The 69,510-nt window shown below is 48.3% G+C and overlaps 1 protein-coding gene across 1 annotated transcript; it reads right to left on the reverse strand.

Moving 5' to 3' along the window:
• Nucleotides 1–16,527: 16,527 nt before the first annotated feature.
• LOC138724722 (uncharacterized) lies at nucleotides 16,528–45,797 on the reverse strand. The gene is made up of 6 exons (XM_069864940.1): nucleotides 45,346–45,797; nucleotides 43,416–43,531; nucleotides 42,121–42,211; nucleotides 18,623–18,744; nucleotides 17,434–17,749; nucleotides 16,528–16,995 (listed from the first exon to the last, which is right to left on the reverse strand). Exons 1-5 carry the CDS (start codon nucleotides 45,795–45,797, stop codon nucleotides 17,655–17,657), a joined length of 876 nt encoding a protein of 291 aa, XP_069721041.1. The 3' UTR covers nucleotides 16,528–16,995; nucleotides 17,434–17,654.
• Nucleotides 45,798–69,510: the final 23,713 nt, after the last annotated feature.

Raw genomic sequence — 69,510 nt, forward strand, 5'->3', positions numbered from 1 at the left:
TCAAGGACGGCTGTACCTTCACCGACTCGAGGACACATGAACAACAACTGCTGCTTCATGCAACTCACCGTTGCTCTCTTCATCCAAGCCAGCTCCTCTGCCACTCTACTGCTTTGACCACGGCCCCGTACCTTCAAAGCAAAACCAAACCCCATTATCTAGACGCAGAGACCCCGGCCACATCTTCCCACCGACACCGCAGCAGACCCACCTCGCTATGGCACTCGACCCGCACGCATCTCCATCCGTGCCTCTCGGCGCACAGGTCCGGCCTCTACATCTGAAAAACACAACAGCAAAGACATCACCCTGACGCTCAGCAACGCCCTAAGAAATCCAAGCCTCTCGCTTGCTTTTACTGAGGCCGCCTCTACTGGGCCTTACAGCCAAGCAAAGCTAGTCCACAACCAAACCCAAACAGGAATTGCCGCTCCCTTCACGTACAAACCCCTTTGACACCCCTCCCACTGCCTTCTCCCACGCAGTCTTGGTCGTCCCCTCCGTGGCTCCGGAGAGTAGCAGAAACTACCCTCCTCACCCGCCACACCAAGGGCTCCTACTTCTGCAAAGTCATGGACGCCCCTAGACTGCAACGTCTAGTCTCGTCAAAACCTTAAGCATGCAATCAGGCCACTCTACCTCGGCTGACTCTTATCAATTCCTCTACGCACCAGGCAGAGCAGCTCCAACCAGACACAAATACACACAGAACACCAACACACAAGACCAACGTCGGGAACCGGGGACAAAAGAAGACTCACAGTGACAAGGAGGACTCCAGCACCACGCATGCCAATGGGCAAGCCAATGGACAGGGCTCCGAGGGAGAACCTACAGCAGCCCTGGAAAAGCCATGAACCGTGCAGGGTTCCAAAGAGACATGGCCACAACTGGCTAGATGAACGGGCAAGAAGCCCCTTTTAAAGGCCTAAAGATGCAGAGGATGCGCGGAACGAGTCCCACAACAGGGATCCAAGAAAATGGAAGAGTAGCTCTTTCGGACGGCGAGGCGGGCTGCAAGGCCGCAGCAAAAGCCCGGCGTGCCTTGACCACAAAAGAGGACATCAAAACCTGCAGAAAATTTCAGACGCAGCACGGTGACAAGACACACTAGACCCCAACAGATACAGGCTGGAACTGCCCTGCCCATGTAGGGTTTGGGCTCAGAAGTACGCCCCTCTGCCTTCACCGGCCTTAAGACCACTCTCCCTGCACAGCCTAGGCTACCTTCAAAACCCCTCCCTGCTAGCCCCAACCCGCCTCCCGCTTCCCAGCTCTGCTCCCTCAACTTAGCTTTCAGAGGGCCACGACTCAAGCTGAAGCTGTCCTGGGCCAAAGCAGCTCAAATCACAGCGGCTAACGGAAACAATCCTGCAGTCACGGGTTTCCTCTTCAGCATCTGCAAGAAAAAAACAAAGAGGAAAACACAGAGCCAGCCCTCGGCACCACACCGCTCGCCGCCAACATCTTGTACTACGCCCCGTCACCCATCGCAAAACCACACGGGCATTCTGCTCACCTGCCCCTTGCTCGCTCAAACGTCAAAACCGGCAGCTGACATGGACTGGGGCACCTGCAGTTCCAAGACCAAAATCTGCTTTTGTGAACATGAGAAATCTACACTCCCACGCTCCTCCACACGACGACCCAGTCTCCCCTCAGGCGCTCACCCTCTTCCAGAGGCTCCCCAAACAGCACCTGCCAAAACCAAAAATGCTCAGCTGAGTTCCTACATAGCACTTGGCTCTTAGACACCACCTCAGACAACCACCTCACCTTCTCACGCCGTTTGCTGACACGAAGCTGGACCCCTCTCAAGCCGCATGCTGAACCTGCAAGAACAGACCTGCTTAGACACAACCCAAATAGACAGGCAGCTCCCAGTGAATCCCATCTCCCGCTACGTTACCTTCACCGCTCGCCCACCGAACCTCCATCACCTTGGGCTGCCACGGCGAGGACGCACTCCACCTGGAATCCACAAGCAGTCAAGGACGGCTGTACCTTCACCGACTCGAGGACACATGAACAACAACTGCTGCTTCATGCAACTCACCGTTGCTCTCTTCATCCAAGCCAGCTCCTCTGCCACTCTACTGCTTTGTCCACGGCCCCGTACCTTCAAAGCAAAACCAAAACCCATTATCTAGACGCAGAGTCCCCGGCCACATCTTCCCACCGACACCGCAGCAGACCCACCTCGCTATGGCACTCGACCCGCACGCATCTCCATCCGTGCCTCTCGGCGCACAGGTCCGGCCTCTACATCTGAAAAACATAACAGCAAAGACATCACCCTGACGCTCAGCAACGCCCTAAGAAATCCAAGCCTCTCGCTTGCTTTTACTGAGGCTGCCTCTACTGGGCCTTACAGCCAAGCAAAGCTAGTCCACAACCAAACCCAAACAGGAATTGCCGCTCCCTTCACGTACAAACCCCTTCGACACCCCTCCCACTGCCTTCTCCCACGCAGTCTTGGTTGTCCCCTCTGTGGCTCCGGAGAGTAGCAGAAACTACCCTCCTCACCCGCCACACCAAGGGCTGCTACTTCTGCAAAGAAATGGACGCCCCTAGACTGCAACGTCTAGTCTTGTCAAAACCTTAAGCATGCAATCAGGCCACTCTACCTCGGCTGACTCTTATCAATTCCTCTACGCACCAGGCAGAGCAGCTCCAACCAGACACAAATACACACAGAACACCAACACACAAGAACAACGTCGGGAACCAGGGACAAAAGAAGACTCACAGCAACAAAGAGGACTCCAGGACCACCCCTGCCAATGGGCAAGCCAATGGACAGGGCTCCGAGGGAGAACCTACGGCAGCCCTGGAAAAGCCATGAACCGTGCAGGGTTCCAAAGAGATGTGGCCGCAACTGGCTAGATGAACGGGCAAGAAGCCCCTTTTAAAGGCCTAAAGATGCAGAGGATGCGCGGAACGAGTCCCACAACAGGGTTCCAAGAAAATGGAAGAGTAGCTCTTTCGGACGGCGAGGCGGGCTGCAAGGCTGCAGCAAAAGTCGACTGACCGGATGCTTCCAAATCTCGAGAGCCCTCAAGGCTTTAGAAACATGAAGCAAGAAAAGCATTGCCCGGTGACTAGACACACTAGACCCCAACAGATACAGGCTGGAACTGCCCTGCCCATGCAGGGTTTGGGCTCAGAAATACGCCCCTCTGCCTTCACCGGCCCTAAGACCACTCTCCCTGCACAGCCTAGGCTACCTTCAAAACCCCTCCCTGCTAGCCACAACCCGCCTCCCGCTTCCCAGCTCTGCTCCCTCAACTTAGCTTTCAGAGGGCCACGACTCAAGCTGTCCTAGGCCAAAGCAGCTCAAATCACAGCGGTTAACAGAAATAATCCTGCAGTCACGGGGTTCCTCTTCAGCATCTGCAAGATAAAAACAAAGAGGAAAACACAGTGCCAGCCATCGGCACCACACCGCTCGCCGCCAACATCTTGTACTACGCCCCGTCACCCACCACAACAACTGCCAGGGTATTCTGCTCACCTGCCCCTTGCTCACTCAAACAGCAGGACCAGCAGCTTTCCCAGCCTGGGGCACCTGCAGTTCCAAGACCAAAATTTGCTTTTGTGACCATGAGAAATCTACACTCCCATGCTCCTCCTCACGATTACCCAGTCTCCCCTCAGGCATAACCAAACCCAAACATGAATTGCTGCTCCCTTAACATTCTAACTCCTGCGCTACCGCTCCACTGGCTTCTCCCATGCAATTTTGGTTGGCCCCTCCATTGTTCAGGAGAGCCTGATCCTCCCTGGTAGATCTTGAGGTCATTCTCTCAGTTTCTCTCCCCTGTCACTTAGAGGATGTGGTCAGCTCCCTCGTCTCCACCATCTGCTTTCTGGTAGCTGTAGAGAGCAATAAAGCCTCCCCTCATCTTCCTGTTCTCCAGGTTAAACATCTCCAGCTCTCTCAGCCACTCCTCATAAGGCTCGTTCACCAGCCACCATACCAGATTCATTGCTTTTCTCTGGACATTCAGATGGATGGAGACAGAATGGATGCGAAGAAGTTAGTTGAAGAACACAATAAGTGTAAGGTATAAGGTAGTAGAGATCTCTGAGTCCTAGAGTTTATATTTTTTAGGGTAACTAATACTTTTCCACTTGTGTCTCAACCTCATCATTACCTCATCAGCTACAGATAGACTAGAACCACAGACACCTGAATAGCACTTGCATCTGATCACCAAACTGACTTAAGAAAGAATGAAGAATCCATCTCCCTTTCCCCAAACCATTAAAGCCCTTTTCTACTCCTGAAGGGTCAGAGAAAGAACCCTGCTTCTTCCTAACAGAACCTTCACTATATTTTAACTTCTTCTTCCGTGTTGCTGTTCCTTAGGAGTCATGCTTCTGAGCCCTTTCCAAGGTTCCTCTGGTTCCTTCTGTCTTCTACCAACCCACAGACTCAACTTCCTACCCTAGGCTGATAAGCTTAATTCCAGATTATTATCACCCACGAGGTGCCTATTACAAACCACAGAGCCCCTAGGAACAATGCATCATCCCACACAGAATGAGAAACAACAACAAATTATCCCATAACCAGAAACTCTAGGCAAAGCACCCAGAAAAAAAATAAAGAAGGAAATCAAACTGTTAAAATATTTTGCTCCCTCCAACACCCAATCAAAAATTACTGACAAAAAAACCCCAAAGTTACAGCTAGATGTGCTGTTTAGCCTGGACTCTTCCAAAAGTCATACTCGTAACAGTTTCCTCTGCTTCTTTAGAAGACAAAAAAAAAAAAAAAAAAAAAAACAACAACATACCAAACCAGCTTAATCTGCCCAAAAGCTATAATGAATTGAAACAGCAGCAAAGCTCTTATCTTAAGGAAAACCAGAAACTAAATGACCTCCTCAGGCAATGCCTGTGGCTTATATAACCCCTGGGACTTCCCACCCACCACCTGTGAATCGGGTGTGGTGATCCCCCTCACAGGTATAAATAGATGCTGGGGAGCAGCTGTGTCTTGTTAACTCTGCCTTACATTCTCAGCTAGAACAACACTACTATGTGTTTGAAAGCATCCTTACAAGAAATAATAGTAAGTGCTCTTTCTTTGCAACATTCCTTGTTGTGACAGTGATGCGACTAGGTAGCGAATATTTTAGAGTTAGACTTTTTGGTTTTTTTCATTTATCGTGCTGCTACAATTTTTGTTTCCTGGTATCTTTATATCCCTACACTTTTATTTTTCTGTGCTCTTTTCTTTTTTTTTTTCCCAGTCTTCAGCATCTGTTCTTTGCCCATATTTTTTTTCTTTTTCCATTTTTGTTTCCATTTGCATTCCTCATTCATTTCTCCCACAATTTCACTGGCTTGATTCTTGTAGTTTGTTCTTTCTCTGCACTTACAAGTGCTTTGCTTTTTTCTTTCTCTTTTTTCTTTTCATTTTTCCCTTTTTTTTCTCTATTCCTTTGTATTGTTTACTGTTCCTGTTTCAGTTTTTAAATTCACTCTGTATCTTGACCCTCCCCTTAGCTTCTCTTGCTGTTTCTGAATCTTTGTGCTCGTGTCTGCTCTTTTTTATAATTTTCTGTCTGCCTGTAGGGCTCCTAGTTCCTCTCAAACAAGTCAGCTCTTTTTTATGTACACACATGGCTTTATAAGACCCCTTGGCTGAAATGTTCTTCTAAGCTTCTGCTCAGAGAAGTGCTGCTGAAAAGATCCATATGTTGATATCTTCAAGATGTCTGAAGTAGTAGAGCTTTAGGGCATTTTCTTTCCCTCACCCCCGCAGTGCTCTGTAACTTAGAGGCACGGGACCCTAGCTGACTTGCTTTTTGTACGTGCCTGGGATTCACGGACCCCTGCAACTGGAGCCTGACTAATGATGTTGCAGCAGTGATCGTATTGAGTTAGTTCTGTGAGAGGAAGGGCCACAACTCTGTTGATAAAAGTACCGGCTGTCTCTGTCCTTGATATAAATATAAGAGTTTCACAGGCTTTCCTCTTATGTCTGGGGTCTGCTATTATGGTTAGCTTCTCTGTGACAGCTTTATTGTTCTTCTCAGCCTGGACATTTTAGCCTGATGACTACACAAAAGATGTGGCTGTATGCAATGATAAGGCTGTTGGGAGAAGGACAAGAAGAGGATCAACAACAAAGAGTTTAAAATGCCCTTTAGAGTTTGCTGCTTCTTCAGTTGCTGAGAAATAGCACAGTCTCTGTGATTTTGCTGCTGTATGAGACAGATCAAAGGTGTTTATGCAATGCTCAATTCTATCTAAATGGTGCACGAGAATATGATTATGTAATGCATAGAATCATAGAATCACCAGGTTGGAAAAGACCCATTGGATCATCGAGTTCAACTATTCCTATCAAATACTAAACCATACTTCTCAGCATCTCATCCACCTGTGCCTTAAACCCCTCCAGGGAAGGTCAATCAACCACCACCCTGGGCAGTGCCAAGTACAGAGGGAGAATAACCTCCCTGGACCTGCTGGTCACGCCGTTTCTGATACAAGCCAAGATGCCATTGGCCTTCTTGGCCACCTGGGCCACTGCTGGCTCATGTTCAGTCGCTGTCAACCAACACCCCCAGGTCCCTCTCCTCCAGGCAGCTTTCTAGACAGACTTCTCCTAGTCTATAGCACTGCATAGAGTTGTTGTGCCCCAAGTGCAGGGTCTGGCACTTGGCTTTGTTAAACCTCATGCCATTGGTCTCAGCCCAGTGGTCCAGCCTCTTCAGATCCCTTTGAAGCCTTCCGACCCTCCAAGATGCCAACACTTCCACCCAGCTTAGTGTCATCTGCAAACTTGCTAAGGGTGCACTCAACCCCTTCATCCAGGTCATTGATAAAGACATGGAACAGGGCTGGACCCAGCACTGAGCCCTAGGGAACCCCACTTGTCACTGGCCTCCAGCTGGAGTTAACTCCATTTACCAGCACTCTCTGAGCCCAGCCATCCAACCAGTTTTCCACCCAGGAGAGTGTGCCCCTGTGCAATCCAGAGGCTGACAGTTTTTGAAGCAGAATGCTGTGAGAAACTGTGTCAAAGGCTGTACTGAAGTCCAGGAAGATCCGTCCAGCCTTTCCCTCATCCAGTAGTCGAGTCATTTTATCACAGAAGGCGATCAGGTTTGTTTGGCAAGACGTGCTTTTCATAAACCTGTGTTGTATGGAACTTATTGATATGCTTCTTAAAATCATATCTTGGAGAGTAAAATATTCGCTGTACTCTGGACAAGTTTTTAACAAGGAGTATTGATACTTAATGGATAAATAATGTATATGCAGTTAACTTATATAATTTAAATCAAGCCTAGCCGTGCTACTTACATAAAAAACTTTCATTAAACCACCAACACATCACACTTAAGTCTCCCAGGGACAGCAGAGAGCTTGGCTCTCGCTCCACTGCGCGTGCGGGGCACCCGGGATGCAGTACCGCATTTCGGTCACTTGGTGGCAGCAGAGAGACGGGTTAATCAATTCAGGCTGCTCTTCCCTCCGCTTATTTTCCCTTCTCTGTCCTTCAAATTCCCGCATCCAAACAAAGGTAAGAGAATCTCCTTCACATTAGGGGCAAACGTTTTTACTTGTGCACCTGAACGGAAATCACAAGGAAAAAGTTAGGACTTGGAAGACTGTAAACAGCATCACTGGACTAAGATTTATAAATAACAAGGGAGAATCCAATTTATTTTATTATTCTGTTAATTTGTACATGATTAACAGTCATTACATTACAAAATAATTAATCATGTTATTAGTACATGATTAACAGTTGTTTAAACCAATTTCTTGTCTCACCAACTATAAATGCTATATGCTAAGCTGTTCTCAATCATGTTCCTGTGAAAGTTTGGCATAGAAAAGAAGCCTAGGCACCCTCTTAGTATTAAAATACACTATTTCTAGTGATGTTTACAGAAAGGTGCATCAAGAGGAACAATTCTTTCAGCATTTATCACTCAAAGTGCTTCTACAGACAGACTGTTCTGAAGTGAACACACGTGCTCTGAGCCAATTTTAGGGGTCTCTGTACTTGCTTTTTTGTGTCTCTGTTCCCATTTTGGGGACCACTGTACTTATTTTAGGGTGTCTTTGTTCATTTGGAGGGGCTGTGGTCCCATTTTTGGGATCCTGAGCCTTCTTTTGGAGTCTCTGTGCCCATTGTTTGAGTCTGTGCCTATTTGGGGGACTTGGTTTTTTTGAATCTCTGAGCCCATTTTGGGGGGGCCTTAGGTTTGGGTTGCCAGACTTGTTTTTGGCATTTCTGTGCCCATTTTTGTTGTCTCTGGTCTTGTTTTGTGGGTGTCTGTGCTCTTTCTTTGTGTCTCTACTCCTATTTTTGTGCTCTCTGTGCAGGTGTCCCCCCACATGCTGTATTAATCGTAAGCCTGGCTGAGTAAAGAGCTCTGGCTGGAAATCAGGAAAAAAAAAGAGAAAAATATACAAACTCTGGCAGAAGGGGCAGGTAACTCCTGAGGACTACAAAGATGAAGTGGGATCATGTAGAGAAAAGAATCTCAAGGATTAAAGACTAATTAGAACTCAGACTGGCCCGTTCTCTGAAAGATAATAAAAAATCCTTCTTAAAATATATTGATAATGAAGGAAGGAACCAAGGAGAATCTCCATCCTTCACTGGATGCAAGGGGAACAATAGTGACCAAGGATGAGGATGGATAAGGTGCTTAAGGCCACCTTTGCCTCAGCCTTTAGTAGTAAGGCAAGATGTACCCTGAATACTCATGAGGCTGCAGGTAGGGAGGAAGAACAGAATAAGGTTCCCTTGGTCCAAGAAGAAAGGGTTAAAGACCTGCTAGGTAAATTCAATATTCATAAGTCTGTGGGGCCAGAGGGGATTCACCCAAGGGTATTGAGAGCTGGCAGAGGTGCTTGCCAAACCTCTTTGCATCATCTACCAGCAATCTGGATGAATTCTTAACCCGATATTACTAATATGTTGCCTGAACTTCCCCCTGCATGCAACTGCTTGGCTGTGAATCTAATGATTAGGAGATTTCTTAAGTCTAGCAACGGAGACAGAGCTGAAGCTGTCTCTGCAGAAAGTGAGAAAGAAATGGGCTTTAGCCCAAACTTGGAGTAAACCTTCCCTAGTTGACATCTGTAGCAGTAAACAAAATTGTTCCAGTAGTCGACTGGTACAGTCACACGTACCACTGCTGAATCCACGTGGCTTCACAGACTGGGTCCTTGCATCCAAGTTACTAGGACTTGTTCCAGAATCAGCTGAGCTCCAGAATTGCAACTAATAGGTCCTTGGGCTAAGAACCAAAGTACCAGTACCAAGGACTGGTCTAACGCTACAGCTATTTGCAATTTGCCAAGTGGAAAAGTACGGATCCCTCAGTATGTGGACTTAATACCATACTAACAAAATAGATTATTTATTTCAGAGTGCAGACTGAATCTTGATGTCACATACAAATAATTCAATAATACATTCACATTTTAGGGCTACGAGCAGCAAAAGATTGTTCAAGTAGTGCATCAGTTAACAGCTAAAGGGAAAAAAAGAGAGAAGAAAAAGAGCAGCCAATGAGATCTTTCCTGCTGGGAAAACAGACTGAGAAGGAATTGAAAACTGCAAGCTGTGACTTGGTATGATTGCCTTCACTGCTCCAGGTCTACAGCTGCTGACTAAAATGTTCTAGAGATTTCCGAAAGCTTTGAGACTGATGGGAAACCAAGTGTCATATACTGCAAGGCTTGAGAGTGGATTTCTAGGCAGGATATCTAACATTACAAGAGAATTCAGAGCAGCTGGAGGGGGTTTTGTTAATCTTTTTGTTTAGATCCAAGTCATAAGCTACAAAAGAAAAACCTTTTGGCACAAATTGACTGAAGAAAACATTTCTGTGTGTATTAGAGAGACTATGTTATTGCCCAATTAGTTACTTGGCTATTGCAGAAAAAGTTTTCCTCTGCTGTCAGAGGATGCTTTGCTTACAGCAAGATAAGGCTTTCTATTTTCTCTTCTGCTAAGCTACCGAGTCGCTTCTTTCAGTTAACTCTGCTATATTCCCAAGGGATAAAAATCACATTACCTGAAAAGCATACAGAAGTTAGTCTAAGTCTGAACAGTTGCACTAAAGCTTCATACAAGTGGTCGTTCCGTCAAAGCTAACAAATAAGGGGGCATCCTACCCATATTGAGAACATATGGAAATTATCTTTCTTGAGATACAAAAGCCATTGAAATCTTCATTGAATTTAAGTTCTCAAAGTGAAGAAACAGCAATTTTTTTTTTTACTCCGTGGAAAAATGGATTTAAAGGTAAGAAAATAAGTGTTTATATTAGCTGAACTGACAAGGCAGAAAGACAAGGTAAACTTTGGTAAAGCCATATTTGAAGACATATGGACGAGCAGTTTTTGAAAACCTGTCCACACGCAGAGTAGTAAAGTTTTAGTAGCTAACAGAGGAAGATGGCGAGTGCAAGTATAATCTTTTGGAAAAAAACTACCAGTGTTCTCTTAAATATGGTAATACCTTTATCCTGGGATAATCGACTCCTTGACCTTTGACATTTGAGCTCATTTATCTCAAGGTATAGTAATTATTTCATGAACCTAAAATACCCAACCATGTTGCAACTTAGAATTATTAAAACATTTTTAGTCTTAACCAAGCAGACAGGGAAGAATGTGAGCTGCACTTGGGGAAGGAGTGAAACATCATACCAGCTCAGATGCACACACATTGACATGTCAACTGTCTCAGGAAAGCTTCATTAACTACAGCAGAGCTACACAGATGACAACTGTTGTGGGTCTGCTGGCCCAATATCTTAAATATAGATGCATCTCGTCAGGTCCCATAGACTTAGATATGTTCAGGTTCCTCAGGTGGTCACAAATCTCATCCTCCCCTACAGTGGGAGGAGGGGCTTTACCTTCCTGTCTCCCCCCTTCTCCTTGTTCATTGGCCCAGAACAGGTGAGGAGAGTGCTTGTCAGTGAAGACTGAGGCAAAGAAGTCGTTGAGTACCTCAGCCTTCTCCTCATCTTTTGATATGAAGTCACCATTTTCATCCATCAATTGGGGGATATGCTTTCTTTAACCTTCCTTTTCTGGTTGACATACCTGTAGAACCCCTTCCTGTTGGTCTTTGCTTCCCTTGCCACGTTCTGCTCTGGCTGTGCCTTGGCCTTCCTGACCCCATCCTTACACAACTGGGCAGCATCCCTGTACTCTTCCCAAGTTCCCCGTTCCTGCTGGCACTGCCAGTACAGTTTCCCCTTGTTCTTCAGTTTGACTGGCAGGTCCCAACCCAGTGACGCTGGTCTCTTCCCTTCCCTGCCCAATTTCCTACAATGTGGAATGAGCACTCTTGCGCTTTATGGAAAGCATCCTTAAATATTTGTCAGCTCTGTTCTGCTTCCTTTTTCCTGAGGGCAGTATCTCAGGGGGTCCTACTGACTAACTCCTTGAAGGGCTGGTAGTTTGCTTTCCCAAAATTTAGGGTGCTGACTATACTCATCACCTGTCCCATAACCCTCAGCACTTTGAACTGCACCAATGCGCGATCACCACAGTCCAGGCTGCCCCCGATCTCAGTGTCACTGACGAGCTCCTACCTCATCCATCTTACTATATCCACACCTCTGAATTACTAAGTAGTAGTGAGAAGGTGCTCTGTAATTTATAGAGCCTGCAGAAGTTTTTAAAGAAAAATAAAAGTTATAAATTAAGTTTTTGTATCATATGGTTCCTGTTTAAGGTTCTTCAGCCCTCCTGGGCCCCAAAACTGAACAAAGTATTTGAGGTGCAGCCTCACCAGTGCTGAGTAGAGGGGCATAATCGCTTCCCTGGTCCTGCTGGTCAAGCAGTTTCTGATAGAGGTCAGGAAGCCATTGGCCTTCTTGGGCACGCTTGGGCTTAGAGTCAGTGTTGGGCCTCTCGCTATAAGACAGGCATCAAGGAGCTGGAGCGTGTCCAGAGCAGGGCAATGAGGCTGGTGAAGGGGCTGGAGAACCCGTCTTAGGAGAGGTGGCTAAGGGAACTTCTTTAAGCCTAGAGAAAAGAAGGCTGAGGGGAGACCTCATTGTGCTCTGCAGTTCCCTGAAAGGAGGTTGGAGCAAGACAGATGTACCTAGCAACAGGACAGGAGGAAATGGCCTCGAGTTGCACCAGGGGAGTTTCAGATTAGATATCGGGAAAACTTCTTTCATGGAAAGGGTTATCAGGCACCAGAAGAAGTCACTCAGGGAAATGAGGCGCTGAGGGATACGGTTTAGTGGTGGACGGGTACAGTTGGACTCTGTGATCTCAAAGGTTTTTTTCCAACCAAATGATTCTATAATATGAATTCAATGATTTTATTTTCATTATGTCAGTAATGATGAGAAAAAAACAGTAATGAATTTTGAAGTTTGCAAGTCAGTTGAGACTTTCCTTTGAAATAAGATTTTTATTTGCTTTTCGTAAGTGCTTAAGTGTTATTTTTCTGTGTATGTTGAAGTAAGTTAGAGTATAAAGTAAAAAGTAAAAATAAAGACATTGAAAATACAGACAGAAGACAGAAAGTATTTATTTGATGGTGACATAATTGTTTTTTTTAAACAAGCAATACCATGACTGAAATTGCAAAGTCATATTCTTCACTGCACTTAGTCACACTAGAGTTAAGGCCACAGTATTTGCGAGTATTTTGTTTATAAAATATGCTATACAGCTAGAAGAGCACAACCATAAAGTCTGTCTTCCCATTGGAGTTACTAACATATTGCAAGTTGTGAACCTCGACCCCTGAGCGAGCATGGCTTCAGAAAACAGTTCATCAGGTCAGAAATAATCAGATGGACCTTTAATTCTCTGTGGAATAATATTAATTACATTCCTTAGAGAAGTACCGTCGCAGAAAGGACTAATTGACCAAAAAAGTTTTAACGGGTTCATATTTCAGTGCTAGGGTTTTTGTGGCTGTATTCTCCCTCCCCTCTTCTTTCTTTAAATCACGTGGGCTATACCTTGCACCATTCAAAAGTCATTATAAGAGTAAGATGTACTGAACTGTACAGAATCATTAAATCCATAAAACAAGTTTCACAAATCCAAATACACAATAAAAAAATAGACATTTCCCAGTGGCTCCTACTACTTTTACACATTCAACTATTTTAAGCTTCCGTAGTGACTGCTTAGAGTATACAGGTATGCCTAACACTCATATGTGCCACCTTTTCAGCATCATAAACATTTCATAAACAACATCAATAGCAGTAGATGCTTTTCCCCCTCAAGATTAATTTTTGAGCACATCTGATTTGAAGACATTGATTCATTTTCAAGACGGCACTTAGTGAGAAAGACAAAAGCAAGTCACGGTGGGGCTTTGCTTACCTAAGCCAGAGGCGGATGGCATTCCAGGGACAGGAAAGCACCATCAGAATAACTGCCTTGTATAGTATTCATCACTCAGATAACTATTACTTTGAGCTGCACTGCACTTACAGGGCTATGGGATGCCCTACACTAAGCTTCCAAAAGAGAACTTCTGGCCTAAGCCCTTTAATGCCTGCAATTTAAGCCAAACTGACGAATGCTCAAACTGTAAAAAGCTGCACCGATAAAAGGGATATTGAGAAATGTTATGAAATGCAAAGAGCCTTTATGCACTTTGAGTGGAAAAGGAGTTTGAAACATGCCTAGATCATGCAGATGCATATATTTGGTCAGACAGAGGGCTCCTTCCCCTCCCAACTGTTTGTATGGATTCCAGAAGCTTTGCCTTAAAATTCAATGAAGAAGAAAAGATGCACTTGATATTAATACAGCCACTGAATTCCACATCTCACAATTTGTCATTATTACAGAGAAAATATTCTTCTTCCTATGGACTGGCAAGTAGGAATTTTTGGATTGGCATTTCCTCAGTGACTAAAGATGCAAGACATGGGCAGATGATCAATATCAGGTCTTAATTATCATGCTTGCTTCTGCAGACAGTCACTTTCTGATCTCATGATAATCTCCGGCCTCACATCAATAAAGGAGTCAGGCACAGCAGCAAGCCCTCCCCACTATGGGGGGGAGGAAAACAGAGCCTGTTTAACAGAGGGAGTTCCCTAGCTCCATGGGAAGGTGCTTACGTTATCCATTCCCTCCAGTTATACAATTGTTTCGGTTACTCACTGTGTGAAATTTTATGTGAGGATATTCTGCAGAAGCCAGAACCAAACTGAGGGCGTTTTCCAAGCAATACACAGCAACTCCAGCTGAGAGAGACACGACGTGGACAGGGCTGGCAGTGCCCTCTGCGCTAACTTGCATAAACCTCACTGCATCCCAGTGTGAAAACCAGTTCACCCTGCACAATGACTCCATTAAGTACCTTTACGGAGCAGAGACTGCCAATTGTATTTAACTGTGCCAAGCCACGTGATGGTTTTGGAACAACTTCTAGAAACAGCAGAGGCCGAGTTAGGGCTGAGCTCTATTTACAGTAAAATTGTAGCAGTTTTGTTCAGCATTGCAGTCTGAAATGTCACATAATAAAATACATAAAATATGAAAAAAAAAACCTCGCGATTTTTATCCTGAGAGTACTATCAGGAAGCTGGTGAATGAGGTGGAGAACAGGCCTTATGAGGAATGGCTGAGAGAGATGGGGTTGTTGAGCCTGGAGAAGAGGAGGAGACCTTATTGCTCTCTACAACTACCTGAAAGGAAGTTGTGGAGGAGAGGGAGCTGGCCTCTTCTCCTAAGTGACAGGACAAGAGGGAATGGCCTCTAGCTCCGCCAGGGGAGGTTTAGGCTGGACATTAGGGAAAAATTTTTCACAGAAAGGGTCATTGGGCACTGGAACAGGCTGCCCAGGGAGGTGGTTGAGTCACCTTCCCTGGAGGAGTTTAGGGCATGGGTGGATGAGGTGCTAAGGGACATGGTTTATTGTTTGATAGGAATGGTTGGACTTGATGATCTGGTGGGTCTCTTCCAACCCAATGATTCTATGAAAGTATTTTGATCAAAGCGTAAACCAAATTATCTGTTTTCCTAAAGTGAAAGCACACAACAGGAAATCCCACGATGGAACGCAGAGCCACACACAGCTTGGCAACGTTCACTTTCTATTTTACTCACCTGACCATGAAGCAGTGTTTCTGGACCACATTCATTTACCCTGTCTGAACAACCTTAACTCCCCTGCAAGAACTCACTATTCATTGCTTTTTAAACAAGGTTTTCTACATAAAACTACTTGGAACAGTCACCACATAAATGAAAACATTTTCTAAAAACATGGTAACAGTACAATTCTTGTATAAGTAGGCACTACATCTAAAACCTCTTAAGTTCTCTCTACTCAAAACATTTTCAATTCAGAGCAGGAGTTAAACAACAACAGAAAAGCACAAAAGTGGGCAGAAATTCAACCCCCACCCCCCCAGTACTCTCATTCAGTAAGACAACAGAACTCAGCAGTTCTATCTGCCGGCAAAAAAATCCATACGTAGTTTTAGCTAGTGCATACGAACAGCTTTTTCTTCCTGCTCTTGAGAAAACAACATCTAAACAGTAGATAAAGCAGCATCAACCAAATCATCCTAATTTACATGATTGCAGTTTTCCTCAAAAAATTCCGACAGATGCATGCGGTAGGATTACCCCAAACACCACGCTTATCCATAACCTCCAATTCCGTTCTTAGTTACCATTTCCAATAACTTGCCTGGCACTGTTGTCACAGCCTTACTGGTGAATAGTTTACTAACTCTCCCCTAGAAAGCGTTTTTAACACTGCTCTCATATTTACCTCCTTTGAGTCCTCTGGTACTGATGTAGATTAAGAAAAAAAAAATCCTGGCAATATAGGCAAGCTAACAGTTTTCTTGGGCATTTCGTCAAAAAGTTCTGGGCAAACATAATTTTCAACTGCTTACAACACAAACCCCAAATTAAACAAACCACCTCTGGGAAAAACGGTAACAGCTATCGCTAAAACTACACTGGAAACCTGGAAATCTTATTTAGGCTACGCCTAAATCCTTAGGGCCCCAATAGATTAAAAAAAAAAAGCTAAAAAAAAATAATCCCTACTTCTACTAATAAAACAAGAACAAAGAAAGATGACATTGACTGCAAACGTTTGTGGTAACATTTCTCTAAAGCTGCCACATTGCAAACCAATTTTACTCTAAGACTAAAAAGCAAACCCACAAGCAAAAGCATTACCTGAAACTCACAGAAGAAACGATAACTGTAGGCTCAAATGCACCACAAAGAAAACCACACGACTGTTCAAAACCCAGCAAAGAAAGGAAGAAAGGCAGGCTTCTGTGGCCCCTTACTTCACTGAATGCTCTAGCTGCAGGTGAGAGCTAGCTCTAAATCAAGAGGCCTTTTAAGGGGCAAACTCTTCACCTGTACCTAATTGCTGACCACAGGTGTGGCACAGACTTAACCAACCCAACTATTACCTTCAGAGGGTTTTGAACAAGACCCACCCTTTTAACAGCAGAACTACAGCATCCCACTTAGGATGGGTAATAAGAAATTACTCCTAAGTATAAAATGTTGGTGGTTTACTGAAAGTTCAATGTATGACAGCCAGGCTTGATAGAAATGACATAAAATTATAGATGTTATTAAGCCACCAAACGTCAATTATCATTGTTAAAAAACTGTACAGATTAAAAGATTCCTTCCATGTTCTAGCTGCTGAGATACAGTGCGTTGAAGCGTATTGGTAACAGTTACATACAATATGCTTTACATAAACATAGTCCCATCTACCATTTAGATAGAACTGAACTTCTATTAAACTTCTTCAATCTGTCTCGTGCAGTAGCAAATTCAGAGACATTCCCATTTCTCAGCAGTGGGACAAGCAGCAAACTCTAAAGGGCGTGTTCCACTGTTTCTTGTCGATCCTCTTCTTGCCATTTTCCCAGCAGTCTTCCCATCACATTCAGCCACGTCTTATGCACAGTCATGAGGCTAAAACTCAAGTCCAATAAAGCTGTCTTAGAGAAACTAAAAAAGGGAGCAGACATAAGAGGAAAGGCTGTGTATCCCCGCCCTCCCCCCGGCCCCGCACGGCACCCCGGGCAGGGACAGGAGGGTTCTGGGGGGACGGGAGGGACACGGGGCGCTGTCCCTCTCCCAGGCCCAGCCTGCATCCCATTGGCCGCAGCCCGTGGGAGGACAGCGTGCTACCGTGTCTGTGGTGCGTGTGAGCATGTACGAGGCATAAACATAACAAGCACGTGGCATGTGTGGCGTGTGTGACATGTTGCTTGTGTGTGCAAGGCATGTGTGTGTCATGTGGATGGGGTGGTTGTGGCATGAGCCTGGCATGTGCACAGCGTGTGCATGGGCGCAGTGGCGTACACAAGGCTTGTGTATAGCGTATGCATAGGGTGAGCATAGCGTGAGCCTAGAATGTGTATGGCGTGTGCATGGGGCACTCACCTTTGCCTCGAAGCAGAGCCCTGCCTTCAGGCCTCACAGCCCTTTCTTCTCCTTCACGAAACCAGGATCGGGAATCGGGTTTCAGTCACCTCCCATGACAGAACCCCCCGGCCGTGTGCAAGTTCTCCCCAGAGAAACGGTTCTAGTTCCCTTGCTGGCCCCCAACAGAAGGACGCTCGCGACGTCTGTTCTCATCCGTTTCAGCAGTGGAAACTCCTTTGTTAACCAGGCATCAGCATTTCTCCCCACTTTGAGTCTAGCTGGCCGCTTGCCTCGCTCTGGTTTTCTCGGCCTTGCAGCCCATCCTCTGCCCGCTCTAGAGGGGAAGAGAAAGCGGAGGTCGGCTTTCACACGGCTCCGAGGAGACACACCACCCGCAGGACACTCTTTACGTAAGCGCGTCACCCATCTCCCACGTGCCCCCTCCCTGCGCGAAGGGTGTCTTTGGCGTAACAATCCACAGGCAGCAGCAGGGGTTACTGCAGTCAGTGAATCCACAAACTTCCCTTTCTATGGGACCTGGGCGCATACGGAGCCTTCTGTGATCGCTTGAAGGATGAGATCTGCCCAATCTGGGCAGAGAGAGGCAACAGAAGCCACTTCAGCTGCAGACACCCTCATGCTAAGGAGGCTCCCGGTGCTGCCGGCTCTCGTGTGGCGAGGACGGCCAACACCGTGTCACCTTTCCACCCCTAGAGCTGGTCCCTCTGGCTTAGCAAGCAGATCGGCGGTCCCAGCACACAGCCTCTGCACTGGAAAAATTCAGACCCACGGGACGACCCCACAACAGCTTCCAGCTGCAGATCCCAACAGCAAAGCTACCCGCTTAGTTACACCACCATCCGTCTCCACGCCAAGTGAACATGAACGTTCCACCCTTGTGGGGCCCTGAGGTGCCTCTGCAGGCTCATCAGGGATCCAACCGCCTTCTGAACAGCGTCGGACGGCCTGCGCGCATTCTGCTCGGCCATCGCCTTCCCCGGGGCTTTCACCCAACAGCCGTGACGCAGCATCAACTCATGCGTAAGCGCGCACATACACACATGCAAAGGAACGCTAAAGGGCAACAACACGAGGCCTCGCTCGGCAATGACGCCATGAAGATGGTCCCACAGCCTTTTCGTTTAGCCAGCGGAGAGCAGATAAAGTTCATCCTCCTCCTCCCCCCATGACATGCCAGCTCACTCACTGTTACTCCTCACAACGGGATGGAAGGTGGAAGAATACCGGGCTTTCAAAAAGCGGGGCTGTTCTGCGAGACTTTTGCCAGGTTTTCTGCAGCAAGGACATTCTCCGGACTGGCTTTTTGGGCTGTGAGGAAAGAGAGACGTGCACAATACGTTAAGGAATTTTTAACGCCACCTTGGAATACCATCATGATGCTAAGAAAGTCATTTGTCCAGTTACAGGTGACAATCGGAGCTTAAGTAAGAAAACAGAAAAAGCCCCCCACCCCCACGCACGATGAACGATGATGTGGTCAACGACAGGACCACACCACTGGCACAGAAGCCAGGCCGATACACCAGGCACTCATCCACAGAGAAACAAACGGAGGAGCCGGAAGCCGCTTCCCGAACCAGGAGTCAGCATCACGAACATCACCCATGCTCAGAGCTGCAAAGCGGACGTTTCTACTCTCACCTGAATGGCAACCGCTTCCATTGCACCCGTGGGTGCCCTCCTCTTCTTCCGCCGCGAGCGTATGAGATGGGAAGGCTCCATAGCGCTCTGCAAAGATGAGGGACCTCTAAGAGGTGCGTCTGCATTTCCCCAAGGCACTTGAGGTACCTTAACTCTACAGTTACCGTTAAGAAAGCGACAACTCCCCTTCCGCACCACTGTTACAGGACATAGTTTAACACAAATACTAAAAAGAAGTCTAAAAAGATGTTAAGCCTCAAAATAGACGAGAAGGCTGAACAGGTATTCTGTGTAAATGGAAACAGAGAAAACTCTGAACCCAGAGGATCTGCAGCAAGCGTAATGGATGTTGCACCGTTGTAAAACGCTGTGACACGGAAGGGTTTTAAATGCAAAGAAGCTTGGTTATAGAAGAGAATCAAAGAAGCGACCTCCCTCCTGGCACTCTCTACACTAATAACATAAAAGCGCTTTCCAAAGCTCCCCTTCTCCTCCTTTCCCTCTTCGCGTGTGTGCGGCGTGCTTGCAGTGTGTCTGGCATGTGCATGGCATGTGCCTGGCTGGCGTGTCATCTTCATGGTATGTGCTAGCATGTCCATGGCATGTGTATGGTATGTACATGGCCCGTACATAACATACGCATGGAGTGTGTGGCATGCGTGGCATGTTGCCTGCATGTGGAAGGCGTGTGCGTGACATCTGCTTGACTGTTGTGGCATGAGCCTGGAATGTGCATGGAAACAGTGGCGTGTGTGTGGTGTGTGCGGCATGGACATAACACAGGCATGGCATGCGTGGCATGTTGCCTGTGTGTTCAATACATGTGTGTGGTATGTTGCTTGCATGTGCAAGGTGTGTGCATGGCGTGTGCCTGGCTGGTGTGTCATCTTCATAGTGTGTTGCTAGCGTATGCATTGCCTGTGGATGGCATGTACACAGCATGCACATAACATGCACATGGCCTGTGTGACATTTTGCAATGTGTACAAGGGCTCCGTGGCGTGTGTGGCATGCTGCTTGCATGTTCAAAGCACGTGCATGGGGTGGTTGTGGCACTAGCCTGGCATGTGCATGGCGTGTGCATGGGGGCAGCACACTGCGCATGGAGGGTGAATTGCATGCGTGTGGTGTGGGCCTGACGTGTGTGTGGCATGTTCATGCTGTGTGGCGTGCACAGGTTCGGCTGGCGAAGGCCCTGCCACCCTAGTATTGTTGTCTCGATCCAGCGTTCACTAAACGCAATGCCGTCACATACTAACCCAAAGTGGAGAACGCTCCAGCTAGTGCCGTCAACTCGATCGACGGTGATTAGCAAAGAGGAATGAGTCCCGAGAAAGCCACGTACCCAAAAGCTGCTGGCCTGGAGGGCACCGCCATGTCACTTCTCCCCCTTTCCCTGAGGAGGGGTGGGATCCCGCAGGGGCTCTCTCATCGCCAACGCTTCCGTCAGATTGTCTCTGCTGACAAAGCAAAAAGAATCATAGAATCACTAAGTTGGAAAGGACCCACTGGACAATTGAGTCCAACCATTCCTGTCAATCACTAAACCACGTCCCTCAGCACCTCATCCACCCGTCCCTTAAGCCCCTCCAGGGAAGGGGACTCAACCACCTCCCTGGGCAGCCTCTGCCAGTGCCCAATGACCCTTGCTGTCAACAATTTTTTCCTGATGTCCAGCCTGAACCTCCCCTGGTGGAGCTTGAGGCCATTCCCTCTCGTCCTGCCCCCTGTCACCTGGGAGAAGAGGCCAGCTCCCTCCTCTCCACAACTTCCTTTGAGGTAGTTGTAGAGAGCAATGAGGTCTCCCCTCAGCCTCCTCTTCTCCAGGCTAAACAACCCCAACTCTCTCAGCCGCTCCTCTTGTTCTCCAGCCCCTTCCCCGGCTTTGTTGCTCTTCTCTGGACTCGCTCCAGAGCCTCAACATCCTTCTTGTGGTGAGGGGCCCAGAACTGAACCCAGGATTCCAGGAGCGGTCTCACCAGTGCCGAGTACAGAGGGAGAAGAACCTCCCTGGACCTGCTGGACACGCCGTTTCTATCTAAGCCAAGATGCCATTGGCCTTCTTGGCCACCTGAGCCACTGCTGGCTCATGTTCAGTTGCTGTCAACCAACACCCAACCCCAGGTCCTTCTCCTCCAGGCAGCTTTCCAGCCAGACTTCTCCCAGTCTGTAGCACTGCTCAGGGTTGTTGTGCCCCAAGTGCAGGACCCAGCATTTGGCCTTGATAAAGCTCATGCCGTTGGTCTCAGCCCAGCGGTCCAGCCTCTTCAGATCCCTTTGAAGCCTCCCGACCCTCCAAGACACCAACACTTCCACCCAGCTTAGTGTCATCCGCAAACTTGCTAAGGGTGCACTCAACCCCTTCATCCAGGTCATTGATAAAGGCATGGAACAGGGCTGGACCCAGCACTGAGCCCTAGGGAACCCCACTTGTCACTGGCCTCCAGCTGGAGTTAACTCCATTTACCAGCACTCTCTGAGCCCAGCCATCCAACCGGTTTTCCACCCAGGAGAGTGTGCGCCCGTGCAGTCCAGAGGCTGACAGTTTTTGAAGCAGAATGCTGTGAGAAACTGTGTCAAAGGCTGTACTGAAGTCCAAGAAGGCAACATTCACAGCCTTTCCCTCATCCAGCAGCCGCGTCACTTTGTCATAGAAGGCAATCAGGTTAGTTTGGCAAGACCTGCCTTTTGTGAACCCATGTTGACTGGGCCTGATCACCTGGTTCTCTTGCATGTGCTTCATGATAGCACTCAAGAGCACCTGTTCCATGACTTTTCCCAGCACTGAGGTCAGACTGACAGGCCTGTAGTTCCCTGGATCCTCCCCGCAACCCTGCTTGTAGATGGGCACAGCATCAGCCAGCCTCCAGTCCAGTGGAACTTTCCCAGTCAGCCAGGACTGCTGGAAGATGATGGAAGGGGGTTTGGCAAGCACATCCACGGCTCCTTTAATACTCTTGGGTGGATCCCATCTGGCCCCATAGACCTGTGGGTGTCTAGCTTGGCAAGCAAGGCTCTGACCACCTCCTCTTGGATCATGGGAACTTCATTCTGCTCCTCTAACTCCTGGATTTGTACACAGAGGGAACAACCTTCCTTACTATTAAAGACTGAGGCAAAGAAGGCATTAAGTACCTCAGCCTTGCCCTCATCCCCTGTCACTGTTGTTCCTTCTCCATCCAATAGGGACTGAATATTCTCCCTAGTCCTCCTTTTATTGTTCATGTATTTATAGAAAGATTTTTTGTTATCTTTCACAGACTTATCCAATTTGATTTCTAGTTGGGCCTTAGCCCCCCTCATTTTTCCTCTGCATGATCTCACTTCCTCCCTGTAGCTCACCCAAGAAGCCTGTCCTTTCTTCCAAAGTTCATAGACCCTCCTCTTCTTTTTGATGTCTCTCAAGATCTCCCTAGTCAACCAAGCTGTTTTTCTCCCCTGCCAGCTCCTTTTCCGGAGCATGGCGATGGCTTGCTGCTGAGCTGCTAGGATTTCCTTTTTGAAGAGCTCACAGCCCCCGTGGGCTCCCTTGCCCTTGAGGACTGTCTCCCATGGGACTTTGCCAACCAGCCTTCTGAACGGTCCAAAGTCTGCCCTCTGGAAGTTTAATGTGACTGTTCTGCTAATCCCCCTCTTCACCTCACCTAGAACTGAAAACCCGATCATCTCGTGATCGCTTTGTCCCAGGCGTCCTCCTACCACATCCCCCACAAGGCCTTCTCTGTTCATGAACAGCGGGTCCACGAGGGCACCTTCCACTGTCAGTTCACTCACCAGCTGTGTGAGGAAGTTGTCTTCCACGCACTCCAGGAACCTCCTAGACTGCTTCCTCTCCGCTGTATTGTACTTCCAGCAAATATCTGGAAGATTGAAGTCTCCCACGAGGACCAAAGGTAGCAATCTTGAGACTATCCCCAGTTGTTTATAGAAGAGCTCATCAGCTGCTTCTTCTTGGCTGGCTGGTCTGCAACAGACTCCATCACAATATCAGCCTTCTTGTGGGCTCCCCTGATTTTAACCCATAGGCACTCAGTCCCATCCCCACCATAATCGAGCTCAAGGGTATCAAAGCAAAAGAAACGAGCTGTTAGGGCAAAATACTCCTAATAACCGTGATTGAAATGAACACCCCCCTGCCCCTGCAGCTCTTGTCGCGGCGTGCAACACCACCGCCCCCCCCGCTCTCTCTGACAACAGAAAAGGACTTTCCAAAGCTCCCTTTCCGCTCCTTCCCCTCCTTCTTTCCCCCCTTTTCTTCCCATTTTGCCCCATACTCCCCCCCTGCTTTCCCCCTCTCACCCCTCCTTCCTTCCCCTCCCGAGCGGGGATCTCCCCCGCGGGGCCGCACGCCGAGCACAGACACAGCACCGAAGCCCCCGACCGCCCCTGAGCCCGAGCCGGCCCCGGGGGCAGCGAAACACAGCCCGGCCCCTGGAGGACCGCGGCTCACGAAGAGCGAGCCCGGAGCGGCGCCGCCAACCACAGAGTGCGGTCGCGCGGGCCGGAGCGGCGCCGCCGGCCATACAGCGCTCCCCCGCGCCGCTCCCAGCCGCCTCCCCGACCCTCAAGCCGCGGCTCTCCGGGCGCCTCTGACTCACCCGAGCCCAGCCCCATTCAAGGCGTTCACGACCTGGGGGGACCACGGGGGCCGTGTCCCTCTCCCAGCCCCAGCCTGCACCCCGTTGGCCGCAGCCGGCGGCGGGCGGAAGGGTAGCGAAGATCGGAGCCGAGCCGTCCCGAACGGCGCCGCGCGGAGCCGACAGTAGCCGAGCGAACCCGAGCCGCTTTCCGAACGCCCCTGTGGGTCGTCCTGTCCCGCCCCCGCCCCGGGCTGCAGTACCGCTCAGCGGCCACGACGCGGCAGCACTAAATCCCCGCCCCATTCATCCCGAGCGCCCGGATCCCGGCCAATGGGAGCGGTCGCTGCAGGGCCCGCCCCATGGCCGCTCTGCGGGCGTTGATTGGCTGGCGGTCGCTGAGGGGAGGAGTCACTGCGCACGCGTAGCGTGCAACATGGCGGCGCCCCTTCTTCAGCCGCTGCGCATGCGTGCCGTGCAACATGGCGGCGTTCCTATGGAGCCACTGCGCATGCGTGCCGTGCAACATGGCGGCGCCCCTTCTTCAGCCGCTGCGCATGCGTGCCGGGCAACATGGCGGCGCCCATCATGGAGCCACTGCGCATGCGTGCCGTGCAACATGGCGGCGCCCCTTCTTCAGCCGTTGCGCATGCGTGCCGTGCAACATGGCGGCGTTCCTATGGAGCCACTGCGCATGCGTGCCGGGCAACATGGCGGCGCCCATCATGGAGCCACTGCGCATGCGTGCCGGGCAACATGGCGGCGCCCCTTCTTCAGCCGCTGCGCATGCGTGCCGGGCAACATGGCGGCGCCCATGATAGAGCCACTGCGCATGCGTGCCGGGCAACATGGCGGCGCCCATCATGGAGCCACTGCGCATGCGTGCCGGGCAACATGGCGGCGCCCATCATGGAGCCGCTGCGCATGCGTGCCGTGCAACATGGCGGCACCCATGATGGAGCCACTGCGCATGCGTGCCGTGCAACGTGGCGGCGCCCACCGTGAAGCCACTGCGCATGAGTGCCGTGCAACATGGCGGCGCCCATCCTGGAGCCACTGCGCATGCGTGCCATGCAACATGGCGGCACGCTTGTTCATTCCTGCGCATGCGTGGCGTCTCCCCCTCCTCCCCCCCGAGCCCCTCACCGGGCAATGTGCCGGCACTGATTGGCGGCCGCGCTTTGAGTGCCGCGCCTCTCAGTCAATGGTCGCGCTCCCCGCGGGGCCCGTTTCAACGGCAGCCTGCCGGCACCGAGCGGAACGCAACGGAGCCCAAGCTTGCCGCCCCGCTCCCCGACCATCCTGTCTAGCTCGCCCCTGTGGGTCGTCCTCTCCCGCCCCCGCCCCGGGCTGCAATACCGCTCCAGAGCCACGGCGCGGCAGCTCTGAGCCCCCTTACATTCATTTCCTACGGCATCGAATGGCTGTAGATTCCGTGCTCTGATTGGTCAGTTCTCGATGGCACTTTGCCAGCGCTGTCTTCTGATTGGCTGTAGTTTCCGCACTCTGATTGGTCGCTTCTTGATCCCACGTTGCCAGCGATACCTACTGATTGGCTGTGCGTTCCCCTCTCTGATTGGTCACTTCTTGATGTCACCTTGCCAGTGCTGTATTCTGATTGGCTGTGGATTCCATGCTCTGATTGGTCACTTCCTGATCCCACTTTGCCAGTGCTGTGTTCTGATTGCCTGTGCACTCCACACTCTGATTGGTCGGTTCTGGATCCCGCTTTGCCTGTGCTGTGTTCTGATTGGCTGTGGCCCTTCTATTGTCAAGTTGCCCTTTTATTGTCAATTTGGCCAGTATTCCCTTATATCCTCAACCTGCCCTTTTACACTCATTTTTACCAGTTTGCCCTTGGGTGCTCAATCTGCCCTTTTATGCTCAATTTGCTCTTTTATGGCAATTGGCCACGTTTGCCCTTATAGGATCAATTTGCCCTTATATTCTCAATTTGCCCTTTTACAGCAATTGGCCGAGTTTACCCTTATATCGTCAGTCTGCCGTTACACGGTCAATCATCGGGCCCCTGTGCCCCCCCCAACCCCCCCCCTACCCGCGCCGGGCTGCAGTACCACGTCGCGGCCACGGCGCGGCAGCACTGAGTGCCCCATGCATTTCCTATGGCATTACATGGCTGTGCATTCCGTGCTCTGATTGGTCACTTCTCGATCCCACCTTGCCAACGCTGTCTTCTGATTGGGTGTGCATTTCACACGCTGATTGGTCGCTTCTCGATCCCACTTTGCAAGCACTGTCTTCTGATTGGCTGCACAAACTGTGCTCTGATTGGTTGGTTCTGGATCCCATGTTGTCTGTGCTGTGGTCTGATTGGCTGTAGATGCCATGCTCTGATTGGTCAGCTCTGGATCCCTCTTTGCTTCTGTCGTGTACTATTTGGCTGTGCCCTTTTATGGTCAAATTGCCCTTTGATGGCAATGGGCCCAGTTCGCCCTCATATGCTCAATTTCCACTTTATTGTCAATTTGTCTTTTTATGGCAATTGGCCAAGTTTGCCCTTATATGATCAATTTTCCCTTTTATGATAAATTTGCCCTTTGATGGCAATTGGCCCAGTTTGCCAGTGGTCAATTTGCCCTTTTATGTTCAGTTTCCCCTTTTATTGCAATTTGCCCCTTTATGGTCAATTTGCCCTTATATGGTTTATTTGCCCTTTTATAGTTTATTTGTCCCGTTATGGTTTATTGGCCCTTTTATGGCAATTTGCCCTGTTTGCCTTATATGTTAAATTTGCCATTTTATGCGCAATTTTCTCAGTTTGCCTTATATGGTCAATTTGCCCTTATACTGTTAATTTCACCTTTTATGCCAATTGGGCCAGTTTTACCTTATACGCTCAATTTGCTCTTTTACGGCAATTTGCTCAGTTTGCCCTTATATGGTCAATGATCGGGCCCCTGTGCGCCCGCCCCCACCCTCCCGTCCCGGGCTGCAGTACTGCTCGGCGGCCACGGCACGGCAGCACTGAGTCGCCACACGTCCCCGGGCTGCAGTACCGCTCCGCGGCCACAACGCGGCAGCACCGAGCCGGGCGAAGCTCTTTTTGCCGTCGTTCCCGTTTTTACCGTTTTCTCCCGTCGCGGGTTCGATCCCGACGGGCGCCGAACCGCCCGGAGCAGCAGCTCCCGCGGCGCTGCCCGCACACCCTCCCCCGCTGCCGGGCTCCGCAGCAGCGCAGACCGCGCCTGCCTTCCCCCGGGCCGCCCCTTCGCTCCGGTCCCGCGGCGAGCAGGGCTGCGCTCACGGGCACCGCGGCGGCCGCGGGCTCCCCTCTCCCTGCCGAGGGGCCGCTCTCCGAGCCCTCTGCGGCCGGGAAACCTCACTGCCCTGCACCGCTCTCCCTCCGAGCGGCGGCTGAAAGGGAGAGGTGGCGCCTCCAGGGGAAAGGCCGCAGCTTTCCCCGCTCCCGCACGTCGTCTCCAGACGACGGACGCCGTTCCGACGGGAGGCCCTGCGGCTGTGCCATACAGGCAGGCTGGAAAGGAACAACTGACCCGCTGCAGGAAAGGACACGGAATTCCAGTCCGACACGAGGGGACTTTGGAAGCGGCAGGCGCATCAACAGCGAGAACATTTCCCTGCCGAACATCCACATGCCATCGCGATCCGGCACGCGCCCCCGGCCACCAGCGAGCCCGTCCGAGCCAATCGGCTGCCCATACAGCGTGCAGTCGGCTGCCAACTCGGAGCCTGCGCTGCACGGCACTCCCCATGCCAGACCCTGGCTCGCGGCGCCATCGTCACACACCCCGAATGGCCTCTGCCGCCTTATTCTTTCTTCATTTCCAACACTGAAAAAGCAAAATGCGTACAGCAGTTGGCAATCAATCAAAAGCTTTAATGTGGACAACACCAGTTTACACAGGGTTCCTCCGGCTTCCCCACGCCTGGGCAGAAGAGGACAAAGGGACCCTGGAGATGGACACACTCTTCCCAGTCACGCAGCAAAGGTGGCAGCAGCGCCGCGCCTTCAGCCTGGGCACAGGCAGGGGAAGGAGAGGAATCTGCTTTCCACACAGCATCGAGGAGAGAGACCTGCGGGAGGGAACGCACAGAAAGGATCGTTAGCAGGGCGATGAGAGACAAGGCGGCCCTCGGCCCCAAGACAAAAGCACTTTCCTCCTTCACCCATGTTTCCTTCTCTGACCTTCCAACCCCCACAGCCGCCGCTCTACAGCCCACCCAAAGCAAGCCGAGAAGAGAATCTCCTTCAAAAGAACGGCCAAAGGTTTCACTCGTCCCCCCCAAAAGGAAACCGCAAGGAACAGGAGGACTCACCAGACAGAAAGCAATGTCACCAGACCAAGTTTCGGGTAAGTCCAGAGAGAATGTGATTCATTTTAATAGTTATTCTGTTAGATGTACTTGGTCAAAAAGAGAAACAAAACCAAACCGAGTCTTACCCAGTGTAAACTCGTTACGCTAAGATGTTCTAAATCACGCCCATGTGACAGCCCAGCATAGAAAAGCAGCCCAGGCACCCTATTTATCCTCCTCCAGAGGCACAGAAGGCTCCCCCCAGCAAGCCTCTTCTCTTGCCGGGGTCATTTCTGCAACGCGCCGGCTGGCAGGAACCACGTCACTGCACACAACTCAAGCTTGGCCCAGACTACAGGCCTGAGAAACACACATGTGGAAGCGAGAGGTGCGACGGCGAGGCAGCTCTTCCAGACACACGCGTCGGCGCCCGTTCAGCAAGCGCCTGTCACCAAAGCCTCTGCAGGAAAGGGACTCAGCCCGGCAGAGAGGGGCAGCGATCGGGTGAGGCATTTTGGTTTAGTTCAGACACGCGATATTTGTAGGAAGGAACAAAGCCTGGTTTGGCCTCCAAAGAACAAGATGCCTGGAGGCAAAGCGAGGCCACGGAGACCACATGGCACTGCCCGTGTGCCGTGCCTCAGACGCAGCTCACCCCCACCCGCACATCAAGCATAACAAGAACAGAACCGAGTGTAGGTTTGAGGCTGAGCAGCCGCAGAAAAGCAACCGCTCCCACTCCTCTCCGCCTGTCAAGAGATCGGAGAGCAATGAGACCTCCCTCCTATGATCACATGCAAGCCCATCCACGCCAGCAACTACCTGAGATGTTGGGAGACTTCGGCACGGTCAGTGGCCGGTCGCTGGCTTCACTCCTACGCTGCGGTATTTATTTGCGCACCAGGTTTACCTCGTGAACCTGTGAAAACAGCAATCAAAGCCAAAAGGAAGCAAATGCTTGCAGTTTTGACGAGGGTGAAACTGGCAGCAGGGGAGCGGGGCTGGGGGGGGATCATCGGTGCAAAGAAGGCAGGAGGCGCCTGTCTGTAAGTACGCTCGCTGCCTCGGGCACTGGAGTGAGCCACCAGGAAGACGCGAGGCACGCTCCGAGGTTGTGGATTTTGCAGAGATCATTCCGCTTCCACAACCATGCTTGTAGAGCTTGGCAACCCAGCCAGCTCGGCAGAGCTGCCTCTGTCGTTTGCGGGGCTGGCTTTGGGAGCTTTTTTTCAGAGCAACTGTAAAGTTAACGAGGAGTCAGTTTGCAACAGGGAAAGTGGAAAAGACAGTCTGAAAGCAGCTCAACAGCGACACTGGCTACTTTAGTATGCTCTTGCATAATCCCTCTTGCGGTTACTTCACAGCTACCTTTTTTGTTGTCGGCACAAGGTACAACTTTGTTCCTCACGTTGAAAGCAACGCTTCCCTTCGCACAGGTTCGCCTGGCAAAGCACATCGCACCCTAGTACTGTCGTCTCGATCTGGCACAGACTCAAATGTGATGCCGCCACATGCTAACTCGATGTAGAGAACACTCCAGCTCACGCTGTCAACTCGATCGACAGTGATTAGCAAAGAGGAGTGAGTCCCAAGAAAGCCACGTACCTGAACGCTGCTGGCCTGGAGGGCACCGCCATGTCGCTTCCCCCCCTCTCCCTGGGGAGGGGTCGGGATCCCGCAGGGGCGCTCTCATCACCAACACTTCTGCCAGGTTCTTTCTGCTGACAGAGCCAAAGGAAGGAGCTGTTACAGCAAAGTACTCCAAGTAAGCGTGCTTGAAATGAACCACCTCCTACCCCTGCAGCTCTTGCCACCACACACGACACCCCAGCACCTGGTATCCTCCCAGCTGTGCCAGACGGGCCCGAGCCCACCATGCTCCTCTAGCTCTTCCTGCCACTCCGATGCAGCCGGAGGGAGGACAAGCGACTGAGTTTTCCAAACAGAGGCTCTCCTCAAAGGAAGCAGGCGTACTGTGGTTGACCCACGTACAGCAGCCTCTGAAAGGCCACGCTTCCATCTCATCGCCCCGAGCTCAGCCCCACGGGATACCTTAGCCCTTGAGCTAACAGGAAAAATATTTTAGCAGCCGCTCTTTCCCACCTGGCAACCTCCTGAGGCACCGGTTCAGCCACACTTAAAGAAGAGGACAGACGCTGAGGGGGCAGCAATAAGCACGAGAAAATCACCGTCACTCCTTGCGACGGGACAGAAGAATGCCGGGCTTTGAAAAAGCAGGGCTGTTCTGCGAGACTGTTGCCAGGTTTTCTGCAACAAGGACATTCTCCAGACTGGTTTTCTGGGCTGTCAGGAAAAGAGACAGAATCACACAATCATTAGGTTGTAAAAGACCCCCAGGATCATCGAGTCCAACCATATCTATCATTCACTAAACATGACTCAACCACCTCCCTGGGCAGCCTGTTCCAGTGCCCAATGACCCTTCCCGTAAAAAAAAAACTCGCTCTAGAACCTCAACATCCTTCTTGTGGTGAGGGGCCCAGAACTGAAAACAGCATTCGAGGTGAGGTCTCACCTGTGCCGAGCACAGACAGAGAATAACCTCCCTGGACCTGCTGGCCACGCCGTTTCTGATCCAAGCCAAGATGCCACTGGCCTTCTTGGCCACCTGGGCCACTGCTGGCTCATGGTCAGTCCCTGTCAACCAACACCCCCAGGTCCTTCTCCTCCAGGCAGCTTTCTAGACAGACTTCTCCTAGTCTGTAGCACTGCATAGGGTTGTTGTGCCCCAAGTGCAGGACCCGGCATTTGGCCTTGTTAAACCTCATCCCACTGGATTCAGCCCAGCGGTCCAGCCTGTTCAGATCCCTTTGGAGCCTCCCTACCCTCCAGCAGATCCACACTTCCACCCAGCTTAGTGTCATCCGCAGAAGTTGCTAAGGGTGCACTGAACCCCTTCATCCAGGTCATTGATAAAGACACTGAACAGGGCTGGGCCCTGGGAAACCCCACTTGTAACTGGCCTCCAGCTGGAGTTAACTGCATTTCCCACCACTCTCTGGGCCCTCCATCCATCCAGTTTTGCACCCAGGAGAGTGCACGTCTGTCCAGGCCAGAGGTGACAGTTTCTCAAGCAGGATGCTGTGAGAAACCATGTCAAAGGCTTTACTGAAGTCCAAGAAGATACATCCACAGCTTTTCCCTCATCCAGTAGGCAAGTCACTTTGTTATAGAAGGCGAACAGGTTAGTTTGGCGAGACCTGCCTTTCATGAACCTGTGCTGACTGGATGTTTCTCCTCTCACCTGAATGGCAATCGCTTCTGTTTCACCATGTGCGCCCTCCTCTTCTTCCGCCGTGAGCGTACAAGAGAGATGGGAAGGCTCCATAGTGCTCTGCAAGGACAAGGGACATCTAAGAGATGTGTCTGCATTTCCCCAAGGCACTCGAGGTACCTTAACTCTACAGTTACCATTAAGAATGCGACAACTCCCCTTACATGCCACTGTTACCAGATGTATTTTAACACAAATACTAAAAAGAAGTCTAAAAAGACGTTAAGCTTCAAAACACACAAGAAGACTAAACAGGTATTCAGTGTAACTGGAAACAGAGAAATGTCTGAACCGAGAGGACCTGCAGCACGCGTTACGGATGTTGCACCGTTGTAAAACTCTGTGACACAGAAGAGTTTTAAATGCAAAGAAGCCTGATTACAGAAGGGAATCAAAGAAGCGACCTCCCTCCTGGCTCTCTCTATACTGACAACATAAAAGCACTTTCCAAAGCTAACCCCTCCTCCTCCCTCCCCTCTTGGCATGCGTGCAGCGTGCTTGCAGTGTGTCTGGTGTGTGCACGGTGCGTGTGTGGCACGTACATAACACGTGCATGGCATGTTGCTTGTGTGTGCAGGGCATGTGTGTGGCTGATGTTTCATCTTCATGGTGTGTGCTAGCGTATGCATTGCCTGTGGATGGCATGTACGCTTCACACACAGAACACGCACATGGCCTGTGTGACGTGTTGCTTGCATGTTCAAAGCACATGCGTGGAGTGTGCGTGGGGTGGTTGTGGCGCTAGCCTGGCATGTGCATGGCGTGTGCACGGGGGCAATGGCTTGTGCACAGTGTGCGCAGGTTCGGCTGGCAAAGCCCATGGCACCCTGGTATTGTCACCTCAATCCGGCATTCACCAAACACGATGCCATCGCTTGCTAACCCAAAGCGGAGAACACTCCAGCTCACACCGTCAACTCGATCGACAGTGATTAGCAAAGAGGAGTGAGTCCCGAGAAAGCCACGTACCTGAACGCTGCTGGCCTGGAGGGCACCGCCACGTCGCTTCCCCCCTCTCCCTGGGGAGGGGTCGGGATCCCGCAGGGGCTCTCTCATCATCAGTTGTCAGACTCTCTCTGCTGACAGAGCAATAGGAAGGAGCTGTTACAGCAAAACACTCCAAGTAGCCGTGCTTGAAATGAACCTCCCCTGCCCCTGCAGCTCTCGCCACCGCGCGCGACATCCCAAAGAAGCGACACCCCCCCCCCGCTCTCTCTAGACCGACAACACAAAAGCGCTTTCCAAACCTCCCTTTCCGCTCCTTCCCCTCTTCCCCTCCTCCCCACCTCCTTCCCTCCCCCCTTCTCCTCCCATTGTGCCCCATACAACCCCCCTGCTTTCCCCCTCTCTCCCCTCCTTCCCTTCCCCCCCTCCATCCTCCCCCTCCCGAGCGGGGATCTCCCCCGCGGGGCCGCACGCCGAGCGCAGACGCAGCCCCGAAGGCCCCGACCGCCCCTGAGCCCGAGCCGGCCCCGGGAGGGCCGCGGCTCACGGACAGCGAGCCCGGAGCGGCGCCGCCGGCCACAGAGCGCTCCCCCGCGCCTCTCCGGGCGCCTCCGACTCACCCGACCCGGCCCCGTTCGAGCCGCTCCCGAGCGGTGCCGCTGCGGCCGCGAGCCCCGGCGGGCAGCGAGGGCGGGCAGCGAGGGCGGGCGGCGCCCGGGCCCCGTGCGGAGCTCCAACCACCCGCCCGCGCTCCGCCTCGGCCCGCCCCCCGGGCGCTCTCCGGCGCTGATTGGCCGCCGCTCGCTGAGTGACGCGCGGCGCAGCCAGTGGGAGCGCTCTGTGCGGGGCCCTGCCCAGGGGCAGCCGAGCGCCGCCGCACCGAGCCGAGCGCTGCAGAAACACGCGGAGCCGGGGCACGTGGGGCTGTCAGGGCACACAGGGGACGCGGGCACCCCGGGCAGGGACATGGGGCACACGGGCTCGGGGAGGAAGAGGGGGGGCATGGGGGCCCTCGGGTCGCTGTCCCTCTCCCAGCCCCATCCCGCAACCCGTCGGCCGCAGCCGGCGGCGGGCGGAAGGGCAGCGAAGAGCAGAGTCGAGCCGTCCCGAACGGCGCCGCGCGGAGCCGACAGCAGCCGAACGGATCCGAGCCGCTCTGCGAACCGCCCCGCTCCCCGCCCGGCTCTCCGCTCCCCGCCCCGCCCCGCGCCGCCCGGCTCGCCCGCCCCTGGGGGCCATCCCGTTCCCCCGCCCCGGGCTGCAGTACCGCTCCGCGGCCACGGCGCGGCAGCACTTGGCACACCCCATTCATTTCTTAGGGCATCGAAGGGCTGTGAGTTCCGCGCTCTGATTGGTTCTTTCTCGATCCCACTTTGCTTGTGCCATGTTCTGATTGGCTGTGCGTTCCAAGCTCTGACTGGTCGCTTCTCAATCTCTTTCCGCCGGCGCTGTCTTCTTATTGGCTGCGTGAACCGCGCTCTGATTGGTCACTTCGAAATACCACCTTGCTTGTGCCGTGTTTTGATAGGCTGTAGATTCCGCGCTCTGATTGGTCGCCTCTCGAGGCCGCTTAGCCAGCGCTGTCTTCTGATTGGCTGTGCCTTCCTCGCTCTGATTGGTCGCTTCTCGATCCTACTCTGTCTGTGCCGCGTTCGGATTGGTTTTGGCCCTTTTATGGTCATATTGCCCTGTGACGGCAATTGTCCCAGTTTGCCCTTATAGTCTCAATTTCCTTTTTAACGGTCAATCTATCCTTTTATGGCAATTGGCCAAGTTTGCACTGTATCATCAATTCGCCCTTTTATTTTCAATTTGCCCTTTTATTGCAATTTGCCCTTTTATGATTTATTTGTCCTTTTATGCCAATTTGCCCTGTTTGTCTTATATGGTAAATTTGCCATTTTATGAGCAATTTTCCCAGTTTGCCTTATATGCTCAACTTGCCCTTATACTGTTAATGTCACCTTTTATGCCAAGTGGCCCAGTTTTCCCTTATATGGTCAATTTGCTCTTTTAGGGCAATTAAAGTAGTTTGCCCTTACACGGTCAATGACAGGGACCCTGTGCGCCCGCCCCATACCCCCGACTGCAGTACCGCTCCGCGGCCACGGCGCGGCAGCACTGAGCCCCGCCCATTCTCTCCGAGCGCAGGGATCCCGCCCCCGGCCGCGCTGCCGCCGCTGATTGGCTATATCTCTCTGAGCGACGGGCGGCTCAGCCAACGGGGGGAGGAAGCCGGGGGGAGGCGCGGCCTTTGAAAGCCGACGGGGCGTGGAGAGAGGGAGGATCTTTAACCCCTCGCTGTGTTTTGCGGAATCAAACTCTATAACTCAGGGTGCGCGGGGGGGTTGGGGCACGAGTGTCGTTCCGTGTTGTGTTGTTCCGTGTTTCCATGTCGTTCCGTGTCGCTCCTTATCGCCTTATATGGCGAATTTGCCCTTTTATAGTCAAGTTGCCTTTTTATGGATATTGGCCCCGTTTGCCTTTATACGGTCAATTTTCCCCTTATGGTCAATTTTCCCTTCTATGGTCACTTTGCCCTGTTCTGGTCAATTGGCGGTTACCTCACTCAAGATGGCGGCGGTCCCATCCGTCTTCTTCCCAGGGTGCTCATTCAAGATGGCGTCGTGACTTCCCGTTTCCCTCTTCGTGCCCTCACTCAAGATGGCGGCGACACCAACACGCCATGCCCTCACTCAGGATGGCGGCGAGCGCGCGCGCACACACACACACACACACACACACACACACACACACACCCCGCTCCCGCCGCCATGCCCCCACTAAAGATGGCGGCGAAACCGATACGCCGTTACCTCATTCAAGATTGCGGAGGGCCCGCCCGTCTCCCTCCCCGCCCCGTCACTCAAGGTGATGGCGATACAGACACGGCGTGCCCTCACTCAAGATGGCGGCGACATCGACACGGCGTGCCCTCACTCAAGATGGCGGCGAGACACCCCCACCCCCCCACCCCACCCCCCCCCCATACCCTCGCTAAAGGTGGCGGCGAGATTTTTTTTCCCCCTTGCCCTTACTAAAGATGGCAGCGTAACCGACACGCCTTTCCCTCATTCAAGATGGCGGCGGGACCGTGCCCTCCATCAAGAGGGCGGCGGCACCGGAACGTCGTGGCCTCACTAAAGATAGCGGTGGGCCTGCCAGTCTCCCTCCCCCGTGCCCTCAGGATTGCGGAGAATACAACACACCGTGCCCTCACTGAAGATAAAGGCTTGCCCACCCGTCTCTCTCCCCGTGCCCTCACTCAAGATGGCGGCGCACCCTCCCATATCAATCATCAAGCCCTCACTCAAGATGGCGGCGACACCAATACGCCATACCCACACACAAGATGGCGGCGAGCCCGCGCATTCTCACTCCCCTGTGCCTTCACTCAAGATGGCGGCAGTCCCCTCGTGCCCTCACTCAAGATCGCGGCGACACCGACACGCCCTGCCCTCACTCAAGATGGCGGCGGGCCCACCCCGAGTCTGTCACCGTCTCTTCACTCAAGAGTTTTCGGTAATTTGCCCAGTTTGCCCTTTTAAGGCGTTTTCCCGGTTTGCCTTATATGGTCGATTTGCCCTTAGAGGGTCAGTTCGCCCTTCTATTGTTTCTGTTAAGGGTTATGAAGCAGGTGTGTGTGATGTGCAGGCATATGAGACAGGGGAAAAGCTCGAAAAACTTAGAAGGCTTAGCTCACTGAAATAGGCACTGTCTGCTAGCAAAGGCCTTCAAGACCCTGGATGTTGACAAGGGAGGAGCTCAGTCACTGATAAGGGGAAGCCGACTGCCTCCTGCTCTGCGGACTCGGAGCTCAACCAGGACGAGAAGGCGCCTGCGCACAGACTGGGCTCACGGACGATTCACGAGGAAGATGGAGGCGACTTCAGCCCTGAGCCCCAGACCACGACACTGCGCCTGCGCAAGTAGGGGAGAAGCTTCTTGAATCTAATTATAATAAGAAACAGGGAAAGGTCATGAAGATGTAATAGGCGCTTACGAATAGGCCCGTCTTTACACTGTAACTATCTGCTTGTTAGACCATACGGTGTGTGAGATAGGAGGATTAGCCCCTCGCACCCGCCAGTGAATAAACACATACCTGCTTTATAACCCTTAACGGAGTTATAGAGCTGATTCATTATCCATTCCCTCCAGTTATACAATTGTTTCGGTTACTCACTGTGTGAAATTATATGTGAGGATGTCCTGCAGAAGCCAGAACCAAACCGAGGGCGTTGTCCAAGCAACACACAGCAACTCCAGCTGAGAGAGACACGATGTGGACAGGGCTGGCAGTGCCCTCTGCGCTAACTTGCATAAACCTCACTGCATCCCAGTGTGAAAACCAGTTCACCCTGCACAATGACTCCATTAAGTACCTTTACGGAGCAGAGACTGCCAATTGTATTTAACTGTGCCAAGCCACGTGATGATTTTGGAATAACTTCTAGAAACGGCAGAGACCGAGTTAGGGCTGAGCTCTATTTACAGTAAAATTGTAGCAGTTTTGTTCGGCATTACAGTCTGAAATAAAATACATAAAATATGAAAAAAAAACCCAGCTTGGCTAGGAAGAGGCAAGCTAACACTTTTCTTGGGCATTTCGTCAAAAAGTTCTGGGCAAACATAATTTTCAACTGCTTACGACACAAACCCCAAATTAAACAAACCACCTCTGGGAAAAACGGTAACAGCTATCGCTAAAACTACACTGAAAATCTAATTTAGGCTGAGCCTAAATCCTTAGGGCCCCAATAGATTAAAAAAAAAAAAAAGCTAAAAAAAAATAATCCCTACTTCTACTAATAAAACAACAACAAAGAAAGACGACATTGACTGCAAACGTTTGTGGTAACACTTCTCTGAAGCTGCCACATTGCAAGCCAATTTTACTCTAAGACTAAAAAGCAAACCCACAAGCAAAAGCATTACCTGAAACTCACAGAAGAAACGATGACTGGAGGCTCAAATGCACCACGAAGAAAACCACATGACTGCTTAAAAACCAGCAAAGAAAGACAGGCTTCTGTAGCCCCTTCCTTCACTGAATGCTCCAGCTGCAGGGGAGAGCCAGCTCTAAATCAAGAGGCCTTTTAAGGGGCAAACTCCTCACCTGTACCTAATTGCTGACCACAGGTGTGGCATAGACTTAACCAACCCAACTATTACCTTCAAAGGTTTTGAACAAGACTCACCCTTTTAACAGCAAAACTATAGCATCCCACTTAGGATGGGTAATAAGAAATTACTCCTAAGTATAAAATGTTGGTGGTTTACTGAAAGTTCAATGTATGACAGCCAGGCTTGATTGAAATGACATAAAATTATAGATGTTATTAAGCCACCAAACATCAATTATCATTGTTAAAAAACTGTACAGATTAAAAGATTCCTTCCACTGTTTCTTGTCTATCTTCTTCTTGCCTTTTTCGCAGCAGTCTTCCCGTCACATTCAGCCACGTCTTATGCACAGTCATGAGGCTAAAACTCAAGTCCAATAAAGCTGTCTTAGAGAAACTAAAAAAGAGAGCAGACATAAGAGGAAAGGCTGTGTATCCCCACCCTCCCCTTGGCCCCGCGCGGCACCCCGGGCAGGGACAGGAGGGATTCAGGGGGACGGGAGGGACACGGGGCGCTGTCCCTCTCCCAGGCCCAGCCTGCATCCCATTGGCCGCAGCCAGCGGGAGGGCAGCGTGCTGCCGTGTCTGTGGTGCGTGTGAGCATGTACGAGGCATAAACATAACAAGCACGTGGCATGTGTGGTGCGTGTGACATGGTGCTTGTGTGTGCAAGGCGTGTGTGTGTGTCATGTGGATGGGGTGGTTGTGGCATGAGCCTGGCACGTGCACAGCGTTTGCATGGACACAGTGGCGTATGCGTATCATGTGCGTGGTGTGTGCATGGCTGGTGTGTCATCTTGATGGCATGTGCTAGTGTGTGCAAAGCATGTGGATGGTGTATACACAGCATGTACATAACATGAACATGGTATGGCATGTTGCTTCTGTGTCCAAGGCATGTGTGTGGCATGTTGCTTCTGTGTGCAAGGATTCTGCATGGTGTATGCATGGTGTGTACATGGCATTTACATAACAGACATGGTGTGTGACATGTTGCTTGCATGTGCAAGCATATGCGTCGTGCGTGCATGGGATGAGCAAAGCGTGAGCCTAGAATGTGTATGGCGTGTGCATGGGCCGCTGGCATGTGCATGACGTGTGTATGGCTGGTGTGTCATCCTGATGACCTGTGCTAGTGTGTTTGATGTATATGTATAGCATGTACACAGAATGTACGTAACATGCACATGGCATATGCAGCATGTTGCTTGTGTGTGCAAGGTATGTGCGTAGTGTGTGCAAGGAATGTGCATGGCTGGTGTGTCACCTTCATGGTGTGTGCATGGCATGTCCATGGCTGGAGTGTCATCTTGATAGCGTGTGCTAGTGTGTTGGATGAATGTGTATGGCATGTACACGGCATGTACATAACATGCACATGGCATGTGTGGCATGTTGCTTGCGTGTGCAAGGAATGTGTGTGGCATGTGCTTCACCTGCATTGAATGTGCTAATGTGTGAGTGGCATGTGGATGGCAGGTAAACAGCACATACATAACATGCGAATGGTGTGTGTGCAGTGTGTGGAATGTTGCTTGCATATGCAAGGCGTGTGCATGGATGGTGGGTAACCTTCATTGTGTGTGTGAGCACGTGTGTGGCTTGTGCGTGGTCTGTCCCTGGCTGATGTGACATCTTGAAGGCATATGCCAGCATGCACGTGGCATGTGTATAGCATGTACATAACATGCACATGGCGTGTGTATAGCATGTGGCATGTTGCTCACATATGCATGGTGTGCATGTGGCCTGTTCATGGATGTTGTGTGCTAGTGCATGCAGCATGTGGATGATGTGTACACAGCATATACATATCAAGTGCATGGCATGTTTGCCATGTTGCTTGCATGTGCATGGTGTGTGCATGGGTGGTGTGTGCTAGCATGTTTATGATGAGTGGATGGCATGTAAAAGGCACGTACATAACATGCGCAAGGAGTGTGTGGCATGTTGCTTCCAGGTGCAAGATGTGTGCATGGGATGTGCATGAGTTGTGGTATGAGCCTAGCGTGTACATGGCATGTGCATGAGGGCAGTGACATGTGTGGCATGTGCCTAATGTGTGTGTGACATGTTTATGGCATGTGGCATGCACATGTTTGGCTGGCCAAGCCCATGGCACCCTAGTATTGTTGTCTCGATCCGGCATTCAGTAAACGCAATGCCGTCACGTGCTAACCCTAAGCGGATTAGGGTTACCCCCCAAGTGACAGGGGACAGGACAAGAGGGAATGGCCTCAAGCTCCGCCAGGGGAGGTTTAGGCTAGACGTTAGGAAAAAATTCTTTACAGAAAGGGTCATTGGGCACTGGAACAGGCTGCCCAGGGAGGTGGTTGAGTCACCTTCCCTGGAGGTGTTTAAGGCACGGGTGGACGAGGTGCTGAGGGATATGGTTTAGTGTTTGATAGGAATGGTTGGACTCGATGATCCGGTGGGTCTCTTCCAACCTGGTTATTCTGTGTGATTCTGTGTGATTCTGTGTGGATAATGCTCCTGCTCACGCCGTCAACTTGATCGATGGCAATTAGCAAAGACAAGTCCTGAGAAAGCCACATACCGGAATGCTGCTGGCCTGCAGGGCACCGCCACGTCGCTTCTCCCTCTCTCCCTGTGGAGGGGTCGGGATCCCGCAGGGGCTCTTGTTGACAATACTCCTGTCAAATTCTCTCTGCTGACAAAGCAAAAGCAAGGAGCTGTTACGACAAAATACTCCAAGTAACCATGCTTTAAATGAACCACCCCCCTCTCCTGCAGCTCTCACCACTACGAGCGACACCCCAACACCCAGCAAGCTCTAAGCTGTGCCAGACTGGCCCGAGCCTGCCACGGGACCGGGCAGAGCTCCTCTAGCTCTCCCTGCCACTCTGAGGCCTGCCGGAGGGAGGACAAGCAACCGAGTTTTCCAAACGGAGGCTTTCCTCGAGGGAGGCAGGCGTACTGCGGTTCACCCAGGTACAGCAGCCTCTGAAAGGCTGCATGTCCATCTCCTGGCCCCGAACTCAGCGCCATGGGATACCTTAGCGCTTAAGCTAACAGGAGAAATATTTTAGTGGCCACTCTTTCCCACCTGACTACCTCCTGAGGCACCGGTTCAGCCACACTTGAAGTAGAGGACAGACACTGAGGAGGCAGCAAGAAGCATGAGAAACTCGAGCTTATTTCACTCACCTTTGCCTCGAAGCAGATCCCTGCCTTCAGGTCTCACAGCCCTTTCTTCTCCTTCACCAAACCAGGATTGGGAATCGGGCTTCAGTCACCTCCCACGACAGAACCCTCTGGCCATGTGCAAGTTCTCCCCAGAAAAATGGTTTTAGTTCCCTTGCCGGCCCCAAACAGAAGGACACTTGTGATGTCCGTTCTCATCCGTTTGAGCAGTGGAAACTCCCTTGTTAACCAGGCATCAGCGTTTCTCCCCACTTTAAGTCTAGCTGGCTGCTTGTCTTGCTCCAGTTTTCTCGGCCTTGCAGCCCATCCTCTGCCTGCTCTAGAGGGGAAAAGAAAGTGGAGGTCAGCTTTCACACGCCTCCGAGGAGACACACCGCCTGCAGGACACCGTTTACGTCAGCCTGTCACTCGTCTCCCACGTGGCCCCTCCCTGCACGAAGGGTGTCTTCAGCGCAACAACCCACAGGCAGCAGCAGGGGTTACTGCAGTTGGGGAATCCCAAGACTTCCCTTTCTATGGAACCTGGGAGCATATGCAGCCTTCTGCGTTCGCTTGAAGGATGAGATCTGCCCAACTCAGGCAGAGAGAGGTAACAGAAGCCACTTCAGCTGCAGATACCCTCACACTACGGAGGCTCCTGGTGCTGCCGGCTCTCGTGTGGCGAGGACGCCCAACACTGCGTCACCTTTCCATCCCTAGAGCTGGTCCCTCTAGCTTAGCAAGCAGATCAGCAGTCCCAGCACATGGCTTCTGCACTGGAAAAATTCAGACCCATGGCACGACCCCACAACAGCTTCCAGCTGCAGATCCTGACAGCGAAGCTACCCGCTTAGTTGCGCCATCGTCTGTCTCCACGCCAAGCGAACATGAGCGTTTCACCCTTGCGGGACCCTGAGGCGCCTCTGCAGGCTCGTCAGGGATCTGACCGCTTTCTGAGGAATCGCGTTGGCCGGCCTGCGCGTGTTCCACTTGGCTATCACCTTCCCCATGGCTTTCACCCAACAGCCATGACGCAACATCAACTCGTGCATAAGCACACACATATACACACGCAAAGGAATGCTAAAACAGCAACAACACGAGGCCTCGCTCGGCCACAGTGCCGTTAAGACGGTCCCACAGAAGCCAGACTGGGGCCTTTTCATTTAGCCGGCGGAGAGCAGGTAAAGTTCACCCTCCTTCTCCCTGCCCCATGCCATGCCAGCTCGCTCACCATTACTCCTCACGACGGGACAGAACAATACCGGGCTTTGAAAAAGCAGGGGAGTTCTGCAAGACTTTTGCCAGGTTTTCTGCAGCAAGGACATTCTCCGCACTGGCTTTTTGGGCTGTGAGGAAAGAGAGACGTGCACGATATGTTAAGGAATTTTTAACGCCACCTCGAATACCATCATGATGCTAACAGAGTCATTTGTCCAGTTACAGGTGACAATCAGAGTTTAAGTACGAAAACAGACAAAGCCCCACCCCCTGCACGATGAACGACGATGTGGTCAACGATATGACCACGCCACTGGCGCAAAAGCCGGGCCGATACACGGAGCCATCACCCACAGAGGAACAAACGGAGGAGCCGGAAGCCGCTTCCTGAACCAGGAGTCAGCATCACGAATGTCACCCACGCTCAGAGCTGCAAAGGGGAGGTTTCTCCTCTCACCTGAATGGCAACCGCTTCCGTTTCACCCGTGGGCGCCCTCCTCTTCTTCCGCCGCGAGCGTATGAGAGAGATGGGAAGGCTCCACAGCGCTCTGCAAAGATGAAGGATGTCTAAGAGGTGCGTCTGCATATCCCCAAGGCACTTGAGCTACCTTAACTCTACAGTTACTGTTAAGAACGCAACAACTCCCCTTCCATACCACTGTTACAGGACATAGTTTAACACAAATACTAAAAAGAAGTCTAAAAAGATGTTAAGCCTCAAAATAGAAGAAAAAGCTAAACAGGTATTCTGTGTAACAGAAAACAGAAATGTCTGAACCAAGAGGATCTGCAGCAAGCGTAACGGATGCTACACTGTTGTAAAACGCTGTGACACGGAAACGTTTTAAATGCAAAGAAGCCTGGTTATAGAAAGGAATCAAAGAAGCGACCTCCCTCCTTGCTCTCTCTACACTAACAACATAAAAGCACTTTCCAAATCTCCCCTTCCCCTCTCAGTGTGTGTGCAGCGTGCTTGCAGTGTGTCTGGCATGTGCGTGGCATGTGCCTGGCTGGCGTGTCATCTTCATGGCATATGCTAGCGTGTGCATGGCATGTGTACGGTACATACATGGCCCATACATAACATATGTATGGAGTGTGTGGCGTGCATGGCATGTTGCCTGCATGTGGAAGGCATGTGCGTAACGTGTGCTTGACTGTTGTGGCATGAGCTTGGAATGTGCATGGAAGCAGTGGTGTGTGGCGTGTACAGAATACATGCATGGCGTGTGCGTGGCGTGTTGCTTGTGTGTACAATACACGTGTGTGGTGTGTTGTATGTTGCTTGTGTGTGCATGGCATGTGCATGGCTGGTGTGTCATCCACATGGTGTGTGCTAGCGCATGCCTTGTGTATGGATGGCATGTACACAGCATGTACATAACATGTGCATGGCCTGTGTGACATGTTGCGATGCGTACAAGGGCTCTGTGGCGTGTGTGGCATGCTGCTTGCATGTTCAAAGCATGTGCATGGGGTGCTTGTGGCGCTAGCCTGGCATGTACATGGGGGCAGCACAATGTGCGTGGGGGGTGAATTGCATGTGTGTGGCGTGGGCCTGGCGTGTGGCATGTTTATGGTGTGTGGCATGCACAGGTTCAGCTAGCGAAGCCCCTGGCACCCTAGTATTGTCTCGATCCAGCATTCACTAAATGTGAAGCCCTCACATGCTAACCCAAAGTGGAGAATGCTCTGGCTTGCGCCGTCAACGGTGATTAGCAAAGAGGAGTGAGTCCCGAGAAAGCCACGTACCCGAATGCTGCTGGCTTGGAGGGCACCGCCACGTTGCTTTTTCCTCTCTCCCTGAGGAGGCATCGGGATCCCACAGGAGCTCTCTCATCATCAATACCTCTGTAAGATTCTCTCTGCTGACAAAGCAAAAAGAATCATAGAATCATAGAATCCATAGGTTGGAAAGGACCCACTGGATCATTGAGTCCAACCATTCCCATCAATCACTAAACGATGCCTCTCAGCACCTCATCCACCCGTCCTTTAAACACCTCCAGGGAAGGTGACTCAACCACCTCCCTGGGCAGCCTGTTCCAGTGCCCAATGACCCTTTCCATGTAATATTTTATCCTGATGTTCAGCCTGAACTTCCCCAGGCAGAGCTTGAGGCCATTCCCTCTCATCCTGTCCCCTGTCACTTGGGAGAAGAGGCCAGCACCCTCCACTCCATAATCTCCTTTCAGGTAGTTGTAGAGAGCAATAAGGTCTCCCCTCAGCCTCCTCTTCTCAAGGCTAAACAACCCCAGCTCTCTCAGCTGCTCCTCGTAAGACTTGTTCTCCAGCTCCTTCCCCAGCTTTGTCTCTCTTCTCTGGACTCGCTCCAGAGCCTCAACATCCTTCTTGTGGTGGGGGGCCCAGAAGTGAACATGGGATCTGGCCTTGTTAAACCTCATGCCATTGGACTTTGCCCAGCGGGCCAGCCTCTTCAGATCCCTTTGGAGCCTTACTACCCTCCAGCAGAGCCACACTTCCACCCAGCTTAGTGTCATCCGCAAACTTGCTAAGGGTGCACTCAACACCTTCTTCCAGGTCATTGATAAAGACATTGAACAGGGCTGGACCCAGCACTGAGCCCTAGGGACACCACTTGTAACTGGCCTCCAGCTGGAGTTAACTCCATTTCCCACCACTCTCTGGGACCGACCATCCAACCAGTTTTCCACCCAGGAGAGTGTGCACCTGGCCAGGCCAGAGGCTGGCAGTTTCTGAAGCAGGATGCTGTGAGAAACTGTGTCAAAGGCTTTACCAAAGTCCAAGAAGATCCATCCACAGCCTTTCCCTCATCCAGCAGCCGAGTCACTTTGTCATAGAAGGCGATCAGGTTAGTCTGGCAAGACCTGCCTTTTGTGAACCCATGTTGACTGGGCCTGATCACCTGGTTCTCTTGCATGTGCTTCATGAGAGCACTCAAGATCACCTGCTCCATGACTTTCCCTGGCACTGAGGTCAGACTGACAGGCCTGTAGTTTCCTGGGTCCTCCCTGCGACCCTTCTTGTAGACGGGCACAACATCAGCCTCCAGTCCAGCAGGACTTCCCCAGTCTTCCAGGACTGTCGGAAGATGATGGAAATGGGTTTGGCCAGCACATCCGCCAGCTCCTTCAATACCTAATAAAATACTGATTTTAACTCACAGGCACTCAGTCCCATCCTCACGATAATCGAGCTCAAGGGTATCAAAGCAAAAGGAACGAGCTGTTACAGCAAAATACTCCAAGTAACCGTGGTTGAAATGAACCCCCCCAGCCCCTGCAGCTCTCGCCACCGCGCACGACACCCCAAAGAAGCGACACCCCCCCCCCAAGACCGACAACACAAAAGCGCTTTCCAAACCTCCCTTTCCGCTCCTTCCCCTCTTCCCCTACTCCCCACCTCCTTCTTTCCCCCCTTCTCCTCCCATTTTGACCCATACTCCCCCCCTGCTTTCCCCCTCTCTCCCCTCCTTCCTTCCCCTCCCGAGCGGGGATCTCCCCCGCGGGGCCGAACGCCGAGCGCAGACGCAGCCCCGAAGGCCCCGACCGCCCCTGAGCCCGAGCCGGCCCCGGGAGGGCCGCGGCTCACGGACAGCGAGCCCGGAGCGGCGCCGCCGGCCATAGAGCGCTCCCTCGCGCCTCTCCCGGCCGCCCCCCCGCGCCCTCGAGCCGCGCCTCTCCCGGCGCCTCTGACTCACCCGAGGCCGGCCCCGTTCGGGCCGTTCACGATCTGGGGGGGACGCGGAGGTACTGGGGGCGCACGGGGGCCCTCGGGGCGCAGTCCCTCTCCCAGCCCGCACCCCGTTGGCCGCAGTGGCGGCGGGCGGAAGGGCAGCGAAGAGCAGAACCGAGCCGTCGCGAACAGCACTGCACGGATGCAAGCTGCTCTTCGCCCCGCTCCCCGCCCCGCCCCGCCCCTCCCGGCTCGCCCGCCCCCGTGGTCCGTCCCGTCCCGCCCCCGCCCCGGGCTGCAGTACCGCTCCGCGGCCACGACGCGGCAGCACTGAGTCCCCGCCCCATTCATCCCGAGCGCGGGGATTGCGGCCAATGGGAGCGCTCGCTGCAGGGCCCGCCCTACGGCCGCTCTGAGGGCGTTGATTGGCTGGCGGTCGCTGAGAGGAGGGGCCACTGCGCATGTGCCGTACGACATGGTTGTGCCTTTAAAGTAGTTACTGCGCATGCGTGCCGTACAACATGGCGGCACCTTTAATGTAGCCACTGCGCAAGCGTGCCGTACAACATGGCGGCGCCTGTAATGTAGTCACTGCGCATGCGTGCCGTATAACATGGCGGCGCCTATAATGTAGCCACTGCGCATGCGTGCCGTACAACATGGCGGCGCCTGTAATGTAGCCAATGCGCATGCGTGCCGTACAACATGGCGGCGCCTATAATGTAGCCACTGCGCATGCGTGCCGTCCAACATGGCGGTGCCCATAATATAGCCACTGCGCATGCGTGCCGTACAACATGGCGGCGCCTGTAATGTAGCCATTGCGCATGCGTGCCGTACAACATGGCGGCGCCTATAATGTAGCCACTGCGCATGCGTGCCGTACAACATGGCGGCGCCTATAATATAGCCACTGCGCATGCGTGCCATACAACATGGCGGCGCCTAAAATGTAGCCACTGCGCACGCGTGCTGTACAACATGGCGGCGCCTTTAATGTAGCCACTACGCATGCGTGCCGTACAACATGGCGGTGCCCACAATATAGCCACTGCGCATGCGTGCCGTACAACATGGCGGCGCCTATAATGTAGCAACTGCGCATGCGTGCCGTACAACATGGCGACGCCTAAAATGTAGCCACTGCGCATGCGTGCCGTACAACATGGCGGCGCCTATAATGTAGCCACTACGCATGCGTGCCGTACAACATGGCGGCACGCTTGTTCATTCCTGCGCATGCGTCGAGCTCTCCCCCTCCTCCTTCCCCGCCCCCCCCCCCCCCCCACCGGGCAATGTGCCGGCGCTGATTGGCTGCCGCGCTCTGAGCGCCGCGCCGCTCAGTCAATGGCCGCGCGACCCGCGGGGCCCGTTTCAACGGCAGCCTACCGGCACCGAGCGGAACCCAACGCAGCCTGATCGAGCCGCGCGGGGCCGAGCCGAGGGGACTCGGGCACCCCGGGCAGGGACGGGGGGGCTTCGGAGGCTGGCGGGGCTTCGGAGGCCCTCTCCCAGCGCCAGCCCGCACCCCGGCGGCGGGCGGAAGGGCAGCGAAGAGCAGAGCCGAGCCGTCCCGAACGGCGCCGTGTGGAGCCGACAAAAGCCGAGCGGATCCGAGCCGCTCTGCGAACTGCGTCGATCTCCGCCTCGCTCCCCGCCCCGCCCCTCCCGGCTCGCCCGCCCCTGTGGGCCGTCCCGTTCCCCCGCCCCGGGCTGCAGTGCCGCTCCGAAGCCACTGCGCGGCAGCACTGAGCCCCCCAGTCATTGCCGAGGGCATGGAATGGCTGTGCGTCTGATTGGTCACTTCTCGATCCCACCTTGACAGCGCTGCCTTCTGATTGGCTGTGTCTCCGCGCTCTGATTGGTCGCCTCTCAATCCCACTTTGCCAGCTCTGTGTTCCGATTGGCTGCGGACTCCGCACTCTGATTGGTCGCCTCTGGATCCCGCTTTGCCCGTGCCGTGTCCTGTGCCCGTTTGATGGACGATTTGCCCTCTTATTGTCAATTTGGCCAGTCTGCCCATATATGGTCAATCTGCCCTTTTATAGTCAATTTTACCAGTTTGCACTCAAATGCCCAGTTTGCCCTTTTACGGTAATTGGCCCAGTTTGCCTTTATTTGCTCAATTTGCCCTTTTATGGGCAATTTTCTCAGTTTGCCTTATGTGGTCAATTTGCCGTTATATTGTTAATTTGCACGGCCGCACTGAGTCGCCACATGTCCCCGGGCTGCAGTACCGCTCCGCGGCCACGATGCGGCAGCACCGAGCCGGGCGAAGCTCTTTTTGCCGTCGTTCCCGTTGTCACCGTTTTCTCCCGCAGCAGCTCCCGCGGCGCTGCCCGCACACCCTCCCCCGCTGCCGGGCTCCGCAGCAGCGCAGACCGCGCCTGCCTTCCCCCGGGCCGCCCCTTCGCTCCGGTCCCGCGGCGAGCAGGGCTGCGCTCACGGGCACCGCGGCGGCCGCGGGCTCCGCTCCCCCTGCCGAGGGGCCGCTCTCCAAGCCCTCTGCGGCCGGGAAACCTCACTGCCCTGCACCGCTCTCCCTCCGAGCGGAATGATAAAGAACGGTCACTACAATGTAAAAGGAAAAGCAGGCTTTTTTAAAATCTCCACAAAAAAATCAAATGGTTCAGAAATGAAAATATCAGCTCTCCAGCTCCCTAGTTTCCCAAGTGTTTGACTGTGGCTTGAGCGTGTGGCTGTGTTTGACCGTGGCGCGCACAGCATTGACTGCTCTGGAACAGCTTTTCCTACTGCTCACCCTTCCATTGACCCAGAAGGAGCTGTGTAAAAATAAATAAAAATAAAATAACAATAAAAAAATTAAAAAAATAAATAAACCTGTATTTGGGTGCTTCTTCCTGGGCCATCTTGAAGAACTTATTTTCCCATGTGGTCCATCAGCTGTTACCATTCCCTGTTGGGGGCAATTTTCCTCTTAGGTGTGCTGGAACGTGCATTTAGATGAAGCTTTCTAACCCAAACTATTCAGACTAATCTAGGTTGGTTTTAAGAGAGCAGCTTTCTTAAATTGATCATTTTGTCAGGAAAACAGAATCATAGAATGATTGAGGTTGGTAAAGAAATCTTAAGCTCATCCAGTCAAACCGTCAGACCAACACCACTGTGCCTCCTAAATGATGTCCCAAAGTGTCACATCTACACGTCCTTTGAACACCTCCAGGGATGGGGACTCCACCACTTCCCTGGGCAGCCAGTTACAGTGCTTTACCACTCTTGCAGTTAAACTCTTCCTAATACCCAATCTAAACTTCCCCTGGAGGAACTTGAGGACATATCCTCTCATCCTATCACTTGTTACTTGGGAGAAGAGACCAGTACCTGGCCTCCCTACAACCTCCTCCAGGGAGCTGTAGAGGGCAATAAGGTCTCCTCTCAGCCTTCTCTTCTAAAACATTAGAGTAAAACTTACTTCAGTGTGACACTGCATATAAAACAAGGGATAAGGCAATCAGAAGCGATTTGGAGTGAAAATGTATTTCAATGGTCCAGACACAAGTGTCCAACTAGCTGAGGTATAGGGCAGAGCTGCCACACCTGCAGGAGGATATCTTTTAGCTGTGCCTTGCTATACATGTCACATTTTCTTTCTTTCATGTAAAAGGGTAGTTAAATACTTGATTCGCATTGAAAATCATCTTGAAAGTCAGGAGCTGGATGTTTAACTTCCATTTGCATCTTTGTAAATGTCCCCTTTTATTTTGCCAGGATGCAACTGTTCTGAAGCCCAGTTGGCCCATCTAGTTTTGAGACACTTAACGTAAGAAAAAAAATTATGGTGTGAAAACACTGTTAAATTTTACAAACCTGCTTTGCAATGCAAAATTCATTCATAGCAAAGGAGTTGAAGCCAAGGCTCACCACTGCCAACTAATTATTTAATGTTCTCTAGCTAATGTTGTTATGCTGCCAAAAATGTGTGCTTCCATCTCTCTTTCTTTTCTCATTAGGAAAGTACGCTGATAAAGTATTTTTCTGCTTGAGTTGTGTTTGTTTTGCACTAAATTCTCTTCTGTGAAAATAAATGTCTATTCCCTCTCTTCATCGGCACATTTGAAAAAGTGGCATATCAGCTTTGCTGCCGAATCTAGAAGTAAATGCATTTTTAATAGAGTTTCATCATGCTTCTCAAATGAAAGATTATTTTTTATTAATCTCTGAGAATTCAGAAACCAAAACAACTGTGTGACTCCTTGTCTCTGCAAGGCTTTGAATGTAATATACAAAATAAGATGGTTATTGGGTTGTTTGCCAAAGATTTGCCTTCAGCTCACTGCAGGTGTAAAACATTACAGGTACTGTATGACTGCTGGCAAGTAGCTTTATCTTTTTTTCTTAAATTTTTATTAAATCACATTAAAATATAGGCTTTTCTTAAATAAAGGCTTTTCTCAAGTGTTAAGAGGACAAACAAACTACAATTCAGGTACAGGTCTGACGATCCCATATCAAAGTAAAGCAGGGTGTTTACAAAACTAACCCAGAGCACCCCACAATACCAGTCCCCACTGATCAAGTGCAATTTTCTGTGTATCATTACTAAACGAAGACTGGCATTCTGGCCATTGAAGTTGGTGGGAAACTTGCTGTCAATGTTTGTAGGTAGGATCCCCTTGGTAACTGTTGATGTTCATGTAGGTAGGATCCCCTGAGTAACTCTTCAGGTTGGCCATAATATAAGGTCACATAAAATATTTATGTCATCTTGCTGCAATATCCAAAAAATAAGCATTTCCTTAGGACAAGTTTCTTTTTTGGTCTGTAGTTTATTGGCTGTAATGGTAACTCGATTCCTTAACTACTTTTTGAGCACTTGGTCAGCAAAGTAGTGTCTGGAGGCTGTCAAGGAGCTGCTTCTTTTTTTGTTGTTGCTTCCTCCCCCCAGTTGCTGCTGATCGTCATTGAGTTAGGCCAGGGGAAATGTTCCTAAATGTCCATCTGGTTTAACAATGATTTATCTTGAGTAATAGCTGAAATAATGCAGAAAGCACTTGTTATGTGAAACACTGCAGACAAATGACAAGTACAGCTCTTTGCTTGAGTTCCCATAGTTGAAAATGAGAAAGCTTTTGCAAAGTCATGGAAACAACAGCGCTGTGCTAATCTGAAAACAGCAGCCCTGAGTATCTTTTAAAAGAGAAAAGAGTTTAAAAAGAAGAAACCTGATGCCTCTGAATGTCCGAATATGCCATGTATCAGGCTTGGACAGGAAAGTTAACACTTTTGTACCTCTTTCCCTAAGACTCAGAGGTGAGCTAATGTTCCATCCATAACAGTGCTTGCTTACTGCCTGAAAGACACATATGCTATCATTTGAGAGGACTTAAAATACATTTGTTTTCATGTTTTTATGCATTTGAAGAACATTCCAGAATCAAGCTTGCTGTTGAGAAAATCACACTGTACAGAAACAGTACCACAGCAATCCTTCCTACAGAAATACTTGTAGTTCTTTGGGGTCTGGTCAAACAGAAACTAGTTTATCTCCAAGAATCCCCTTCTCAGCTGCATGACAGAGATAAATTTGCCCTCTGATTTCCTCAATGATAGCACATTACGGATGGCTTAATGACTATTAAGGTTTCCAGCTGGATTCATCACAGCATTGGGGCAGATTTTCAGTATGTATCTCCTGTTAGTCCTTTTGCACCACAGGAAGGTGCATACGAATAGAGATCAGCAGCAAATAGGGTGGTAAGAACAAGTTCATTGTAGCTATTGCCGTAAGAGGTATTCTGATTTCTGTTTTAAGATTTCCCATGCGTTTTAAATGTAAGTTCTCATAACCTCACTGGATTTACGCTAAAAATATTCTGTCCATCTACAAATCATGGTCACTAAGTTTATATAGACCATTCATACTATATGTGGGCTCAGCTCTCCTCTTTTATCGAGAGATTATAGGGCAAAAGATAAATATTAAGACTTCTGCAGTGAAAGAGGTATTTCTAACAATAGAGAATCATAGGCTCATAGAATCATAGAATAACCAGGTTGGAAGAGACCCACCGGATCATCGAGTCCAACCATTCCCATCAAACACTAAACCATGCCCCTTAGCACCTCGTCCACCCGTGCCTTAAACACCTCCAGGGAAGGTGACTCAACCACCTCCCTGGGCAGCCTGTTCCAGTGCCCAATGACCCTTTCTGTGAAGGATTTTTTCCTAATGTCCAGCCTAAATCTCCCGTGGCGGAGCTTGAGGCCATTCCCTCTCGTCCTGTCCCCTGTCACTTGGGAGAAGAGGCCAGCTCCCTCCTCTCTACAACTTCTTTTAGGTAGTTGTAGAGAGCAATGAGGTCTCCCCTCAGCCTCCTCTTCTCCAGGCTAAACAACCCCAGCTTTCTCAGCCATTCCTCATAAGGCTTGTTGTCCAGCCCCCTCACCAACTTTTATATATATACAATATATAGCAAGCTAGGACTCAGCCCTGGGAATAAGCATTTTTTCTGCAATGGGTATAATTTTTTTTTACCAGGCAACAAGTGAGGCCCTATTTAGTTGGTCACTGAAGGAATAAATGGAAAGCCTATCTCCTTAAGAGTTCAATCTGCTGAACTGTCTTCCCACTTCCTCCTCAAATGATTTTTAAAATACATCAAACAGTAAAAGATCTGGTCTCATTAATGAAACACATACTTTATAGGGGAAATAGTAATGCTGACTAAAATTATTCTCTTTTTTGATATAACGGGAAATTTAAAATAATGTAATGTATTCTTTTTCAATTTGAAGATATCTTCATACCTTTTCAGCCCTGCAAAGTGTCCTTATTGCACGTGGGAATCCCCAAAAGAGAAGAACTGAAAGCATAATGCTACCCAACAGCAGTGCTTAGCAGTCAACACAGCAGCCTTTTCACTTGTTCATTTTTGATAGAAAAAGTATAATACAGCTAAGGCAAGGTACAGAAGTCATGTTTTACCTCACCTGCCACTTTTATCAACAAAATCTTTGTGCGGTTAACTTTTTTTGACATTTCCTGTAAATACATCAGAGATTTTGGGCACATTAATGTGCTTGCTTGACTTTATGTTCTCTTGCAATGATATTACTCTGACAAGATTTATCTTGTGTTAAGACAAGTGCCTATCGCATTGTAACCCAGAGCCCAGCTCACAACTGCTTTATTCTCCCAGCAAGAGAGTAAAATGTGACTGATGTGGTGTTTATTCACTTCCAGCTTACATTTCTTAAGTTCCTACAGAGACTGCCAAACCTGATTTTTTTTACTGTGGAAATTAACGTATTACCAAAACCTCATGAGTATGATTCTCAGGTACCGTCAGATAATTGTTACCACAGAGTAATGATAGGGGAATGGAAGCAATGAAGTGTGGGAAAGAGAACTTTAAAAATAGTATCATTATTTTCAACCTCCTTCAACTCTTGTTGATTTGCCCCTTCTTTTCTTACAATACTCTGTTTTCCTTTGGATTATAATTATCAAGTCTGTAGGAGATCATTATTTACTTGTGTTTAGCGGTTCCACACTCAGCATTCTAAAGGATGGGGCTGGTACCTGTTTCACTTATGGTCCTAAGTGGTTCAAATAAAACACAAGTTAACAATGCGGTTAACTTTTGTTAACCGTAACTTTAATAGAGAGAATTTTGCTTAATTCACTTCAGTATTCACTTCATAGTAAACATGCATTTTTTTGTACCAGAAGACACTTGTAGTAAAGAGTGCCTACTTATTGCTACTCTATTTTGTACCAGTTGTGCAGTGATCTCAAGAACTCTTGAATGTTTATATCTGGTTTAATTTACAACATTCTTTGCTGCAAAAGAGGCTGCTTTCTTGAGGTACGATTTGAACCATTATTTGAAAACTCGTTCATGGAAGTTACTCAGGAGCGTGGCACAAACATAAGCACAAAAATAAGCACGTCTCTGGTAACAAATACACAGCCTCTGCTTGACAGCTTGGGCAAAGAATACCATTTTATTGCATGCCATGTCTGCAGTGGTGTATCATCATGTGCAAATGCAGTGAGTGAGTGGCTTCTGTAGATTATGCACTAAATCCATCAGCAGGTGGGCAGATTGCTGCTAATAGCCAATGTGCTTTTTTTTGGATGTGAGGGAAGTGGTGTTTTGCTAATGCTGGTAACAGCTTGCATGGCTTGCTATGCTGTTATATTTGATGAATGTCCTCGAATTTTAAATAACGGAGCAGACCGCTCTGCATTACAGAAGCCTCATTAGCTACACACAATGGCATTGTGAGGGGGACTGTTGAGGACTGTGTCAAGGACTGTCTAGAAAGGAACTATAATCTCACTGTCTCATTCCCTTCACAGTAATATTTGAGCACCACAAAGCCTTTACCTCTGTTAATTTGTCTTTAGAAGCTCCTTGGAATAAATGAGAAAGACGGGAAGCAAAGTAGAACATGATTGATCTAAATTTACTCATGTGCTCAGAAGAACCTTTGGAGATCTGATATGATGTACTTCACGCAAGGCCACATAGAAGCAAGAAATTGAATCTGGGTAGATGAAACCAGCTTTGCCTTCTAGTTGTCACTCCTCTCTCTGAAATAAAAACCACCATATACCAAAGATTCAAATAATAGTCCAGGTTCAAAAAGAAAAAAAAAGGAAAAGTTGCAACAATGGATTTGTACAGGAACAAGGGATTACATAGGCTTTTTACCTCAACTGCTTCCATCAAATTGTGTTTATAAAGAGTCTACGTGGGACAATTAACGCAAAGAGAACATACTACACATTGCTGAAGTCCATATAAGAAACTTCCGTTGTCATATCAGAAACTTTATTGCGACACATAAAGTAATATCTTTAGCTTTAACACAAAAAAAGTCTAACCCCCTGCCTTGATAGCTATCAAATATAATGCCTCAGATTTAAATATAGCCAACACAGCAGAAATCTGTGGCAAGTTGTTTGCAAAAGCACCATGCCTTCAGACTTAGACAATTATGGATCCGGTCCAGGTGTCATACAAGAGGATACAAAATTCCTGTTAACTTGAATGACACAATAGGAATCCTAAAACTTGCAAAGGCTCAATCTAGACTGCAGTCAAACATTTAAAATGCACGTTGTAGGGGTGAAGACAGAAGGTACAACTAAGCACAGGATCTAGACCTCAATACTGCTCATCGGAACTATCCAGCAAAATATTTTAATCTTATTACTCACTTAAATACAAACTACATAGCTATGATGATCGTTTTGCTGCATTGTTTGCTAATATGGATCGGATAATCCAAAATATTCTAACATTCGTACCTTAATATTTATTATAGTATCTGAAAGAGGTCATCATTCAGTTATCTTCCTATTTCCATCGATTATAGAAGAGCCTATAGGGCTCAGACTGAGTAAATAACTGTTTTGGAGAGCCAAAGCAAGGCTGCTCATCATACTGGTAGGGATGTCCATATTTCAGGTTTTCACAAACAGGCAGCACTCTCAAACTTACAAGGAAAAGAGCTTCAACACATTTTCACCAAAAAAAAACCAAAAACCAGGGCTCGTCTGTGAAGGAATGGAACAGCATATAAACAGATGAATAAGGGCTCCATTATATAGAGATATGTGTTCCACCTATGCTATTTCTCTCCCTGTATTGCATATTTATTCTATATGTATGCTATGAACACCACAACTCATAAAATATTTGAATGTAAATAGACTTACAGTAAGACAAGAAGGATACTGTATCTGCATCAAATTTTGTATACATTCTGTTTGGAGTAGCCATTAGCAAACACCAGTCTAAATTATTTCAGGCAATCTGTCTGCGAGTCATGAACATTTAAAACTTATTAGCATGTATTAGAACTTTAATGTAAAGTTTGCCTGTCTGCAGAGCCTTTTAAAAATGTTTTGTTCTGTGCTCTTTTATATGAAATTGAAGTAAATTGGCTTCCTAATGCAGTGCTTGCAGTCTCATTCATTTTAAATGTCAAAGAGTTTATTTGAATAAATGATAAGAGAGCAATGGAAATTTGCTTAAGCCTGCCTACCAAAAGATCATATTAGAGCTCTTGGTCTCTTCTTGTCTTACTATTGTGGCTATTAAATGTTCTTTTGAAAAGAACGTGAATGTGCTCAGTTGCTCATGAAACACCCCTTTCAGGCACAGGCCTCTTTCCCTATGCAGTTAGAAGTACCACATGGAAACAGCTACCTAGCAAGATGATTTTGTCCTGTGCTGGCCCTACCGCTGTGGCTCTGGGGAAGCCAACCAGCCTCCGTATCCTGAACCATATAATAAAAATTTAAGTACCTTGAAAAGTACTTTCAGTTACACGAACAAAAAATTGCTGCACCAGAACGAACATCAGTATTTGTCACTCCGTCACATGAACAGACCTGTCTGAAAGATCCTTACTTTTTACTGGCATCATTTTGATAGTGGGCTGCAGAAAATATAACAATGGGATCCTAATACTCAAGATTCAGGCTACAAAGGGCCTGATGCTGGAAAGCACAACGTTGTTCTTCATAAAACACCAGAGTAAATTATTGAAAAAGAACAATAATTACAGTGGTACAATCTGTTTCCATTCTTTTAAACAACCTCCCATCAAAGCAAATTTCATGTAGCAGTTCCCCACAAAGCACTCTTACACCTTTTCCAGACGTATAAGTCATAAGCACCAAGCACAGCTTAAAACAGCAGTAGTAGTGTTAAAGGATTCCTGCCTAGTTCCTTGCAGGAAAGTTTTGATTCATCCTACCGAGTATCTGAGTAACAGCAGCAACACATATTAATAATTTATGTGTTTGCAATCCTATTTTAACTCAGTTCCCTACTCCTAACAATACACAGCTGTCACTTATTTAGTATATGAATTATGCCCAAAATGCTTATGTTTATTTTTGTCCTGAAAAATTAGAGGGTGGATTTTTTTATTAATTCCATTTAAACTTTGCTCTTTCAGAAACACAATCTGACAAGAGTTCTGTACATCTGTACCATGCTCATCTTTTAGCTCTCCAGACTCAGTGTTTGACAGATGGATCGTTCTTATCCAGAGAAACACTCTGAAAATGCAGACGATGTCTGGCGCCAGGTGCACTGTGGTTACCGAATCCCAGAGCTGCTGAGATGGCATGCAGGACGTTCAATTAGTCTAATGTGATCTCATGCTGTTCTTGGATTCCGGTTGGAAAAGCCTGGCAGGCTTGTTTGAGCAATGCTCACACTTAGTTCTTACTTAAACTTCTTTCTTTTACCTAGTCTTTGAAATAAGCTGGAAAAATCCATCACATCCAATTATTAACAATCAAGAATATAGCCAGGAACTTCAGGCTCATGGCCTGTATTTAAAAAAGGGCATTTCTAGTTTAAATATTTCTTAACTGAATTACAATGCAGAATAGTAGACCACATAATCAGCAGCTGATTGGGTGTTTTGTTCTTTCATCTCACTGACACCTTAGCTATTTACTTATACGTAGCAAACACCAAAAACTCCTTGTCAAGCAAGAGCCAACTAGTTCTTAACTGAAGCCACTGTGCTTTCAGGTTCATCAGATACTTAAAATTCAGCTTTTTAAGGAGAAATTGCAAGTAATTTACATCCCACTGAATGATTCCTCATTCTGTATATCACCAAAAAAAAAAAAAAAAAAAGCAGTGTACCTCAATAGATAGCTTTCATGAGTATATTCCAAAAAAGAATGTGCTTCTGTGAAATAAACATTAGAATTTATGCAGGTAGAAAGCTCAAATGTTAGAAATGTTTGAGGTACCTCTGCCATCTCTACTTAGCGGTGCAGCACACTCAACTTCAGTTTCCCAGGCAAAAAAAAAGTTGCTCATCTTTACAGATGTAAAATTCAGTAGAGTAGCTTGCCAAGTGGTGACCTCTTGGGTGTCTTGAGAGGTCAGCTATCTGCAAAAGTATACATCATTCCAGACCAAGTTAACGATGGTACAAGAGCACGCTGGGTTCTCAGCCTGATCTCACACTGCTTACTTGTGGAGTCATTCCCACAAAATCAGCGTCACACACAAGATCAGAATTACGAGCTCCATTCTTACAAGGAGAAAGAGTAACAAAGTTGCCAGATTTTAAATGAAAGCTATAACTGATGTTAATACATAGAGAAATTACTGACTCTCAAAAACACTTGCACAAAGCAAAGGCTGCTGTTTCATTAGAGATCTTTCTTTACATGGCAGCTCTTGCTCCACAGACTTCAGTGTTCCTGTTGATTAATATTGATACAGCCACAGCCAGGGGAAGAGCCAATAGAAAACCATCTGCTCCTGCAGCACATGTGGCAAAGACAGAGGGTAATTTGGACCGTGGAACTTTTGCCCAACAGATTATTTCCTTCTGTCATAAATAAACTCTTTTTTGCTTCCCTTTCCTTAAAGAAAACAAAAACAGATGAAATAAAAATCTGTTATTTTTGGCAAGTCTATGAACTTGGAAATACTCAGTTGGTATCCCAGGAGACAGGCAGCAGGCATCTGTTAAATTCATGCAGTTGATAGAAGGCAAGTAGCGACAGCGTATGCTTCTCTCACAACCCCAAGAAACCACACTCCAGACCTCTTCGGGGATGCCTTCAGTCCCCAGGCACTTCAGGCCTGAGGTTACCACCAAGTACAACACAAAGAACAAACAAAGCTGACTTTGGGATGCTTACTGTCAAAGACCTAATTTCACATGGGGATTGAATGGTCAGCAGAGGGCACAACAAAGGGGCAAAGCCCACACTCAAAAGGGTCATCATTTAGTTCCTTGTTACCAGAGACATTCTTAGTCGATTGCTTTGTTAAGATGACAAATTTGTTACAAAAAAAATCCTGATTTGTTTCTTTCAGCTTTTTAATAGGAACAGGCATTTCATTTGAGAAAGAGAGACTGCGAAGTGTATGTAAAAGTCTGGAAAAATCAGCTTTTGCCCCTATAATGATTAATCCTATGCAGCTGTTCTCCTGGACTATTTTCAAGTGTGTTCAATAAGCCTTAAAGATTTGTCACAAAGTGGTGACAGAATTATTTTGCTTCACTGACTTTGCATTTACATGAACTGTGAAAGCCTAAAATTGAAAGAAGATAGCTTGGACTGATTTGGATGATTAATAGGCAAAAAAAGTTTTAAAAGGAGAGCACCACCAGCATTAGAAGACGCTAAGCATCACCATGCTGTTATGCACTTACCTCGGGTAGTTGTTCCTGCCTCAGGAAGCTTATTTTCCAAGGTCTGCTGCATATTGACCATTGGCTTCAGGTCCTGTGCTTTCTCAAAGCTACAAAACTGGGCTTTTTTTGATAGCTGTTCACGACCCATGAGAGAAGACAAAGAAAAAAGGTTCAATTAATAAATTTTCATGTTATGTTCTTGATGTCACAATCCTTTTCAGCTTAGTTTAAACCTATCTTCCTGATTTTCAGTCATGTTCCTCCCAAAACAATTTATAGATGTTTTCAATTAATTTATCATTCTTGCTTCAGCTGTTTCCTTCTGCTAAGCTAGGCCTATATTCAAGAAGCCAATTAATTGACTTTGAATTAAAACCTGCTCTTAAGCTTTGTGAAAATCAATTTGTCATGGAAGCAACATCAACAGTCCTAATTCAGAAATGGACACAAACCCTTGTTTAAACTTTCCTCACTAGAGATGTCTTCGTGCATCAGTACTTCCATGCTACAGTGTGACCTTTTCAAGAGCACTCAAATAATTTAGCAGGCTAGGTGCTGCTCACTTGCAGGTTAGCATTTCTGAAAAATGATGCTGTTGCTGAATAAGGCTGGATTTGGAGATGGTTTTGAAAAGCTTTTGCTGAATTACAGTCTTATTCAGTTCGTTTATTTCAGCAAAGAAATACATAGTCCAAGCTTTTTATTTAATTCCAGATCTGACATTTCTGTTGGTAACCACCATAAGCCATCTGCTTCCACTTGCTTCCAAAACATAAACCTTCAGCCTATCTCTGAAGAATATTGTCTAGCGGGGGATAAAATAAGAAGCATTTCTTTTAAACATTCATTTAACTTGTTGTCTTGGGACTGGGTTTCATCCTAACTGCTGAACATAACAGCCTCCCGCTGATAATACTCTTCCTGTTGTGAAACAGCCAGCACTGCATGGCAGCAGCCCAAAGCAGTTTGAGCCAGTGCACACCACTGAAGTGCTGCCTCCACTGGTCTGTACCAGTATAATTCAATGCACAATCCTTTTTTCTCCCTCTTATCTGCCTTTCTGCTCACGACCCTATAAATAAGGGTAATAACATCCAATTTTTTTATAACAAGCTGTACTGTCTTCCTGGTCAGTGTCAGTGGTCACTGTTGTTCTTCATGTCCATCACCTTTACTATGCTTTCCCAGACATTTCCCTCCTTTTAGAAATTTTATACTGCTTTCCTTGCCTCAGATGCTTCCAGCTGTCAAGACAGAGGCAGAAAGTTACCTTCTGGTTTCACCCCAAGTATCAGTTTATTGAGCCTTTCATATCCCTACCCTGAAGATTCCATCAGTGAAATGCAGCCAGTAAAGGACGTGTAGTGAGAAGGAAGCATTCAAACTGCCCCTTTAGCTCTGGAGAGAACAGTTCTGACATCCCAAGCATCTCCAAGCATCTATAAACTTTCTCAATTGAAAAATACTGGCAAAATTCAAGTCCTAGCACAATTCACTGGTGATTATATATCCTGCATGCCCTGCTCTTGTGCCAGTCTTATGAGTCTCCTGCACTTAAAATTGCTTACTTTCACAAGACTCCTTAATTGTAGGAACATTTTATAACAACATAAGTTTGATATCCAGGTTATCTACCTAATGATTTACGTGCAGGAAGACGCCACTACTATGCAATCAAAGATTGGAAAATTATTTAATGAGATGCAAATAACCAAGGAATAGGAATTCAAATGAAAACATCCAGCTGTCTCAGTGAGTTTAGAGCTTGAAAAAGAATCAGAGAACAGTACTAGAGAACACACAGGTATGTTCAGGTCAAAACCTGATTCCAGAGTCCCACTCATCTCTTCACCAGAAAAGGATGTACGGTGCCTCATCTGTGTTTTTTCCCTTAAACATGAATTTCTACGTTTGTTTTGCATAATCTTGTGAAAGAGTCCACTACCTACCAAACATTCATGGTAGATGAAATAGCTCTGGAAAACTAAAAGGAGCAAAATTTTCCAGATGGTTACTTGATCAAAACCATTCACCATTTTGCAGTGAATTAACAAAAAACTTAAGCCATTAAAAAACCATTAAATTTGGTAAAAAAATATTTTCTGCAAAATAATACTTTGCATTCAAATGTATTCAATTCTCTAAATGTAATCAGAATACTTTTGTATTTTAATATATCACAATTCTAAATTACATTACTAAATTTTTTTACATGAAAAATGTTTCATTTCCCCTCCCCAACACCTTTTGTTTTCACTTCACTGGAATGACTTCAGGCTAGGATGAGCTGCCCTCTAAGATGTTTCTTTACCGGCCTTTGGAGACATCCATCACTTAAGTTAGACAAGATCTCAAGGCGCATATACATCAGCAGGAGAAGAATTTAAAAAAATGAAGCAACACTTATTGCTCTTATAAGATACTCATTTCTCTAAACGGGAATGCAATCTCGTTTCTCTGTGGCAGAACAGAAAGTTCTTGGCAGGAGATTCAATTGCATTCCTTGAAAACTTTGTGGTTAAACAAGATTTCTTCTGGCAATGTAGCAAGGCTTATTTTGAACACTGAGACTTATTTCTAGTGTGATCCCACTGTGAAACAAGAACTCCCAAAACAAAGAGCTGAATATTTGCGATAGCGATTTTTCAACTATCAGAAGCTAGAATCTCCAGATGACACAACATTCCTGACCACGGAGTGGCAGTGTAAGGAAAACAAAGACAAAAATAAACATACTGAAAATCCATGTGGCCTTTCCAATCTGTATCATCACAGAAACTACCTGACCATTGAAATAATATATCCCCGTTAGGAGATAGATATTTTATCAGAGAATGCTCACTGATGTACCATACTGTGTCCTGGAGCTGTTAGCTGTTCACACTATTTCATACATGAAACATCTAGTAAGGATTTTGCACCTGTATGTCAGATGCATACTGTGCATAAGAGAGGATTACAAAATCCTTAGGATTCTTTAAGAGAATTCAGAGAAAGATTGTGGTTTTCTGTTAAATAATATATGACTTTTCCCTAAAAGCAAAAGCAGTATAAATCAGTTTGTCAGTAAGATGGACATTGTTAAAACAAACACCCCCAAACCACTGCATTCAGTATCAAGTGAATGTTCAGAAAAAAACCCCGAAAATAAAACCTTCCTCAAGAAGAGTCTGGAATTCAGGATAGCCTACAAAATGTACTGTGACCTGCACAGCTCTAGCAAGAATACTTGGCTACAACAGTAACCTTGAGTTGCTTTCCAATATGACTGTGGAAGAAAAAAAACCAAACCAATCCAAACCAATAAGCTTTCTAAAACAGAGAACTCTATAAATGAAACTATAAACTCTATAAATGAAACAGAGCAAGCTTCAAGTAAAAAAAAACCCAAAAAAACCTAAAAAAAAAACTTAAAAAAAAAACCTTCAACCAAGTTAATAGGTAAATGAGTACTTGCACTGAGATTGAGTTATGAGAGCCTAAAAAAGACATAATAGGCTACCATTCATAATCTAGGAACAGCTGTCTACCCTCCCTTTAAGATCAACAGAAGGCAGAAAGAAAACAAAACCAAACTGGGATGAAATATTAGAGTTACCAAAAGAATGTGATACTCAGTCTTCTGATTCCTCAGCTAGAGCATTTCCCTCTGCTAATACTCTGCTTTTTTGAAGAATATGGGATAAGGAGCACAAGAGGAAACTTTAAAAATTGCATATGAAAACTGAGAAAATGTTCCTTATTTGCAAAGAGCTAATTTGGAAAAAAGAAATAAAATGGAAGAGTTTCATCTTCAGCTTAAACCCATCTGAGCCTACATTCATGTCTGTACGCGCCTGCTGTTTTTTTGTGTCACCACCACCAATTATTGGTATGTGGCAAGTTAGACAAACTTGCTGAGACAGCTGAAAGTTAACTTGTTCCCTTCCTTTTCAGCTGCCTGCACAGCCACAAGACTGGTATCACCAACACAGAGAAGGCAGTGCACCATCATTTCTCTGGATGAGTGGTAAAGGTTGGATTGCCCTTTTCAGCGGCGGTTACAGGCTGTTAGGGTGGTTTATAACTGTAAACCTAGGAAACTAGCACCACAGAATAATGACATTTTCCTAATCTTTCCACTAACTCTGGATTACGAGAAACACCCAGTTAGAATATGAGCAACAAAGCACACCATAACCCACCTGTATCAGGAGGTACTTCTGGAACAAGAGAGACAGCTTAGTGCATTCACAAACTGTCTGTGCGAAAAGTACACATAGATGCTGAATTTCACTCTTTGGAGTTAATTAAGCAACAGACCTAACAGGACATGAATCATGATTTAGTAATTGATTAATAGAATGTTGTAAAACATGAGGCCAAATACAGAACATTGATGCAATTAGGCAAAATCATAACATAAAATTACCATACCATAGACTTGAGTGATATTGGAAAAGGACACTATAGGAAAAAAAAAAACAGAAAACCCCAAGTATTTGTCAATCTGACCGCGTGGGCTGTGCTGGGTTAATAGAATGTTGACAGCTGGTGCTGTGCACCGACACTGGGTATCTCCCCTCTCTAGTAACCGATGAACTCCTGGCCTCTTGCCATGTTGTACACTCTCATCTCACTAAAATGGATCAATTTGAATAAGCTTTGAAGTATTTAACAGCAATTCATTATTTCACAGAGAAAAAAAAAGTCTGAAGATGCTGCTGGCCACAAGCCCAGTCAGATACTGAATTTATATACATACGTATGGTCACACCAGAAAAATACAACAATAACATGAAGCATATTAAAACAATTGCCCCATTTCTCACTTCCCTACAATGCAATCAAGGTCATAAGATGTTAAACAGAGAAATTAAATACAGTTGTAGGAAAAGCCTGAACACAGGCTTACAGAATGGCTTTTGAGATTCCCCTTAGATTTCATCCTCACTTCAATGAGTGTGACCATCATAAAAGGGACAAATTACATCCAAAATCTAAAGCTGTTTAAGGTGCTCGAGCCATTGCTCAGCCAAGTCCTTCCCGTGGTTGGGGGCAGACATCAAGCCCACACAGAAACTCAGGGAGGCCACACGTGACCAAGCACATTCTGGGGGTGTCCACATCCCCCCGCTCAGCCTTTCAGGTCTGAGGAGAAGCCTCTTACCTCACAGGCAGTGTGCCTCTCCCGAGGAGAATCCCAGCTGAGTTCCACCTCAGGAGTACCTGCTGTGCTCCTCTCGCAGGGAAAATATTTCTCTTCTTCACCTTAAAAGCCACGTTCTCCTCCCTGGCCTGTGCATTACACTCACAGGGCCCCTCTGGTGCTATCTGGCGCTTCGGGGGGCTCCCCCAGCCCATGTTCATGTTTGGCAACGTTCAGACCCAACTTCTTTCCTCTCCCACCACCACCTGGTCTGCCTCTCCCAGACGCAGACACAGCTGAACCCAATCTCACCCTTCCTTCCACCCAGCCTTTCACCTCCAATAGCTTTCCCTCCTCTGGGAAAAAAAACCCAAAACCTTCATCCCTCAAGCAAGCACAAAATAGACTTGAGCCCACAAACATGTTTACTCTCCCCAGGATGGCATCCCCCACCGTTCCCAAACCAGCTTGCCCTGTGGGGAAATGCTGAGTGTCCCAGCCACGGTGCACATGAAGCCAGGCACACTGTGCCAGCAGCTGGGGAGCTGCTGAGGTGGGGGGTGTCCACGTAACTCTCTTTCCCAAATTTGAGTATCTACATCTTCACACTACATTGAGTATCCACACTGCACCTATACAGCCCGCTTTCCCCTTGCTGCAGTGCTAAACTCTGTTGTGATTCAGTCAGTTCCCCAAAGACTCCCTCCCTCTGCTCCCTCCAACGCTGAAGTTATTTGTCCAGAAGTTTCCAGGCACGGCTTTCCCCAGACAGGACCTGGGCACCAGCACACCAGAGATGGCTCCAGCAGGCAGGAGACAACAAGCAATATCACCCCACATGGCTGCCCCAGCCTGAATTCTCATCGTTACAGACATTTCCAACTGAAAGATCCACAAAGACACGGCTGCTGTACAGTTTGACTTTGGCTGGTCTGTGCCACTCCACATTACAGCTAGAGAATAATCCTTAACTCTGTATTTTGTAGCCTCAAAATATACCCAGAAGAGAAAAGGGCAGAGCTCGCGATCGTGACTGTGAGTTGCCAGCATAACAAGCCTGTGAATAAGGCAACTATAAACTAAACAGGCCTAAAATCAAGGTTGTATCAAGCCTTCACGGGACTTCACTTGGAGCCCTATCAGCAGCTGTGGTTGCCCTTGCCGGAGAAAGGGCCAGGAGGGGAATAGCCTCCCTCACTCGGGCAGGACAGCTGAACGACACCGCCTGAGAGCAAAGCAGGGGCTGGGCCTGCTGTCTGTAACTGCACCACAGGGAAATGGCACAGAACAGCCACTCTTTGGCCTAGAAACAAAAGGAGCAGACCGAATATGAATACACGTTGTAAACTTTAAAACAAGTGCAGTTTTCAGTTTTTATGGAACTAGGGAACTTTGCTATATGGCATGAGGGCAGTACCCAAAAATTCACCAGATCTGACGCTCCCTACATTTATGGGCTGGTGCCGAGGTAGCTGAAGGCTTTACCCAGCGACCTGCCACACTACAGGGATCTTTTGGTATCATCATCTGAAAGAAACAAAATACCAAACACGGAACTAAGCAGAGACTTCAGAGGTACTTTTTCAGCTTATCCCCAAAGATCTAAAGGACAGTTTCTTTAAGAGGAAGTAAGGATAATGACGGCTTTTGTTTGGTTTTGTGCTTCCTGCTCTGTTTCAAGTAGTGGTTACATCTCACTGGAAACTAATTAAATCATAATGCAAGACTGCTAATACAGGGAGCAACCAGGATCTGTCAGAGGCAAGCTTCACTTGTAGCTGCTGTGGAGAGGCGTACAGTCACAATTGCACCTCAGTCTCCTCTGGCCTCCCACTGTAGCATGCAGGAATGATTGCTCACCAACGAGCTTGCGGCCAGCTGGTATGCAGTGATTCACAAAGCATTGCTCCCCAAGCCATCCCTCATCGCCTGTGCTGAGCCAACCTTCATCTGGCCAAGATTATTTTCAATTTGTGCTTCTAACAAAGCATCAAGTAACCCCGCCAAGGTGCTAAACCACATAAACTTCCTTCCTGAACAGATACATGTGAGGCTGCCAAGTTGTAAGAACTAGGCATCTCTCAAGAACCTGCATGCACAGCGGTCAGTTGTAGCATCCTACCAGTAAACTCATACAGTATCTGGATACAATATCATTACTACAAATCCATTTACATGGTAGGATCAGCCTCTGTAGGAACAAGAAACTAAGCTTAATGTAAGTTACCCCAGCATTGCTTTGTGACCTCAAGTACCTCATTATTATGTTCACCAGCCACTCTTTTATCAATCAATTACTTTTGGGACATCAGAGGTTGTTACACCTTTAGGAAAACTATTTTCAACTATTTATTTGTTGGAAATAGTGTCTGTGTGGTAACGCCTCCAAGCGCAGGAGTGGCCAATGTACAGGTTTGAGCCAGGTACAAAACAGTCTGTGGCACAATTAGTAAGTGAACTTGCTTTATTTAGCAAGCAATTAGGTTTTCTGTATGACATGCATTGCAGGAACTGCTTTTCAGTTCAGCATTCTGTCTTTTGAGGCAATCACTTGTAAAGCATTAAGTCTGTACAATTGTCCTTCCAACCTGCACACATTCTGCAGATTTGATAATAACATGACATGAGAAAGATGGGTCAAAATTAGAGTACTAAGATTAGCTTTCTGGTGTAGCACTAAATATAATCAACGTTGCAGTAAGATAACACACACCAATAGCAATAAACCACCTCCTTGCTTTGCTTGTTTGGTAGAGACAGAGCAAATAAACAGCATAGGAACCTGGGAAGAGCCACAGGTGGCCAATAGCAGCTTCACTTGTCTACAATTTCTTGAGTTAGGAAGCACTGACAGCCAAAAATCTGGTCTAAGTTTGACAGAGGAACTCAGAGACGTGCGCTGGAGCTGTTCCCCATGCATTACTTAGCAGTTCCTATTAAGAGTGAAACTGGACTTTTATCCAATTTGGCCTGCCGAGACGTGCAGGTTTTGTGATTTGAAAAACCCCTTTCTATAATTTATGAATTCCCATTTATTTGCATTCTGCTTACCATTCCACACCTCTTCTGCTGAAAGAGGGAGTAGCACTTCCAGATAAGCCTGAGGACAACAGTTTTGTACAGCTTTCTTGCAGAAGAGGATTAGAGTGAAGGACTTTCTCCAGAACAAAAGAAAACAAATCGGGTGAAATAACTTATAAATTCCAGAAACCAACAGCATGAGAGAGGAACTAAGAGGGCATACATATGTGCCAGGAGCCATAGCTTCTGACTAAAAGCTAAGATGTTGGATAAAGAAAAGTGAAAATAAATTATGCAATTTGAAATAAAGCTTTGATATGGTAATGTTGGGGTATCCTAAACACTCTGCCTAAACTAATTTAAAAAATACCCAACGAATAGTTGATGATGGGAAGGAAAACAAGGCCTGGAAATACACCTAAGTTTTCATTCACTTTGATGTCTCTATACTACTTCTGTGCTACTCAAAGCGATGAGTAACTTTTTATAAACCCTTGCTAAACTCATGGAGAGGCTGCTTTCAGTGTTGCATATTCTAATGAAGAACAACGAAGCTGTAAGTACCTCCCAGATGAACTTCTGAAACAGGTTCTGGAGACTTGATGAGAAATTGTTTCTAGACACAAGGACGTGCAGGCAGAGGGCTCCCATTTCCATTACAGACTCACAGAGAGAGCATTGAGACAAGAAACAGGCACAGATTGATGGTGCTAGCTTATGCAGGTCAAGAGGCGCCAAGGCTTCAGACTGCTTTAGCAGGAATAAGACTGACTGTGACATAGAAAAGTGCCTTCAACTGTTTTTCAACCTGTGGGAAAACCAAGGAGCTGTGTGACAAAAAAACTGGAAGTGTTTGGATGGGATGGCTGGCTGAATAGAAAATAAAACTATGGCACTCAAAGTGTAAATTCACTATTGGCCTCCTAACTGGTAAAAACAGAAAAGGAGCAATTCTGCCTCTTCCTCCTCTCCCCTGTATTTAAGACAGACCTTTAGAAATCTTTTCTCTTCTTTTTACTCCATTATAGAAATTCATAACAAGCTCCTACCCATGTTTTTCCATGAGAGCAGAGCATGTGTAGTCCTAGGAAAACATTCAAAAGGGAGCTCTGTGCAAACAGTAGAGAATTGAAATTCTCAGAACTCGTTTATCTTTGTTTTCTTTAAACAGGAAAATCATGAAAAGGAAAGATTTTGATTAAATATATGACATCTGCTCTTTTCAGTTATCTTCTGTGCAGCAGTGATGGCATGAATTTAGGCACGATTACTGCAGGATATAAACAGGAGTGACTTTACAAAGATAATATCTTTAATGAGACTAATGCTATACTCTAAGAAGTAGACCTGCTTTCAGGATACACAGGCTGAAGCTTTGATCCTCAAAGAAAAATACAACTTGGAACTAGTGACACAAGTTTAACTTATGCAAGTTAATCAATTCCATCATCAAAGTAGTTTGTACCCACAAGTATGGTGGGGGAAGAATATTAAAAAGAAGAAACTCAGTTAAGTTATTAGTTCTTCTTACAGAGGGGAAAGGCAGGTTTGTCAGAAAACAGAGATATTGCTGGTGGTTCAGGAATGAAAAATTATATTAGGAGCACAGAACCAATACATTTATTGCCTCTAAAATTTCTGTGTAGCAGAAAAAGTTTAAACCAGTTCTTGATCTGAATTTAACTTTGAAAACTGACATTTGTATTTCAGTGGAGACAAAGAAATTCTGTGTCTGAAAATGTGTCTTTTTCATTTCAACCAGTTGATCTCATAAAAGCATCACTTCTCCCTCTGTATTCCTTAATTACAACAAGACAACAAAAACATATAGGTTCTCTAAGGAAACTCACAAAAGAAAGCATCTACAAGTAAATTCCAAAACCAGAGAGCAAACAAAACTATAAAGCCTTAATTAAAAAAATCAAGGAAATAAATAGAGGGCACGATCTAACATGTTCTTCCTGTTTTCAAGTCAAAAAGTTCCCTTATCCAAAATGCTGGTACTTCAAAATTATTCGGATCACCTCCTTACGCTCAATGAGTTGCACACGTCCAGATAACGAAAGTTTAGAAGGAAGTTTCCGAATTACAGCTACAGACTTATTTATTTTATTTTTATGTCAGAGTCATCATTGATAGTGAAGTTCTGCATAACATTCTGTAGCGGGGAGATGTAAGAGGAACTAAAGTGTGGAGTTTTTAACCTCAACAATGTGCAGCTCTATTATTGTAATTCATATTTATTCCAATCTTCTGAAATACTCCTGTGACAGCTCAAAGAACGTTGATGTACAACAAATTCTTCCTGGAAATAGTGCTGATCCTTCCAAGAAGACACATTAAAGTAAGCTCTCTGAAAGTTAATGTACCCACTGTGATTTTCCCAGAGTGAGTTCCCAGTAGGAAGGCCAATAACAGGAAAACAAGGAGCACAAGATGTAAGGCACTCTAGCTGCAGACTGTAAACTGGCAGTGGTCTCTTGTGTATTTGTGTACATGTGCAGAATGAGACCATTCAGGGGCACTGGACTTAATAAATGGACAGTTATCAAATTAAGAACAAATAATGTCAGTTCAACAGAAAGCCACTAACGTCGTGCCTCAACATGCTTTTGAGTAGGCTCCTGGGGTCATGAACTATTAAGTTCAGGAGTAAATATACTCTCCCCAATCAGGATGGTGAGGAAAGGAATGAGTTATTCCAGACTAGCAATCAGCCTGCTGCTACATAATAATTGTCGTGGAAAGAGAAGTCCTTGTTCTATTGTGCTAGCCATAAATAAATGAACGCATTTGAGCCTTCCTGTACCAGTGACCAAGTGCAAGCGGAGACGTTCTCCACAATGTGTATCTGCATTACAGCAGCATCACAGCAGTAAT

This window comes from Phaenicophaeus curvirostris, chromosome 10 (genome assembly GCF_032191515.1).
Source record: "Phaenicophaeus curvirostris isolate KB17595 chromosome 10, BPBGC_Pcur_1.0, whole genome shotgun sequence".
In the NCBI taxonomy this organism is placed as follows: domain Eukaryota; kingdom Metazoa; phylum Chordata; class Aves; order Cuculiformes; family Cuculidae; genus Phaenicophaeus; species Phaenicophaeus curvirostris.

Coding starts and splice junctions, on each gene's coding strand:
- LOC138724722 (XM_069864940.1), bottom strand. CDS start 45,797: ATGTCGTACGGCACATGCGCAGTGGCCCCTCCTCTCAGCGACCGCCAG. Junction 42,212..43,415: donor TCCAAGCCAGCAGCATTCGG/GTACGTGGCTTT, acceptor TCATCTTTGCAG/AGCGCTGTGGAGCCTTCCCA. Junction 18,745..42,120: donor CGGAAGCGGTTGCCATTCAG/GTGAGAGGAGAA, acceptor CTTTCCTCACAG/CCCAAAAAGCCAGTCCGGAG.